At 46.2% G+C, this 64,493-nt stretch overlaps 4 protein-coding genes across 7 annotated transcripts; 2 read left to right on the top strand and 2 right to left on the bottom strand.

Annotated features, from left to right (window-relative positions):
- Window positions 1–63: 63 nt before the first annotated feature.
- LOC117965054 (FAD synthase-like) lies at window positions 64–6,856 on the bottom strand. Its single transcript, XM_059006007.1, has 6 exons — window positions 6,614–6,856; window positions 4,604–4,869; window positions 3,150–3,909; window positions 2,255–2,402; window positions 1,532–1,630; window positions 64–280 (listed from the first exon to the last, which is right to left on the bottom strand). The coding sequence occupies exons 2-6, from the start codon at window positions 4,763–4,765 to the stop codon at window positions 64–66; spliced, it is 1,386 nt and encodes a 461-aa protein (XP_058861990.1). The 5' UTR covers window positions 4,766–4,869; window positions 6,614–6,856.
- A 951-nt stretch (window positions 6,857–7,807) lies between these two features.
- Window positions 7,808–11,762, bottom strand: LOC131703264 (cyclin-dependent kinases regulatory subunit 1). Its single transcript, XM_059006359.1, has 3 exons — window positions 11,334–11,762; window positions 10,046–10,173; window positions 7,808–8,206 (listed from the first exon to the last, which is right to left on the bottom strand). The coding sequence occupies exons 1-3, from the start codon at window positions 11,390–11,392 to the stop codon at window positions 8,151–8,153; spliced, it is 243 nt and encodes an 80-aa protein (XP_058862342.1). The 5' UTR covers window positions 11,393–11,762; the 3' UTR covers window positions 7,808–8,150.
- Window positions 11,763–16,214: 4,452 nt separating this feature from the next.
- Window positions 16,215–53,416, top strand: LOC117395410 (SHC-transforming protein 1). Of its 4 annotated transcripts, none has more exons than XM_059006435.1 (14): window positions 16,215–16,485; window positions 25,497–25,554; window positions 36,868–37,032; window positions 38,724–38,794; window positions 40,210–40,273; window positions 41,274–41,393; window positions 41,741–41,794; window positions 41,986–42,037; window positions 42,162–42,288; window positions 42,602–42,758; window positions 42,876–42,936; window positions 43,338–43,499; window positions 45,110–45,339; window positions 45,686–53,416. In XM_059006435.1, exons 2-14 carry the CDS (start codon window positions 25,543–25,545, stop codon window positions 45,812–45,814), a joined length of 1,404 nt encoding a protein of 467 aa, XP_058862418.1. In that variant the 5' UTR covers window positions 16,215–16,485; window positions 25,497–25,542; the 3' UTR covers window positions 45,815–53,416. The 4 variants fall into 4 exon arrangements, with proteins under 4 accessions (XP_058862418.1, XP_058862420.1, XP_058862419.1 ...); XM_059006436.1 differs by lacking the exon at window positions 16,215–16,485 and adding an exon at window positions 24,845–24,919; XM_059006437.1 differs by lacking the exon at window positions 25,497–25,554.
- Window positions 53,417–55,809: 2,393 nt separating this feature from the next.
- Window positions 55,810–59,328, top strand: LOC131703286 (lens epithelial cell protein LEP503-like). The gene is made up of 2 exons (XM_059006397.1): window positions 55,810–56,720; window positions 57,563–59,328. The coding sequence occupies exon 1, from the start codon at window positions 56,156–56,158 to the stop codon at window positions 56,345–56,347; it is 192 nt and encodes a 63-aa protein (XP_058862380.1). The 5' UTR covers window positions 55,810–56,155; the 3' UTR covers window positions 56,348–56,720; window positions 57,563–59,328.
- Window positions 59,329–64,493: the final 5,165 nt, after the last annotated feature.

The following is a 64,493-nucleotide window of genomic DNA, read 5'->3' as shown; positions in this document are numbered from 1 at the left end:
TGGAAATCTCTCTCTTAACAACTCATTGTGGGGTGGGGGTGGGAGACGGGTGGGCGGGGTGGGTTAGGGTTGCTGTGTTGCTTTACTGACCAGCAGTGGGTTGACTCTCATGTACTTTGGCCAGCCGGGGTCAGTCGGGCACAGCGGGGTCAGAGATCGCGAGTAAGGGTCAGTGTTCCTCGTCCCCATGAGCACGGCCTGCAGCTGAGGATGCTGGGATTGCAGATCTCCGAGCGCCTCCCGAATACTGCCCTGCACTGTGTAGATCTGCAGATCATACCTGAGAGAGAGGAGGGGGGTGTTACCAACACAGGCCACAAGGGGGAGACAGAGATACACACACACAGACACAGACACTGGGGAGGGAAATAAGACTCCCATTGCATAGCAGTCTGATCAATTCCTGGTTTTACGAGGAGTTTAATAAGACACACCTGAGCTTGTTACCTACTGTGGCTAATTAAGCTCATAGTAAAACCTGGAATGGGTGACACTGCTGTGCAATCGGAGTCTTGTTCCCATCCCTGCTACCTGAACACAACAGAACAAAGGACCTATTGAAAAACTTGCATGCATGCTTTTGAATGATGTGCTGTCAGGGGCTTTTTGTTAAAAACCAGAGACATTCAAATGAAGCCTGCAGTTACTAGAATCTTTCTGAAGCGTTTCCGAGAAGGCGAGTCTATTCTCGTTTCTTTGAAGAGTGTAACCTGAGATCATGTTTAAGATTTTGTTTTTTTTCATGTTGGTAATGAAAATTCTTTAAATAACTCAGGACTTAACCCATTACATGCCTGATTATTGTTTATTAAAAAAATAACAATATTCAGAACACAAGCTGTATTTATGTATTTCGATACAATACTATCAGACTTTTGCGGTTAACAAAATTCGAGGAAGTTATCATAACAATATAGTTAAAATTCAAATAACAGGGAGATCCCAGTTAAAAATGCTCAAAAAAAAACTACAAACGAGGACAAATGCACTTAATGGGTTAATGCTTTTGTGACTATCGCTCTAGATAAATACCTTGTGATTAACTGTTTCACAGATCAATAGAGGACGCAGATGGAATTCAACATGGAAGGCAGACTAGCACGAGGACGACAGGAGCATTAAACAGGCGTGCAGACGAGTGCTGCACGAGCCCCCTACTCCACTATTCAGAGCGAGCTCACCACGAGCAAGGGGCATTGCTGCTGAGGGTGCCAGTTTACCATTCCAGGAGCAGCGAGGGAACAAGCAGCTGCTTGGGTTTGTGAGGATCGCTGCTGTCCGCAGTGAAAGCGCTCTGCCAGGGAAGGAAATAAAGACTCCCACTGCATGTTTTGATCCGTTCCTGGTTTTCACTTGGAGCCTCAGCTGACACACCCATGAGCTTGTTACCTCGTGGTAAAATGTGGACTGGGTGGAAATGCTGAGCAATCAAAGGGTCTTATTGCCATCCCTGTACGATCACGCCCCTTCAGAGAACGACAGGGTGGACATGCAGCCCCTCCCGTCCCCCGTCCCTCTCCCCCAGCCTCACCTCTTGATGGTGTCCTGTATGAAGCGCTCCATCTCTGGGAAGGGAGAGACGGTTCGGATGTACAGAGCCTGCAGCTTCTCCTTACAGTCCGGGGCCCTCCTGAAGCACACAGAGAGGAGGGGAGGGGAGGGGAGGAGAGGAGGGGGGAGGGAGAGAGGAGGGGGGGAGAGGGGGAGAGGGGAGAGGGGAGAGGAGGGGAGGGGAGGGAGGGAGAGAGGAGGAAGGAGAGGGGAGGGTTAGAAAATGCCCTGGGCTTCTGTATTTTGTATAAACAGTTCATGTCAGTAGAATAGACTTGTGTAGCTGTTACAAGCCTTGCTTTACTATCACACACACACTGAGAGACACACACACTGAGATACACTGATACACTATGACACACACACTGAGACACACACACACTGAGAGACACACACACACTGAGATACACTGAGAGACACACACACACTGAGATACACTGAGACATACACACACACAGTGAGATACAGATACACACACACACACACACTCTGAGATACACTGAGACACACACACACACACACTCTGAGATACACTGAGACACACACACACACTGAGATACAGAGATACACACACACACACACTGAGATACACTGAGACATACACACACACAGTGAGATACATACACACACACACACTCTGAGATACACTGAGACACACACACACTCAGATAGAGACACGCACGCACACACACACTGCACTCACCTCTGCAGCGCTGCATGGTACAGGTGCAGCAGGGCGGTGCAGTCTTTGCCCCCGTTGAACCCCACGCAGATCTCAGACAGGCTGAACTGGTTCAGAGCCTCCTCAATCGTCCGCAGCGCCGACGCCACCTTCAGGCCGAGTGGAGATCCTGCAACACGACAGCCAGTCAGAGCTCACCTGCTTTTACCCTCTGAGAAGGGGGCTGGTTCATTATCTTCTCTGTGCTTCACTACACTGTGCTGTGCTTTTACCAGGGGGATACCACAGCAGTAAACTTTGAGAAGGGGGCTGGTTCATTATCTTCTCTGTGCTTTACTACACTGTGCTGTGCTTTTACCAGGGGGATACCACAGCAGTAAACTTTGAGAAGGGGGCTGGTTCATTATCTTCTCTGTGCTTTACTACACTGTGCTGTGCTTTTACCAGGGGGATACCACAGCAGTAAACTTTGAGAAGGGGGCTGGTTCATTATCTTCTCTGTGCTTTACTACACTGTGCTGTGCTTTTACCAGGGGGATACCACAGCAGTAAACTTTGAGAAGGGGGCTGGTTCATTATCTTCTCTGTGCTTCACTACACTGTGCTGTGCTTTTACCAGGGGGATACCACAGCAGTAAACTTTGAGAAGGGGGCTGGTTCATTATCTTCTCTGTGCTTCACTACACTGTGCTGTGCTTTTACCAGGGGAGGAGGTACCAAAGCAGGGTTGGGGGTCAATTCCTTGTTTTTCAATTCCAAATCCATTTTTAAAACAGTGTCTATAACTGAGAAGCTTGTTTTAACAGAATGGAATTACACCAGTACAATTACAGCAGTCCAGTTTGAGAAAAGAACAGGACACAGAGAGAGAGAGAGGGGAGACGAGAGAGAGAGAGAGAGAGAGAGGCGGTGTTACCGGCGTGTGCCAGGCGGTACACCTCCTCCGCGGCGCGGGCCACGGGGTCCTGCACCAGGGGCACCACGCTGCCCGGGGGCAGGTTCTCTATCAGGTAGTGGAGCGCCTCCTCGAGCCGGGGCAGGGAGTCCGAGTCCAGGGTGAGCTTCACGCGGTGGTAGTTGCTGAGCCAGTCGGGGTAGGAGCCCAGGCTGACGCAGCGGTGGAAGAGGGCGTCGGCACGGCTGAGCGCGGGCGCGATGGAGAACTCGTCCGCGTCCACGAACACCGCCCGCGTGTGGAAGGAGGTGCGGGGGTCAGCGAACAGGTGCTGCAGCCCATCCAGCGCTGACTCCAGCAGGGAGGGGATGCCAGGGAACAGGTAGACGTTGCGCACGCTCACCAGGGGGTACCTCAGGGGCTCCCCGCTCCTGCGGTCCGTCCCGTAGTTCAGCACTGACGACTCCGGCACCAGGGCCAGCTTCATCTCCGGCCGGGCCGGGTCCGAGGTACCGAAGTGGGCCTCCACCAGACGGGCGAGCTCGGGGTTGGGTCTCAGCTGCTCGCGGAAGGCCAGGGCCGCGCCCTCGAAGGTGACGTCGTCGTGGGTGGGGCCGATGCCCCCGGCGGTCAGGAGGTAGGTGTAGCGCGGCGCCAGGCTGGCGATCTCCTCCGCGATCAGCCGGGCCTCGTCGGGCACGACGGACACGCGGCACACGCTCACCCCCAGAGATCGCAGGCGCCGGCACATGAACAGGGAGTTGGTGTCCTGGGTGTGACCCTGGAGAGAGAGAGAGAGAGAGAGAGAGAGAGAGAGAGAGAGAGAGAGAGAGAGAGAGAGAGAGAGAGAGAGACAGAGAAGGGAGAGAGAGACAGAGAAGGGAGAGAGAGAGAGAGAGAGAAGAGAGAGAAGGGGGAGAGAGAGAGAAGGGAGAGAAAGGGAGAGAAGGGGGAGAGAGAGAGAGAGAGGGGGAGAGAGAGAGAAGGGAGAGAGAGAGAGAGAGAGAGAAGAGAGAGAGAGAGAGAGAGAGAGAGAAGAGAAGAGAGAGAAGGGAGAGAGAGAGAGAGAGAGAGAGAGAGAGAGAACAGAGAAAACATCCAGTATCATTATATATCAGGGTTGGAAACAAGACTCCTATTGCACAGCAGTTTCGCCCAGTCCAGGTTTTACTACCAGCTTGATCAGCCCCCAGTGTGTCTAGCTAACAAGCTCAGGTGTGTCAAACCAGGAAAGGATCACACTGCTACGCAATGGGAGTCTTATTTCAATCCCTGTTTAATGCTGTACAATCAAACGCACAGGCACACCCTTATGAAAGTTTAGCGCGGTCATTTGGTAGTTTTTAAGAGCTTAATTAGGAAACAGAATCGGCTCAAAATAATTTTTAAAAGGGATCAAAAATAAACCGCGAAAACTTCGCACCCTAATTACAAAACGGACACATCGATAGGAAACTTGGAACACCGTGGCTCACCTTCAGGATCTCGTCGCCTATGATGATGATGCCGGCGGTGACAGCGCCCCCCTGTGGCTCCTCGGTGTCGGTGCTGGATGCGGCCATGGCGCTGGCGAGACGGACGCGGAGGTTCCGCAGTCGGGAGAGACTCCTGCAGGCGAGCGTGACGCGGAGGTGCATCAATGCGCGGCGAGGGGGGGCTGGTCTACGTCATCCCCAAACCACAGAGCATCGCAGAATCACTGGGAGAACCAGGCACAAGCGCAGAGTGGGCGGGTCAGTGCCTGGGTTTCAATAACAAATTCCCCATTCCTTTTTTAAAATCCATTCCCAATTCAAATCCCTCTGAATGTGTTTTGTTCAGGAAACATAGGAGAGAATGTGTATCCCACTCAGAAAATAATGTAATGTTATTCACGGTAAAACGTCTTCAAAGAGGTTCTGAAAAATTCAGCGTGACGCGTCCCCCAGGTGTTGCTACAACTGTTTAAATAACGCACCTGGCGTCTTTCTTTTCATTGTTAACATCCTGACAGCTTTTAACGCTGATGACTTTGAAGTCTGCTTCAAAGCTCTTTTTGAAATGGCTGCTCTAGTGCACTGGGGGTTGAGATCCGTCCTCTAAATCACTGCAGGAAGAGCGATTAAGAAAAAAAAATCAAAAAGTCCTCTGGCTTTTCTGAAAAGAGCTTTGAAACAGACTTTAAAGTTATAAGTGTTAAAAGCTGTCAGGACGTTAGCAATGAAAATGACGTCATTTTAACAGTCGTGGCAACACGTGGGCACGTGTAACTGTATATGTTTCGCAACCCTGCTATTTACTCTTCAAGGAACATAATATCTATCTAGTATCTCTCTGTATAGTTCTCTTTCTCCAACCCTGATGTTAATCTGTAACACGTCGCCAAACTGGGGTGTTTAACTGCAACTTTTGTTTTTTTAAAATACTGTGATCGAATGTTTAAATAACATCCATGCACTAGAAATACAAACACATTCTCAAACACATCACTTTAGCACACAGAAATCTAAACCCACAACCCACACCTTCTGCGATAATTACGAAAGCATTAAGACCCGACCACGTGGGCGGTATTGGTCAATATACCGGACTGTCCAAGAGCGTCCCGAGACCCGATCGCCCCTGGAAGGTCCATTACTCCCAATATATCTCATTGCGCTTAGAAAATAAAAGACAGAAACTACTTTTGTGGTTTAAATTTGGATATATTGACAGTTAATGGACCCGCCCCCCGCCAATGAGACGCCAGGAAATAAAAAGCAAATTTTCACAAATGTTTTTAAAAAAAAAGGTTTCAAGTCACAGTAGTAAGCCGACAGTAAGAGCTATTTTTTTTTATAATTTTCGTATAAATGCCCATCGTATTTTAATAATTGCACATTTTAACATAGGGCAGCAGCGTGGAGTAGCGGTTAGGGCTCTGGACTCTTGACCGGAGGGTCGTGGGTTCAATCCCCAGTGGGGGACACTGCTGTTGTATCCTTGAGCAAGGTACTTTACCTAGATTGCTCCAGTAAAAAAACCCAACTGTATAAATGGGTAATTGTATGTAAAAATAATGTGATATCTTGTAACAATTGTAAGTCGCCCTGGATAAGGGCGTCTGCTAAGAAATAAATAATAATAATAATGTACACACACGTTCATAAAGTTTAATATAATCCGGGTCGGGTCTGATTTTCATTCATGATAAATTAAGACAGATTATTATTTTTTTAATTAAGACAGCTCGTGGAAATGAACACCTTAATTATTAATAGCGCGCAGTCTGTCGTATTAAAGACATTTCGGTATCTGGATTATCAACCTCTATCGAAACACTGCCATTCATTGCAATGCGGTACAGCCAGCGTATTTCAAAGGAGAAAGGTCTTGTATATTACAAAATAAACAACAGACAGTGTTAAAAATGCATTGTACGTCAGACTTTGTACTTTAAACTCGTTTAAAAATAAAAACATTGAACAGTACTGTACCGTGTAGGTCATGTGAAATGTAAAATATACCTTCTTTATAGTGGCAGGTTAACGTATCTCTTGATCCTCGCTGGCTTTACCTATTGTAATTAAATACCCGGTGCTATGTCAAGAGCTGTTATTATTTCTAAATGTAATACACTGTTAATTAAATATTAATTCTGCGGTTTTAATAACTCTCCAGCCTCCGCCGACCCGTCTTCAAAACCGCACAGACTTCCGGGACACACGCGGTCCAATCAGAGTGGAGATTGAACGAGCATGCGTGGATCAGAGTGCAGAGCGGGTGTCACAGTCAAAGCGGTCCCGGGTCACTTAAAAACATTTAGAAGCTCGTAGTCGTGTAGTAACCCCCCCCGTCCCCCCCCGTCCCATAAAATACAACAGCACACGTTCAATTTACAGAGTGTATAGTTTATTAAAATATACAGGGACTGTAGATAGAAAGAAAATGTTTTTTGTAAAAAAAGTGCACACTTGTAAAAATATATTTTTTTGCAACGTTTGAAAATATTGCGTTGTTTCACAATACAGATATTTCCTGGGCGCTTAAAAAAAAAAAAGGTTCCTTCCACAAAGATTTGAATAACCACGTGAAAAATTAGGTGTTCACTTTTATTTTAGAAAACTTGCATACAGTATCGTTTCCTCGAGACAGTGACCTGTTGTTTTCTCTATACTGGTGAAACCCCACTTCCGTTGTTTTTCATATAAAGCTTTTTTTTTTGTTTTTTTGGTTCACAGTTTCTTTTTCATGTAGTGGTCACTTACACTCATTTATATATTAAAAAAAAAAAAAAAAAGATTCATTCTGATTTTGAGAATGCATCTTCCCAATTTAAAACCAGGGATTTGAAGCAGAGACTGAACTGCTCCCTCCCTCCCTCACCCCCCCTAAGAGAAAGGGTGCTCCCTCCAGTCCAGGGCAGGCTTGAAGCACAGAGACTGAACTGCTCCCTCCCTCCCTCCCTCACCCCCCTAAGAGAAAGGGTGCTCCCTCCAGTCCAGGGCAGGCTTGAAGCACAGAGACTGAACTGCTCCCTCCCTCCCTCCCTCACCTCCTAAGAGAAAGGGGGCTCCCTCCAGTCCAGGGCAGGCTTGAGGCATGGAGACTGAACTGCTCCCTCCCTCCCTCCCTCACCCCCCTAAGAGAAAGGGTGCTCCCTCCAGTCCAGGGTAGGCTTGAAGCACAGAGACTGAACTGCTCCCTCCCTCCCTCCCTCCCTCACCCCCCTAAGAGAAAGGGTGCTCCCTCCAGTCCAGGCTAGAATCACTGCCATTATGGCAGGGCAATATGACAGGAATATGTATTTGTGTTTTGTTTGAGGGTCTCTCTCTCTCTCTCTCTCTCTCTAAACCAGTTTCATTTGGTTGATCTCTAACCTTGAAAAGGGATTCACGCAATTACCAAACAATTGAGAATGAAAAAAAAAAGCAAAAAGGAAAATTTAAAAAAAAGAGTTCATTTTGTGATTGGCAACAGCAGTCAGTGATGCAGTGTGTCTGGTCCAGGTGTAGCAGTCATGGAAACAAGGATCCACTGGCGCGCGTCCGACCCAGTCCCACCTCACAGGCCGATCGTCTTCTTAGGCAAAGGCCGTCTGAAAAGCAGGATGTGGGGCTCTGGGGAGAGGGGGGGGGGGGAGGAGGGGAGAGGGGTTAGGCAGGGCTGGATTTTTTTCCCACAGTAAATAATGGTTCATTTCACTGTCCAAAAATAGGTATTTCACAATTAAACATGTATTGAAGCAGAAAAATCAAACAGCGTTGTCACATTCACAATTGATTCTCTAGAGTTCTTAAAACAACACATGTTTCTAAATATTAGGGCAGCAGTCTGGAGTAGTGGTTAGGGCTCTGGACTCTTGACTGGAGGGTCGTGGGTTCAATCCCTGGTAGGGGACACTGCTGCTGTACCCATGAGCAAGGTACTTTACTTAGATTGCTCCAGTAAAAAACCCAACTGTATAAATGGATAATTGTATGTAAAAATAATGTGATATCTTGTAACAATTGGAAGTCGCCCTGGATAAGGACGTCTGCTAAGAAATAAATAATAATAAATGGTTACCTGAAAAACAGTAAACGCTAATTTGCAGAAGATTTCATTTTTTTTTTTTTAAATATAACTACATTTAAAAATAACAGATATTTGAAACGTCTCCTCCTTGGGCTGGACAGAGCGAGATCTTGAGCAGAAATATGTTTCCTAGCTTTGATGCAGCCGGTGTCTTTTTTCATTGAAGACGTTTTAAAGAAATCGCCCAGCTCTGTGCAGTGTGCGTTCAATCATTTAACAGGAAGGAAGCAAACTGAACCGGCTGCCAGGTTCCTGAAAGCAGGATCACAGGCAGCGCGTCAATCAGGCAATGGGTAATGGGGGTGGGTTGGGGGCTAGATTGAAGTCTTTAAAACCTAGGAGTGGACAACACCCTACAGCACAGAAACCAGGACCAGAGGACCATGGGAAATTAAATGGAGACTTAGGACAGAGGGACGCTTCTTCACACAGAGAGTGGGGAGGGGATGGAATGGGTTGCCATGGGTTACCAAGCCACGCTGTTGATGCAGAATCACTGGGATCCTTCAAGACCCGACTTGACAAAGAGATCAGTCAGCTGCGAGGACCCGGACCAAAGAGCATGTGTCACAGCATCAAGTGATTTCAACATTACAGAAAGGAAATACTGCAGGCCTGTCTGACAGCCACGCCCGTCCCAGGTACAGCTGAGCTGGAGACACAGCCAGCTACGCCTCTCCCAGACCGGCCAGCTCTGCTATACCTGTGGACAGGCAGTGGAGGCGAGGGATTAGACCTGTTCTGCCCAAACCCGGTCCTGGAGAGCCCCTATCCAGCAGGTTTTATACGTAACCTTGAATCATTAATTTCTTAACACCTGGAAGAATTTCACTGTGATCAATTAAGCAGGTGATTTATTAAATGAAGTCCTTTAGAGATCATTTGGTACAAAAAATGAACTACCCTTTTCAGCCCTCAATGGGCTGGATTACATGCTCGGGAAAATGTCATGACTTTTCTGTCTACTGTCATGACTTATTTAAGGTGGTACGGCTGAAATATAATTTTAGATCGTTTTGGTTTGTTTAATTTAACAATTCCTGCTTTGAAACTTCATGTTGTATTTGAATTTTGTATAATGTATTACATTTGTATTCAAACATAAACCAAAACGAACTAAAATTGTAATCCAGACCGTACCACCTTAAATAAGTCATGACAGTAAACAAGTCATGACATTTTCCCAGCATGTAAACTGGCCCAATGACCAGAGTTCCATTAATTGAACAAGTTATTTGCTTAATTGATCAATAACTTCCATGTGTTCCCAGTCTTTAGAAATTAGCGATTTAGGGAGATCTACAAAGCTTACTGGATAGGGGGTCTCCAGGACCGCGTTTGGGCAGCACTGCATTAGACCGACCCTTCCCCCCCAGACTCACCAGGCTGGTGGATCATGTAGTGCACCCAGCCCTGGCTCTGCTGCACCCCAATATTGCGCCACTCCGTTTCAGTCATTAGATGAGTCTTGGGGACCAGCTTGGCAATGTCTTTGGGGAGCATCACGTGCCTGAGGAGCAGCGAGACAAGACAGTTCTTATGACTGACCTCTCCAAAGCAGAACCATGTAGATCAGAGACCAACTGCACCTCAATTCAACCCCCCTCCCCCTTTCTTGAGTTGAAGCAGGGAAGGAAATAAGACTCCCATTGCATAGCGGTTTAATCCATTCCTGGTTTTACTGTGAGTTTAATAAGACCCAGCTGGGCATGTTACCTACACACACTGGGGCTGATCAAGCTGGTAGTAAAACCTGGAATGGGTGACACTGCTGTGCAATAGGAGTCTTATTTCCATTCCTGTTGTGTATATATTAGACACACATAAATAAAAAATAGGAAATAAAATCCTTGAAGCAACTGACACAGGGATGAAAGCAAGACTTGAATTGCATAGCAGTTAGATGCATTCCTGGTTTCACTAGGAGTTTAATAATCACACACCTGAGCTTGTTACCTATAGAGGCTCATCAAGCTGATTTTAAAACCAGGAATGGGTGAAATAGTCTCATTTCCATCCCTGTAGAGTATAACTTAGATCAGAAAAATGTAACAATTTCTCCAAGTAATACACTACTACCAGGGTCAGAAAGTGGTACATCGTCAGAAAGCGGTACATCGTCAGAAAGCGGTACACGATCAGATTTTAGATAACCCAATTTGTTGTTCATCGGTTAAAGTCACATACATTTGCTGAACTGTGGAAAAAAAATATGAAAAATAACTAAGGGCCCAAATTCAGTACATCGTACACCGTTCAGATGGGCGTTTCCTTGATTTCTGCCGTGTCCGGGCAAGCACGGTGTACCACGTTTTAACGCGTACCACAAAATAACACACCATTGTACAGTACAATGTGTTTTTGTAAGACTGTAGCTTAAGCAATACTGTCATTTACTTGAGTTTCCCGATAACACAGATAAACTAGTCTCGGTTACTCGCTGTGAAGTATATAAACCAGTTTTTTTTTCATCTTTGCAAGGAGTCTATTTCATAATTACATTTATTCAACAGTGACAAATTCTAATACAGTGTCTTTCCTCCAAAACATAGGCTGCCTTCAGACATTTTACACACACAGAAAAAAGTGTGTATATCAACAGTTGCGTGCATAACAGTCAAAATGTACACAACTATACCAAGGGAATGATTTTAGTCAAATATAACGTACCTGTATTCAAACTGCTCATCGTCGTACTTGTCAGAATAATAAATTTGCTTCTGCGACATTATTAGCAGAATATATATTTAAAAAAAATAAAATAAAATAAAAAATTAAAGACAGTATTATTGTAATACAGTAAACCGGACGGGCAGTGTGTTTATATCGCGAAGTAATCGCCCGGGTTTATATAAACTATGCAGACGTCGTACTGATCCGTAACCAGCATAAAACTAACACTCCGGGTTGAGATACGTGGAAACCAGCGAAACTCTTCCAGTTTTTGTGTTTGTTTTTCGCTAAACACGATTCGTTTCCTTCGAGACTCCTCTCTTTCCCCTTTTCTCGGTCCTTCTCCTCTCCCACGCCTCCTTCAATTCAAACTCGCCGCCCCGCCTGCTGATTGGACTAGAGCTTCGGTCCCACCCTTGTCACATGATCCGAATTCGCGGCGTCATTGGTCGAAGGGAGCGCTAACGGACCCTCGTCACATGCGCCTCCTTCGGAAGCTGTTGCGTGTGAAGATCTCGCGATGTTAGCAGAGGTTCCTCCAGGACGGATAGGACAGTCAATCCCGTGATGCAGTTCGGTGCTCCATTACAGGCGCCATTAGTGGAGCCCACTCAGTACCGAATACATTGCGGTGATGCTGGGTTGCAGTGCTAGGATATTATTATTATTATTATTATTATTATTATTATTATTATTATTATTATTATTATTATTATTATTTATTTCTTAGCAGACGCCCTTATCCAAGGCGACTTACAGAGACTAGGGTGTGTGAACTATGCATCAGTGCATACTTGTTTTGTAACACTTGAATGTATTTTGTATTTGCTTGCGATTGTAAGTCGCCCTGGATAAGGGCGTCTGCTAAGAAATAAATAATAATAATAATAATAATATAAAGTGACTCACTGTTATTTATGCGAATTAATGCTTGATTATAGCATTATATAGTCCGAGACGTTTCTGCGGAAGGCAGTCTGGAGGGAAGATTTTTAATTTAATTAATTTTTTTTAATCTGATGGTCCATTTTTAATTTTAGAGACTTTTCCCCTAAAATGTATTCATAAGGTGCAAGTCCTTTCCTTTACTAAGATGGCGGATGCTCTGTGACGTCATGCCTGTTGGCAGCCGCGACCTCTGACCTCTACAATTTCTCCTAGACTTTACATTTGCTTTGAGCCAGTGTTGTGCCAGTCAGTGAATACACATGCTGGAAAATGAAATGAACCTAATATATTGGCCATGGAGTGCCAATATATTAGGTTCATCTATTATTATTATTATTATTATTTATTTCTTAGCAGACGCCCTTATCCAGGGCGACTTACAATTGTTACAAGATATCACATTATACATTATTTCACATTATACAGATATCACATTATTTTACATACAATTACCCATTTATACAGTTGGGTTTTTACTGGAGCAATCTAGGTAAAGTACCTTGCTCAAGGGTACAGCAGCAGTGTCCCCCACTGGGGATTGAACCCAGAACCCTCCAGTCAAGAGTCCAGAGCCCTAACCACTACTCCACACTGCTGCCCGCACATCTAGAGCAGTGTTTCCCAGCCCTGGTCCTGGGGACCCCCTGTGTCCCCTGTGACAACCCTTCAGTGAGCTAACAATGAGCTTAATTAGGCCTTCTTAATAGTTTTCAGCTCTTATTAAAGAGCTGACGATTTGAAGTTAACTGTAAAATCGTGTAAGTAACTTGAAATCTGCCATCGTCTTAAGAGCTGAGATCAATTAAAAAGGTCTAATTAAGCACATTATCAGTTCAATTAAGGGCTTGAGAACTCAGCTGGAATGAAAACCAGCAGAGGCAGTGGACTGGGGTTCAGAGCCACTGTTCTAGTGCGTTAAGAATGAAACAAGTCTGGATTGCATTGGTATGTTGCCAATTCTCCAGCCTCTGCACGGCAGAGAGTTGATAGGGACCCATCCGGAGTATGACAATGTCATCTTTCGAATGGGGAGGGGTTACATATAGGCTTCAACTTTCTGAAAGCAATCGGCCAACTCAAGGGGAGTGCTGGGCTAGATGACCTGTGGACAGGTTCTGGAGGGTACGCAGCACTACTGAAACCATATTGGAAGGGAAAGCATACTACAGAGAACACACAGTGACAGAGGAATCTCTGCAGTGAATTGTATTGATATATAAGAACATAAGAACATAAGAAAGTTTACAAACGAGAGGAGGCCCCATTCGTGTCCCCTGAGGAGCAGCGAGACAAGATAGTTCTTATGACTGACCTCTCCAAAGCAGAACCATGTAGATCAGAGACCAGCTGCACCTCAATTCAACCCTCCCCCCTTCAATTCCCCCTCCCCCTTTCTTGAGTTGAAGCAGGGAAGGAAATAAGACTCCCGTTGCATATCAGTTTAATCCAGTCCTGGTTTTACTGTAAATTTAATAAGAACATAAGAACATAAGAAAGTTTACAAACGAGAGGAGGCCCCATTCGGCCCATCTTGCTCGTTTGGTTGTTAGTAGCTGATTGATCCCAGAATCTCATCAAGCAGCTTCTTGAAGGATCCCAGGGTGTCAGCTTCAACAACATTACTGGGGATATGAAGCTGTGCGGTGAATTGTATTGATACATGAAGCTCTGTTTGTAGAATGGTTGAAAGTGAAGGGCCATGAAGATAACCTGCAGATTAGAGAACTTGCGAAGTGAGTCAGTTTTCCTGCACAAGTAAATCTGTGGCAAAGATTAGGTATGAACAGGATGCTGATAATGTGATTTTGAGAAAAAAAAAAAAAAAACATTTTCTGTTCTTATTTCCTTATATGCAAATTAAAATGTTTGTCTCTCTTTCATGTAGGTCGTTGATCTTCTAACTATAGTGAAACATCCCCAAATCTTCCGATTGGACACCCGGTGACTTTTCTGACCTTGAAATGACCTTAAAGGTTAAAATGAGAATGTCATCCACCTACATCTTAATTCTTATCCCCCGTAGAGTTGATTTCGCATGGGGTGACTGCTCACAAGAAATGCCATCGAAACTTCTGATTCATGATCTGGCTGGCCCTCTAAATAGAAAACAGGAACTCGCTCCCTCATAAAAAAAAATATATATATATTCTCACTTCACTCTAGAGGTATTGGGTCCCAGTCTGTACCTGTACCAGTAGCACCCACATCAATGTGCCACTGCTCGACTCCTAGTCCTCCCATAATCCCTCACTGTTCTTTTAAGCCCACCTATCCTCTGCTCTTGCTGCTGTTTCTATTCCTGCTTGCCATGTATAGGGTTTGATTGTCTGTTTGCAAACCACCTGCTCTGAACCTCTATTCAGTTTGGCTCTCTTGCACAGAACGGTTGGCAAACTCAGACATAGAGGGGTTTTTTTGGGGAGGGGAATCAGGCAACACTGCCTGCATTCAGAATGTCAATGACAAAGCCTTCCAGACGTTTGAACCACATCATGTTCTGTAATAACGTCAAGAGAATGTTTCGTCTCTCTTTTAGATTTAATCTTAGACTGTGTTTCTAAGTGTTCCGAGGCGCCACCTCTAATCAAGTTGAGCGTGCAGGAGAAGACTCTCTTAACATGATTAGTCTGCCTCCGAGCCCTCTGAAAAACACAAGTGCTGATGCAATGGCATGATGGGGCCAACGGGAGCCAATGGGACCGCCTTGTGATGGAGACGCTGCACCCCGAGCCCCCGCTGTGTATTCTGCTTTAGAGGAGTGTGGAAAAAAAAAAGAAATTATAACTAAAGGGTTAAAGAAACAGGGGGATCGGCCAACGAGGAGGGTGTGGGTGTGGGTGCTTTTTGTATTGCTGATCAACGTGGTGGTGAAGCCCAGCCTACTCTTTTGTTTAACCCTTTTATATGGGCCCTCGTGCTGTATTTGTTTCGTTAATAAACATGAGCACCAGCACTTAAACCACAGCTTTCTGTCTGTGGGTCTCTTTCCTGCTAGTAACAGCCTGAGGCGTGATGCTACCCTGTCACTATTTACACTGCCTGATACTTCACCCTACATAATTAAAAAGAGATCCTGGATTATATATATATATATATTAAACACCTTAGAGAGTTCAATTAAACACCACAGTAAATGCTTAGAAAATAGGAACCAATATGTAATATTATTATTAGTATTTAATTCTTAGCAGACGACCTTATCCAGGGCGACTTACAATTGTTACAACATATCACATTATTTCACATATATCACATTATTTTTACATACAATTACCCATTTATACAGTTGGGTTATTACTGGAGCAATCAAGGTAAAGTACCTTGCTCAAGGGTACAGCAGCAGTGTCCCCCACTGGGGATTGAACCCACAACCCTCCGGTCAAGAGTCCAGAGCACTAACCACTACTCCACACTGCTGCCCTAACAATATAACTGATATAATGTTAAAATGTTAGTATTGTAGTAGTAGTAATATTAATAACATGTTTATTTGTTTTCAATAATACTCTGATGTGTGGAGTAGTGGTCAGGGCTCTGGACTCTTGACCGGAGGGTCGTGGGTTCAATCCCAGGTGGGGGGGACACTGCTGCTGTACTCTTGAGCAAGGTACTTTACCTAGATTGCTCCAGTAAAAACCCAACTGTATAAATGGGTATGTAAAAATAACGTGATATCTTGTAACAATTGTAAGCCGCCCTGGATAAGGGCGTCTGCTAAGAAATTAATAATATTAAACGTATGCATAAATTAATATTTTACTTGCTAACGTGTATAAATGTATATATATTTTGGGATGGACATTGCTTTTTTTTATATAGATTACACTGAGAGGTACAAAAACAAGTTAAAATCCCTCTTTTTTTAAAAAAAAAAAAAAACCAAATATATATTAGCCAAATGTTTCTCGAATATTATCTGGGACTCGCTCGCTACGGCCAGGTGGTGCGCAAGTAGCGTGACGTCACACGTTTCCTGTTGTCCCGGAAGTCGGTTTTGCGGTTGAGCGGTGGAGAGCGAGAGAGAGAGAAGTTCGGACTAGGGGGGCGAAAAAAAAAGTTTGCTTTTAGTTTAGAGTCGCCGTTTCTGTCCAAACTAGGATGGTTTTTGCAAGCTGAAAAACGAAGGGAGTATTTATAACCCGCGTCCTGCGAGCGGAGACAGAGAAGCGAAAGAGAGAAGCGAAGGAGAGACTTTTATTCGGTGAGGATTTTAATATGTTCATGAAAACATGTTATAACTTTAAAGGAGGAGGGGGGGGGGGACAGCGAACTGTGGTGGTGGGACACGTCCAGTTAGTTAAACTGGGAGAACAGGAAACACCAGAGAGATGTACAGTCTGTCCCCCAGCACTTCACGTACAGTTAAACTAAAGGTCTTGTTTTATAACTTGGATCAAAACAGGTAAATTAAGAAAGCATGTGAGAGTTTGTTATGTAAAAAAACAACAGCAGCAGCAGCGATCAAAATCGTGGCTTTACATTCATAGACTGGCATTATTGAGACGGGCAGAGAGTCGTGGAATAAAACGTGAGGCTGACTTTATTAACTGTTTGTAGCAGAGTAAAGAAATATTGTTTTTGCTGTCAAAAAAGTTCTTAAGACTAGGTGAGGACTGACCAATTTAACAGAATAATACTACAAATACTAATACAAGCAATTTAAAAACACAATCACAAATTATTATTATTATCATTATTATTATTATTATTATTATTATTTAAACGAGCGAGATGTGTTACAAAACATGCCATACGTAGATTTAATTCGCGTGCGACAAAGGTTATGAAACGATTACTAACCGTAATGTGATCGTGACTAATCTGGCAAACGTGTGGTCTGATTTGACGAGAAATATTTACCTAGCCAGTAGTACCAGCTTTGAGACGCTTTACAATCGACCCGACGAAGCAGGTAAATGCGTGAACATATTATTGATAATAACGTACACTTGGAAACATTTACAGATTCGAAAACTAGTAACCAAAAATCGCATGATGTGCATGTGGTTTTTTTAACCTGATAGAAAAAAGACACATGAGCGATCCAGTTAAGACGAGTTCTGGTTTTTGTACTCCTGCAAGATCAGCTAGGGTACACAGTGAAGGGAGGGGAGGGTCAGTCAAATTAAAGTTTTTAGTAGGAGAAAAATTAAAAAAAAACATTTTTTTAATTATTTTTTTTTTTTTTTACTGTATTACAAAGTCGAGGAAAACGTGCTACAGACTGCATCGTACTATCGGGGGAGGGAGGGGGGGCATTGGTGTACAGATAGCGACAGAAACGTTACCTTTGATGTTGGGTCTACTACACTATGACGTATTCGACTTTTCAAGGGTCTTGTAACTGGAATTCACACTAGCCCTGCTGTCTGGGTTTCAAAACTAACTGCAATTCAGTCTCACCCTGCTCCTGAGCGTTTCAATAATAATAGACTTGATTGAGTTCTGAACCCGAGGACTGGGTGCAGCAGCAGCAGCAGCAGCAGGGCTAGTGTGAGTTTGTAACCCTGCTCAAACTCCTGGCTCCTAATCATTTCAATATTAATAATAATAATAATAGACTTCATTGAGGGGAGCTCTGAACCCCAGGACTGGGTGCAGCAGCAGCAGCAGCAGGGCTAGTGTGAGTTTGTAACCCTGCTCAAACTCCTGGCTCCTGATCATTTCAATATTAATAATAATAGACTTCATTGAGGGGAGTTCTGAACCCCAGGACTGGGTGCAGCAGCAGCAGCAGGGCTAGTGTGAGTTTCTAACCCTGCTCAAACTCCTGGCTCCTGATCATTTCAATATTAATAATAATAGACTTCATTGAAGGGAGTTCTGAACCCCAGGACTGGGTGCAGCAGCAGCAGCAGCAGCAGGGCTAGTGTAATTCAAGCTCAGCATGCTTGGAAGGCACAGGCCTCTAAAACAAACAGAGTAGATCAAGTAGATTGCACAGGAAGGCTGAGCTATCACTGAGATGTCAGTCAGGATTCACCATCGAAATTACAAAGGCTTCAGAAACAAAGTCAAGTAGAGGAAAAGGTTTTGTCTAGAACAAATAATGAGACCAGTTAATAATCTGAGAGCGCGGGTGGAATTAAAGACAGTGTACCCCCCCCGCTAGGAGCTGAGTTTGACACCGCAGGTCTAGTGCCTTTGTCAGTGACACTGATAGGAGAGCGGACACTGCACTGGCTGATAAGAAACTAGGAAAGCATGGCAAATATCAGACTTCCTGCCAAGATGGTTATCTGGGGCAGCATTTTTTTCAAGAGAGAAGTATGAACTTGAGGTACGTGAACTGATTATTAGATGAGAGGGATCTCCACAGAAACCAGGGGCTGATAATCAGGCGAGGGTGGCTGGTGTCGATCGAACTGATTCACCATTCAGAGTGAGACGAGTGAAGAAGCAGCTGCTTGGGTTTGTGACGATCGCTGCTTTTCTTAAGACTCTGCGGAGAGCAGCGATCCTCACAAACCCAAGCAGCTGCTTGTTCCCTCGCTGCTCCTGGAATGGTAAACTGGCACCCTCAGCAGCAATGCCCCTTGCTCGTGGTGAGCTCGCTCTGAATAGTGGAGTAGGGGGCTTGTGCAGCACTCGTCTGCACGCCTGTTTAATGCTCCTGTCATCCTCGTGCTAGTTTGCATTCCATGTTGAATTCCATCTGCGTCCTCTATTGATCTGTGAAACAGTTAATCACAAGGTATTTATCTAGAGCGATAGTCACAAAAGCATTAACCCATTAAGTGCATTTGTCCTCGTTTGTAGTTTTTTGGGGACCATTTTTAACTGGGATCTCCCTGTTATTTGAATTTTAACTATATTGTTATGATAACTTCCTCGAATTTTGTTAACCGCAAAAGTCTGATAGTATTGTATCGAAATACATAAATACAGCTCGTGTTCTGAATATTGTTATTTTTTTAATAAATAATAATCAGGCATGTAATGGGTTAAGTCCTGAGTTATTTAAACCTACCCTTTTTTCTGCAATTTTTAAAAACATTTCGTACATGAAAGGGTTAAACTCGAAGTGAAGCCAGGCATGAATCAGACTGCTGTGCAGCGTTGTGTTTATTTTAGCTAAGGTATCCCAGACAGCTCTTGTTAATTATTGATCCATTATTCATTCAAACGGGAGGAAAGCAATAATAGACTGTTACCTTAGCAAAACGCTTCACTTTATAAGAATCGATCCATGTCCTCAATGCTAAGCATCGCCTCGCTGTTCCATTCACTCTGAGGAGTCGGGCTGGTCAGTGCGGTGTCCTTTCAGAGGACCCGGGCTGGTCAGTGCGGTGTCCTTTCAGAGGAGTCAGGCCGGTCAGTGCGGTATCCTTTCAGAGGAGTCGGGCTGGTCAGTGCGGTGTCCTTTCACAGGAGCCGGGCTGGTCAGTGCGGTATCCTTTCACTCTGAGGAGTCGGGTTGGTCATTGCGGTGTCCTTTCAGAGGAGTCGGGCTGGTCAGTGCAGTATCCTTTCACTCTGAGGAGTCGGGCTGGTCAGTGCGGTATCCTTTCAGAGGAGTCGGGCTGGTCAGTGCGGTATCCTTTCAGAGGAGTCGGGCTGGTCAGTGCGGTGTCCTTTCAGAGGAGTCGGGCTGGTCAGTGCAGTATCCTTTCACTCTGAGGAGTCGGGCTGGTCAGTGCGGTATCCTTTCAGAGGAGTCGGGCTGGTCAGTGCGGTGTCCTTTCACTCTGAGGAGTCGGGCTGGTCAGTGCGGTGTCCTTTCAGAGGAGTCGGGCTGGTCAGTGCGGTATCCTTTCAGAGGAGTCGGGCTGGTCAGTGCGGTATCCTTTCAGAGGAGTCGGGCTGGTCAGTGCGGTATCCTTTCACTCTGAGGAGTCGGGCTGGTCAGTGCGGTATCCTTTCAGAGGAGTCGGGCTGGTCAGTGCGGTATCCTTTCAGAGGAGTCGGGCTGGTCAGTGCGGTATCCTTTCAGAGGAGTCGGGCTGGTCAGTGCGGTATCCTTTCACTCTGAGGAGTCGGGCTGGTCAGTGCGGTGTCCTTTCAGAGGAGTCGGGCTGGTCAGTGCGGTATCCTTTCACTCTGAGGAGTCGGGCTGGTCAGTGCGGTGTCCTTTCAGAGGAGTCGGGCTGGTCAGTGCGGTATCCTTTCACTCTGAGGAGTCGGGCTGGTCAGTGCGGTATCCTTTCAGAGGAGTCGGGCTGGTCAGTGCGGTATCCTTTCACTCTGAGGAGTCGGGCTGGTCAGTGCGGTGTCCTTTCAGAGGAGTCGGGCTGGTCAGTGCGGTATCCTTTCAGAGGAGTCGGGCTGGTCAGTGCGGTATCCTTTCAGAGGAGTCGGGCTGGTCAGTGCGGTGTCCTTTCAGAGGAGTCGGGCTGGTCAGTGCGGTATCCTTTCACTCTGAGGAGTCGGGCTGGTCACTGCGGTGTCCTTTCAGAGGAGTCGGGCTGGTCAGTGCGGTGTTCTTTCAGAGGAGTCGGGCTGGTCAGTGCGGTATCCTTTCAGAGGAGCCGGGCTGGTCAGTGCGGTGTCCTTTCAGAGGAGTCGGGCTGGTCAGTGCGGTATCCTTTCACTCTGAGGAGTCGGGCTGGTCAGTGCGGTATCCTTTCAGAGGAGCCGGGCTGGTCAGTGCGGTGTCCTTTCAGAGGAGTCGGGCTGGTCAGTGCGGTATCCTTTCACTCTGAGGAGTCGGGCTGGTCACTGCGGTGTCCTTTCAGAGGAGTCGGGCTGGTCAGTGCGGTATCCTTTCACTCTGAGGAGTCGGGCTGGTCAGTGCGGTATCCTTTCAGAGGAGTCGGGCTGGTCAGTGCGGTGTCCTTTCAGAGGAGTCGGGCTGGTCAGTGCGGTATCCTTTCACTCTGAGGAGTCGGGCTGGTCACTGCGGTGTCCTTTCAGAGGAGTCGGGCTGGTCAGTGCGGTATCCTTTCAGAGGAGTCGGGCTGGTCAGTGCGGTATCCTTTCAGAGGAGTCGGGCTGGTCAGTGCGGTATCCTTTCAGAGGAGTCGGGCTGGTCAGTGCGGTGTCCTTTCAGAGGAGTCGGGCTGGTCAGTGCGGTATCCTTTCACTCTGAGGAGTCGGGCTGGTCAGTGCGGTATCCTTTCAGAGGAGTCGGGCTGGTCAGTGCGGTGTCCTTTCACTGTGAGGAGTCGGGCTGGTCAGTGCGGTGTCCTTTCAGAGGAGTCGGGCTGGTCAGTGCGGTATCCTTTCAGAGGAGTCGGGCTGGTCAGTGCGGTATCCTTTCACTGTGAGGAGTCGGGCTGGTCAGTGCGGTGTCCTTTCAGAGGAGCCGGGCTGGTCAGTGCGGTATCCTTTCAGAGGAGCCGGGCTGGTCAGTGCGGTGTCCTTTCAGAGGAGTCGGGCTGGTCAGTGCGGTGTCCTTTCAGAGGAGTCGGGCTGGTCAGTGCGGTATCCTTTCAGAGGAGCCGGGCTGGTCAGTGCGGTGTCCTTTCAGAGGAGTCGGGCTGGTCAGTGCGGTGTCCTTTCAGAGGAGTCGGGCTGGTCAGTGCGGTATCCTTTCAGAGGAGCCGGGCTGGTCAGTGCGGTGTCCTTTCAGAGGAGTCGGGCTGGTCAGTGCGGTGTCCTTTCAGAGGAGTCGGGCTGGTCAGTGCGGTATCCTTTCAGAGGAGCCGGGCTGGTCAGTGCGGTGTCCTTTCAGAGGAGTCGGGCTGGTCAGTGCGGTATCCTTTCACTCTGAGGAGTCGGGCTGGTCAGTGCGGTATCCTTTCAGAGGAGTCGGGCTGGTCAGTGCGGTATCCTTTCACTCTGAGGAGTCGGGCTGGTCACTGCGGTGTCCTTTCACTCTGAGGAGTCGGGCTGGTCAGTGCGGTGTCCTTTCAGAGGAGTCGGGCTGGTCAGTGCGGTATCCTTTCAGAGGAGCCGGGCTGGTCAGTGCGGTGTCCTTTCAGAGGAGTCGGGCTGGTCAGTGCGGTGTCCTTTCAGAGGAGTCGGGCTGGTCAGTGCGGTATCCTTTCAGAGGAGCCGGGCTGGTCAGTGCGGTGTCCTTTCAGAGGAGTCGGGCTGGTCAGTGCGGTGTCCTTTCAGAGGAGTCGGGCTGGTCAGTGCGGTATCCTTTCAGAGGAGCCGGGCTGGTCAGTGCGGTGTCCTTTCAGAGGAGTCGGGCTGGTCAGTGCGGTATCCTTTCACTCTGAGGAGTCGGGCTGGTCAGTGCGGTATCCTTTCAGAGGAGTCGGGCTGGTCAGTGCGGTATCCTTTCACTCTGAGGAGTCGGGCTGGTCACTGCGGTGTCCTTTCACTCTGAGGAGTCGGGCTGGTCAGTGCGGTGTCCTTTCAGAGGAGTCGGGCTGGTCAGTGCGGTATCCTTTCACTCTGAGGAGTCGGGTTGATTAGGGCAGCACTGGGATTTCCAGTGAGTCAGTTATTTTATTCATGCCTTCCTGAAACCAGAGCAGTTTTGAAATATTAACAGTTTGCAATTCAATAGGGCAGCAGTGTGGAGTAGTGGTTAGGGGCTCTGGACTCTTGAGCGGAGGGTCGTGGGTTCAATCCCAGGTGAGGGGACACTGCTGCTGTACCCTTGAGCAAGGTACTTTACATAGATTGCTCCAGTAAAAACCCAACTGTATAAATGGGTAATTGTATGTAAAAATAATGTGATATCTTGTAACAATTGTAAGTCACCCTGGATAAGGGCGTCTGCTAAGAAATAAATAATAATAATAATAATATAGAAAATTCTGCCCTTTTATAAAGAAGGTAATCGCAGTTCATTTGCATATTAATTTTTGTACAATAATTCATAATGCTTATACTGTGCATCTAGCATTAATATTGAGCTTCAAGGGATGTTAAAGGAATGCTTTTTATCAAACCTTTTCATTTCCTTATTTTTCTTTTAAATGTTTTTTTTTATTTCACTTTTATTTAACCAGGAAAGTCCCTTTTGAGATTATAATTAAATGTGGCATATCATACCAAAAACACCCCCACAAATTCATACGAGCACAAACCGATACAAACAAACGAATCAAATTACAAGGAACAACTCAGGAGCGTCGGCCGAAACAAAAAGCCGTCTCGCTACGCAGATTCGTTTGAACTCCTTTAAAGGTATCGAGACAGTAAGTTTCAGTTCTTCCTAAAGTTTATTCCAAGACCACAGAGCTAGAAAACTGAAAGCCTTTTTTTCAGTTTCCTTGCAAACTTTAGGAACCGAGAAACTTAGAACGGCCTGAGATCTAAGATTATGCCACTGAAGGGACTTGACAGTGTATGAAGGTCATTGGATACTTTGCCAAGGACTGTTTTTTTATGTGAGGTTGTAAATCCAGAATTAACTTATGAACCGTCTCTTTTATATCAGTAGCTTTGGCAGTATGTGTCTGATGGTTCTGCCAGTTGCCTGCAGTTTGAATAAGCTGTGCTTTCGTCTTGGCGTGTGTGCATGTGTTTCCCTGTGCGTGTGCCTCTGTGTGTGTGTGCGCATGTGTGTGCGCGTGCGTCCCTGTCTGTGCCAGTGTCTGTCTCTGTGCCAGTGTCTGTCTGTGTCTCTGTGCCTGTGTCTCTGTGCCTGTGTGTGTGTCTCTGTGCCTGTGTGTGTGTCTCTGTGCCTGTGTGTGTGTCTCTGTGCCTGTGTGTGTGTCTCTGTGCCTGTGTGTGTGTCTCTGTGCCTGTGTGTGTGTCTCTGTGCCAGTGTGTGTGCCTGTGTGTGTGTCTCTGTGCCAGTGTGTGTCTCTGTCTGTGCCTGTGTGTGTGTCTCTGTGCCTGTGTGTGTGTCTCTGTGCCTGTGTGTGTGTCTCTATGCCTGTGTGTCTCTGTCTGTGCCTGTGTGTCTCTGTCTGTGCTTGTGTGTGCCTGTGTGTCTCTGCCTGTGTGTGTGTGTCTCTGTGCCTGTGTGTCTCTGTGCCTGTGTGTGTCTCTGCCTGTGTGTGTGTGTCTCTGTGCCTGTGTGTCTCTGTGCCTGTGTGTGTCTCTGCCTGTGTGTGTGTGTCTCTGTGCCTGTGTGTCTCTGTGCCTGTGTGTGTGTCTCTGTGCCTGTGTGTGTCTCTGTCTGTGCCTGTGTGTGTGTCTCTGTGCCTGTGTGTGTGTCTCTGTGCCTGTGTGTGTGTCTCTGTGCCAGTGTGTGTGCCTGTGTGTGTGTCTCTGTGCCAGTGTGTGTCTCTGTCTGTGCCTGTGTGTGTGTCTCTGTGCCTGTGTGTGTGTCTCTGTGCCTGTGTGTGTGTCTCTATGCCTGTGTGTCTCTGTCTGTGCCTGTGTGTCTCTGTCTGTGCTTGTGTGTGCCTGTGTGTCTCTGCCTGTGTGTGTGTGTCTCTGTGCCTGTGTGTCTCTGTGCCTGTGTGTGTCTCTGCCTGTGTGTGTGTGTCTCTGTGCCTGTGTGTCTCTGTGCCTGTGTGTGTGTCTCTGTGCCTGTGTGTGTCTCTGTCTGTGCCTGTGTGTGTGTCTCTGTGCCTGTGTGTGTGTCTCTGTGCCTGTGTGTGTGTCTCTATGCCTGTGTGTCTCTGTCTGTGCCTGTGTGTGTTATCGGAGTAGATTAGCTGCCTCTTTAGCAGCTCATGCAGCTTGGTGTTTTCTGTAATGATGTGTGTTTATCTGATTGTAGATTTGGCTGGGGTTCTCTGTCCCTGGCAGGGAATTCTTCGCATATCTCTCTCCGCCTCGGCTTGTCCGCTCTGCCTGTTCACTCGCTGAGTCTGCTGTGTCCTGTGACTAAAAAACACAAGGTGCAGAAAGAGACCGAAACAAATAGAAGATACTGCCTGGCCGATTTATTAGGATCCTCCCTGATCACCTTAGAAGTGTCCCATAGTAAAATCACAGCAAAGTGCAATAAAACAAAGTATGGTAAAGCATAGGGAAGCATTGTAAAGCACAGAGAGGTCTGGTAAAGCACAGGGAAGCATTGTAAAGCACAGAGAGGTCTGGTAAAGCATAGGGAAGCATTGTAAAGCACAGAGAGGTCTGGTAAAGCATAGGGAAGCATTGTAAAGCACAGAGAGGTCTGGTAAAGCATAGGGAAGCTTTGTAAAGCACAGAGAGGTCTGGTAAAGCATAGGGAAGCATTGTAAAGCACAGAGAGGTCTGGTAAAGCATAGGGAAGCATTGTAAAGCACAGAGAGGTCTGGTAAAGCATAGGGAAGCATTGTAAAGCACAGAGAGGTCTGGTAAAGCATAGGGAAGCATTGTAAAGCACAGAGAGGTCTGGTAAAGCATATTAAAAATAAAAACATGTGTTATAATTGCAGTGTGACGGGTCGGGGGGTAGCTCTGTTTAACGGCTGGTGTTTTTGCTGAACGCAGGTGTGTGTGTGAGAGGACCAGGGAGGCTGCACTGTGCTGCACCAGCATGGAGTATGTGGTAAGACTGCACTGCTGCTGGGTGAGAGGGGTCTGTGGTTCTCCCTGGTGGTAGACAGTCTGTCTTTTGCTCGGTCAATCCTCTCTCTTTCTGTCTCTCTCGCACAGTCCCTGTATCTCTCTCCCCCCTCTCTCTCTCTCTCCCCCTCTCCCTCTCTCTCTCTCCCTTTCTCTCTCTCTCTCTCCTCCCTCTCCCCCTCCCCCCTCTCCCTCTCTCTGTCTCCCTCCTCCTTCTCCTCTCTCACCTCTCTCCTCTCTCTCCCCCTCCCCTCTCTCTCTCTCTCTCAATCCCTCCCTCCCCCCCTCTTGCCTGTCTCCTCTCTCTCTCTCTCTCTCTCTCTCTCTCTCTGTATATCTCTATCTCTCTCTCTCTCTCTCTCTCTCTCTCTCTCTCTCTCTCTCTCTCTGTATCTCTCTCTCTCTCTCTCTCTCTGTATCTCTCTCTCTCTCTCTCTCTCTCTCTGTATCTCTCTCTCTCTCTCTCTCTCTCTGTGTATCTCTCTCTCTCTCTCTCTCTCTCTCTCTCTCTCTCTCTCTCTCTGTGTATCTCTCTCTCTCTCTCTCTCTGTATCTCTCTCTCTCTCTCTCTCTCTTCCTCCTGGTGGATTGCTTGATCTGTCCTCTCGTAGACTCGTACAGAATCCCACAAGGTCAGGTTGCCTCCAGACCTCTCTGGAGTTTTAATTCCGGCTTTGCTCTCCTTCAAAGCTGTCTCAGCTACGAAATGCTTTCCCAGTACACTTCCACGTCCACCCAATAGGTCTTAAATGCTGTAGAAAGAAACGCCACGAAGTCTCAAACGTGGAACATTCTGCTGCTGTACGAGGTGAAGTCTTCCAGGAAACGCTTCGCACTTCCTCGGTCATCTCGCCTCAGCAGCGGCTTCTGATTCCAAGCATCTGACTGGCTGCAGTGCATGTCAGTCAATAGTGGAAGCAGCTGGCTTGTTAAAGGGGGTGGATTTGTCCCCGCCCCTTCAGTGGCTTCTTAACCAACCAGCTTCCGGCTCTGTTGACTGACACGCTTTCAGGCTGTAGCAGGACCCAGAGTGCACTGCTGAAGTGATCTAGAAAGTGTAATAAGCACTTTCTGTACCCTTGTGCAGCACCAGATGGGAGTCTTTATTATTCCTGAAAATACATGTTTGTTCTTAGTTTATGTGTTTCTTTCCACACTGCACATCAGAGATACTGTAAAACACAAACCTACCTGCCGCAAAATTTTCATGATTACTCAGTTCAGTTTATATACAGCTGTGGCCAAAAGTTTTGCATCACCTAGAATTTGTAGGCGTTTTTTTTTAAAACACTATATAAACATCATTTTACATCTTTTCATGTAAGCAGAGAAAATGGTATCGCAAAAGTCTACTGGCAGCCATAACAGTCGTACAGCATTTCATGTTAGATTTCGAAATGCCACAGGTTTTCATTAAGCAGGTTTCATTCCACTTCAAAATTAAATTGTATAGGGCGATGCTAAACTTTCGATAGCTGTAGAGTATTTCTGTATAGTTTACATGCACAAACATTTGTTGCTGTAAATGCCTCCATAGTGAGACGTGCAGAATGACGTCTCACTGTGGACAGGTATTTGTTGTTTTGCAGTATAGGGGTGTTAGTAGAAGTGCTGACAGGCTGTAGGTGCAATAAAACTGACGGGGAGGCGGGTTACAAGTGAACGAATCATCCTGCCCACGTGCAGCGGAGCACCCGGGTGAGTCCTGGACTGGAAGCACGGTGAAGGAGGAGGGGCTGGTACTGGAAGGCTTGCTTCTTGCTGGTGCTTCTTGGTGAATTGTGGCGATTCTTTTTTTAAAAACTTTTAAGAATCGAGTTTTAAGGATGCGATGAAGAAGACACAAAAACGGAGAAGGAAGAGGCCCAGCGACGTGCGCGAGCGTGTCGGAGTGAGAGAGTCGTTTACAGGGACCGGGATCAGCAAGTAACGCTGCAGGGCAAGGTGGGCAGAGTGACGGTAACGTGGGGGTAAATGCACGGTGAAGGAGCGGCAATTTGGAAATGTAGACAACTCTGGAAACGCTGATTGTAAAAGTGTGGTAAGGACATAGTAAAAAAAATATTGTAAAAGTGTGGTAAGGACATAGTAAAAAAAAAATATTGTAAAAGTGTGGTAAGGCCAGTAAAAAAAAATATTGTAAAAGTGTGGTAAGGACAGTAAAAAAAAATATTGTAAAAGTGTGGTAAGGACAGTAAAAAAAATATTGTAAAGTGTGGTAAGGACAGTAAAAAAAAATATTGTAAAAGTGTGGTAAGGACAGTAAAAAAAAAGATTGTAAAAGTGTGGTAAGGACATAGTAAAAAAATTATTGTAAAAGTGTGGTAAGGACAGTAAAAAAAAATATTGTAAAAGTGTGGTAAGGACAGTAAAAAAAACTGATTGTAAAAGTGTGGTAAGGACAGTAAAAAAAACTGATTGTAAAAGTGTGGTAAGGACAGTAAAAAAAATTATTGTAAAAGTGTGGTAAGGACATAGTAAAAAAAACTGATTGTAAAAGTGTGGTAAGGACATAGTAAAAAAAGAAACAAAAAAACAGTTGAAAATGTAGAACAGGGATTGAAGTAAGACTCCCATTGCAAAGCAGCTTGATCCATTCCTGGTTTTACTAACACTCCTGAGCTTGTTCCTTCTACTGTGTGGCTCATCAAGCTTATATTAAAACCTGGAATGGGTGAAACTGCTACGCAATGGGAGTCTTTTTCTCCGGCCCTAAACAGTAAAAAAATTATAGGACTCTGCCCTGTGTCGGGGGAGTCTGCTGACTCTGCCTCCCTCTACTCTGAGTTAGAAAACACAGCTGTGCCAGGTGGGATGACACTTCCCCTTGTGAAACATCCCCTTAGTAACAGCATAGCAACGCATAAACAAGCATTGTGAAGCACAGAGAAGTATGGTAAAGCATAGGGAAGCATTGTAAAGCACAGCGAGGTCTGGTAAAGCATAGGGAAGCATTGTAAAGCACAGAGAGGTCTGGTAAAGCATAGGGAAGCATTGTAAAGCACAGAGAGGTGTGGTAAAGCATAGGGAAGCATTGTAAAGCACAGAGAGGTCTGGTAAAGCATAGGGAAGCATTGTAAAGCACAGAGAGGTCTGGTAAAGCATAGGGAAGCATTGTAAAGCACAGAGAGGTCTGGTAAAGCATAGGGAAGCATTGTAAAGCACAGAGAGGTCTGGTAAAGCATAGGGAAGCATTGTAAAGCACAGAGAGGTCTGGTAAAGCATAGGGAAGCATTGTAAAGCACAGAGGTCTGGTAAAGCATAGGGAAGCATTGTAAAGCACAGAGAGGTCTGGTAAAGCATAGGGAAGCATTGTAAAGCACAGAGAGGTCTGGTAAAGCATATGAAATAAAACATGGCAAACCAGGGTAAACTATAGTAAATGCATTGTATAATCATGGGAAAAGCTCAGGAATGCTGTCAAATGAACGCACATTTACAGCGCTTCACTTTTATAAAGGTTAGTAAACTGGGGGATGTATAGGGCAGAATATTAAAACGATGGGAAATTCATTGTAAAGCTAACTATATGGTGTGTAATATAATCAGAGCAGATGTATTGTAAGTAAAGCACTTTGTTACTCAGTTAGTCGGCACACTTGTTTGGATAGGGGAGGGAGGAGGGGGTTGTATGGACACGGGAAGCTAACCTCCTTCCTCTCTCTGCCCCTCTCTCCCTCCCTCTCTCTCTCCTTTACCAGGAAGTGTAGCTGTATTTATAGAAGAGGATGTGGTCTGTGTGTGTGTGTGTGTCTCTATTGTTCCTGCTTTTCCAAACTGGAACATTGCACAACATCCATAGCTTAAAACACACAAACAGAACACCAGAGTGTTGCAATGGGACTCTTCCTGTTAATAAGAATTGAATGAATGTAAAACCTGGACTGGATCTGCAGTGGGAGTCATATTTCCATCAGTACTGACCTCAAAAAGTCGCTGCTCTTGTAGACAAAACATTTCTTAATATTTATCTGAACTCTCACCACAGCAGCTGTTGAGAGATTATCTTACAGTGTGTGTGTGTGTGTGGGAGGCAGGGGAGGGGAGAATTATGATGATCCTCTTTTTAATGCAGAACGTTCCTCATATTCAATTCAAACCGTCTATCGGCACACAGTGCAAGCAGTGCCAACACTGTCGTAGCAAAGCTGTGTCATTTAATACCTGCGTCTCCCGTGTCTCTGTGTTTCGTACAGTGGAGGGTGAAACGTGTCTCTGATTCAATCTCTCCACTGTCACACTGGTTACAGAGTCTGGCGCTTTCAGTCTGCAGTTTGTGGTCTGTGATTCTGTACTGGTTAGGATCTGTCTGTTTTTTGGTTCTCTCTCTCTCTTTCAAGCTATAGATAGTCACAGTACAAGCACAGTAGAAAATGCTGTGTTTTTCTTTCTAAAATTAATTTTCCTTCCTTTAGTGGTCTGTGTGACCGTTGTATCTTCGTTGAGAAAATATATTTAGAGAGAGAAAAGCCCACAGAGGTGTGGTAAAGCATAGGGAAGCATTGTAAAGCACAGAGAGGTCTGGTAAAGCATAGGGAAGCATTGTAAAGCACAGAGAGGTCTGGTAAAGCATAGGGAAGCATTGTAAAGCACAGAGAGGTGTGGTAAAGCATAGGGAAGCACTGTAAAGCACAGAGAGGTCTGGTAAAGCATAGGGAAGCATTGTAAAGCACAGAGAGGTCTGGTAAAGCATAGGGAAGCATTGTAAAGCAGAGTGTGGTAAAGCATAGGGAAGCATTGTAAAGCACAGAGAGGTATGGTAAAGCATAGGGAAGCATTGTAAAGCACAGAGAGGTCTGGTAAAGCATAGGGAAGCATTGTAAAGCACAGAGGTCTGGTAAAGCATAGGCAAGCATTGTAAAGCACAGAGAGGTCTGGTAAAGCATAGGGAAGCATTGTAAAGCACAGAGAGGTCTGGTAAAGCATAGGCAAGCATTGTAACGCACAGAGAGGTCTGGTAAAGCATAGGGAAGCATTGTAAAGCACAGAGAGGTGTGGTAAAGCACAGGGAAGCATTGTAAAGCACAGAGAGGTCTGGTAAAGCATAGGGAAGCATTGTAAAGCGCAGAGAGGTCTGGTGATGCATGTTCTGTTACATGCTCACTATAACCATCAGCTAAGCAGGGAGTCATGTTCTCGTATTGTGGTCTGTTTTTTAATATGCGTTGACATACTTTTCTGCTTCACAATGTGTTTCTGTGCTTTCCCATGATGCTAGGAACAGGATCTGTTGTTAGCGTTGACGTGACAGGATCTCCATTAACTCTGCAGTGTAAGCCAGCCCCTGACCCCCTAGAGCAATGTCCAGCTGCTCCCACTGACCACCCCCTCCTCCTCCCCGGACAGACTGGCCCCTGGACCGAGTTCAGGATTGTTTTGCAGAGACCGGCTTATCCAAACTTATCGGATTATACCCAAATGCATTAGGACAGGCGCATCGGGGGCTGGTGGTGTTGTGATTAAAGGTTTATAGCAGACACAGACAGACCAGTGCATGAAGAAGGGGGCACGTTTTCAAAAAAAGATAAACCGAAGAAGGGCTGCTTATTGATTAGGGGTGTGCTGATGGTCGTCCTCCTCGTTGCTTTTAATAAGTAAATATCGACAGGTGTTCAATAAACCCAATCCAGTCAGTTTATGACCTTGGTGTGGGCAGTGCCCCGGACGAGAGGAAAGTTTGTTAAAACACTCAGAGAAGGAAGTTAATTTCCATTGATTGGCATGCTGTTGTAAAGGTGAAGGAAGGACTTTTTTTTTTTAAATGCTTCCTAAATGCAAGTCAGAGTTTCTGCGCACTGCTTCTGTTGAGGTATTAATTTATTTATTTATCTATTTATTTATTTATGTATCTATTTATTTATTTATGTATCTTTATTACCTCTGTAGCGTTTCAACCCTGTAGGAGCTCTCTAATGGGTTTCTGCTACTCTGAATCGCTCAGGGCTTCAGTAATGGATCGGGCATTGACTGTCCCAGGCCTTGGGACCCGTCTGCCTGCTGTCTCTGAGTGACCCTGAGCTGGCCTGGCTGGTGAATCTACTCTGAAACAAGGATGTTAAGACTCACAGGGCTAGAAACTCACACTAGCCCTGCTGCTGCTGCACCCAGCCCTGGGGTTCAGAGCTCCCCTCAATGAAGTCTATTATTATTAATATTGAAATGATCAGGAGCCAGGAGTTTGAGCAGGGTTAGAAACTCACACTAGCCCTGCTGCTGCTGCTGCTGCTGCTTCTGCACCCAGTCCTGGGGTTCAGAGCTCCCCTCAATGAAGTCTATTATTATTAATATTGAAATGATCAGGAGCCAGGAGTTTGAGCAGGGTTACAAACTCACACTAGCCCTGCTGCTGCTGCTGCTGCTGCACCCAGTCCTGGGGTTCAGAACTCCCTTCAATGAAGTCTATTATTATTAATATTGAAATGATCAGGAGCCAGGAGTTTGAGCAGGGTTAGAACTCACACTAGCCCTGCTGCTGCTGCACCCAGCCCTGGGGTTCAGAGCTCCCCTCAATGAAGTCTATTATTATTAATATTGAAATGATCAGGAGCCAGGAGTTTGAGCAGGGTTAGAAACTCACACTAGCCCTGCTGCTGCTGCTGCTGCTGCTTCTGCACCCAGTCCTGGGGTTCAGAGCTCCCCTCAATGAAGTCTATTATTATTAATATTGAAATGATCAGGAGCCAGGAGTTTGAGCAGGGTTACAAACTCACACTAGCCCTGCTGCTGCTGCTGCTGCTGCACCCAGTCCTGGGGTTCAGAACTCCCTTCAATGAAGTCTATTATTATTAATATTGAAATGATCAGGAGCCAGGAGTTTGAGCAGGGTTAGAAACTCACACTAGCCCTGCTGCTGCTGCTGCACCCAGTCCTGGGGTTCAGAACTCCCTTCAATGAAGTCTATTATAATTAATATTGAAATGATCAGGAGCCAGGAGTTTGAGCAGGGTTACAAACTCACACTAGCCCTACTGCTGCTGCTGCACCCAGTCCTGGGGTTCAGAACTCCCCTCAATGAAGTCTATTATTATTAATATTGAAATGATCAGGAGCCAGGAGTTTGAGCAGGGTTAGAAACTCACACTAGCCCTGCTGCTGCTGCTGCTGCTGCTTCTGCACCCAGTCCTGGGGTTCAGAGCTCCCCTCAATGAAGTCTATTATTATTAATATTGAAATGATCAGGAGCCAGGAGTTTGAGCAGGGTTACAAACTCACACTAGCCCTGCTGCTGCTGCTGCTGCTGCACCCAGTCCTGGGGTTCAGAACTCCCTTCAATGAAGTCTATTATTATTAATATTGAAATGATCAGGAGCCAGGAGTTTGAGCAGGGTTAGAAACTCACACTAGCCCTGCTGCTGCTGCTGCACCCAGTCCTGGGGTTCAGAACTCCCTTCAATGAAGTCTATTATAATTAATATTGAAATGATCAGGAGCCAGGAGTTTGAGCAGGGTTACAAACTCACACTAGCCCTACTGCTGCTGCTGCACCCAGTCCTGGGGTTCAGAACTCCCCTCAATGAAGTCTATTATTATTAATATTGAAATGATCAGGAGCCAGGAGCTTGAGCAGGGTTAGAAACTCACACTAGCCCTGCTGCTGCTGCTGCACCCAGTCCTGGGGTTCAGAACCCCTCTGTGTAGTGTATCAGTAAGCTTACAGAGTCACAGTTCAGACGTATTCATGCTGTGATGAGATGTGCAATCGGTTCATTCAGAGCAGATTTGCCAGGTTTCGCCTGATTGTTCAAACTCCTGCACCTGCCTGGTCATTTTAATTATATAGCTACACGAACAAGGGGAGTTCTGAACCCCAGGACTGATCTCAAATTGTGATCAACACTGCTGGGCACTCGACCAATAACAGAGAAGCTACAGAACTGCCAGCAAGGCACTTGGCCAGTGGCATTGTTTTAGGGCTGTTCCTCACAGACCTCTCAACCAATAGGGAGCCCTGTGTAAAGCTAACCAGACTTTCCCCACAGTGCGAATGCAGTTTGGAAAGGGCAGGTCTTGGAACAGAGCTCTCAACCAATAGAAAGCGTGCTGCATTGTTGAAACATTAACCAATAGGATCCGCATGGCCAGAGTTCTAAACCTTCATCCAGTGTCGCTCCACAGTACTGACTGCCCAATGGCATTGTCTCAGCTCTGAGCATTGTCCAATAGGCTGGCTCGGGCAGGTCTCATTTATGACCCTTTGTCCAATGGCGTGGTTTGTCTAGGGATGTGTTAACCAATAGCTTTTCCCTTCTGGAGGGGAGGGACTGTTGGAACCTGCAGTGTTTCAGTGTTGCAGGAGTCCCTGATTTCCGAAAGTACTCCTCCCTCCTCTCTCTCTTTCCCCCTGTGAGAGACAGACGGAGAGAGAGAGCCTACAGTACTGTGCAGTGCAGAACGAGATGAGGCAGGGAGGACTGTAACCCTGACATCCACAGACAGAGAAAGAGAGAGAGAGAGAGAGCTCCAAAACAGACACCCAGCCTCTCTCAAATCACCAACCAAGCCTGGCTGCTGACAAAGATAAACAGATTGAAGGAGGAAACCTCTAGTCCTGTAACATATCTGACCGTATCACACACTGTGTCGCATTACAGGACGTGTGCTTTGTGATTTGCCGTATGCTTCGTGTATGTGATCTTAGGACAGGGGAAAGGGATCCGTCCTGTTCAAGACTGCTGGCTTGTGCGGAAGACACTGCCTCGGAATCCACTGGGAGGAAACGGAGATACGAGGAGCTAAGACACAGGCATCCGGCTAGCCCTGCCTAGCTGGGCTCCCCTGCCTGCCTGCCTGCCTGTTTGAAGGATTTGAATTCCCGTTCTCCACCTACCGCCTCTGCATCCCATTCCGACGTTTCCAAGAAGAGTTTCTGTTTCTCCCATCCGGAGAACCGATCCGGGTGCCGTCCCTGCGATTGCAAGGAGGCGTTCCTCCTCCGTTTGGGATTTGAGGGAATTTTGGGGTGAATTTGAAGGATTGTTGCTGTTCCAGGTTTTTCTTAGGGTTGCATTTGTTCCACAGCTCTTGCGAGTGTGTTTGTGAACGGAGCGCTGTGCACGAACCTATTAAATCACGTTCGAAAAGGACGTTTACTGGACAGGATTCATGAAAGCTTTTCAGGAAACGTTGGGGTCGCATGAATTATTAAAAACAGTTCCTCTGATGGGAAAATGAGATTCTCTGTAATCTCTCTGCGATACAGAGCAGAGCTAAAAGGGGACGCTGGAACTGGCTGAAAATCAACGTTTGTGATTCCAGGTTCCAAGGCTGTGATTTCAAGAAGCAGTTTTAGTTTTGGCTTGGCAGAGGCCTGCGTCTCTATTTCTGAATGGTTTTGAGTGGCAGGCCTGGGTGCTAGTCTGTGTAACTGTGGAGGTTGCAAGGGTATGGCTCGCAGTATGTAAGGTTTCACCTGAATAATGAAAATAAATCAAAAGACTGTGGGCAGAGAGAAATCATTTTTTAATGTCAATTTAATTTGTGAAATTGAGGTGTTTTTTTTTCTCTAAATCCTTAAACGGTTTGCGAAAAAGCCACATTCGAAATTTGAAACTGGAGTCGCACACAGAGGACGCACGCAGGTTTAGGGTTGAAGAGAATCGAGGAGTTGTGAAAAATCCAACCCATTCCATTTAAACCCCCTCATGCCGGCGCGCGAGAACAGGCAGGACGGAGCGGGTTTCAGAGTTTGGTGGGTAGCAGAAACGGGTCCATTTACAGCAGACCGTTTGTATTCGAGGGGTCGTTGGTTGTGAGCAGGTAGAAACCGCAGTGAAGGAGAGAGAGTGTTTTAGTGAGTGAGTCGGTGAATGAGTTCTAAATATAAATGGTGCCTAATTGACTGGGTAGGTCCGATCGATGTCTGCTGCAGGAAAACTAATTCTGTACAGTAATTGCTAATGCACAGGATGTCGTGGTAGCGCTGTAGTGTGGTTGTCTTGTAATATCGGAGTATGTTGCACTCGTCCTTTGCAATGTGCTGAAGCTCTCTGATACGGTCCACGTGCACTTTCACTTGTCGGAACCCTGTACTGGCCGCCACGAGGCTACGGACCCATGACACAGATCAGAACCACGATTCTAGACCCTGATTTGGAGAATAGGATGCTTGAAAGAACTGGACCGGGTGCGCCAAACCCCAGAGCTTTTATCACGAGCTTCGTTTTATCAGCTCAGGACTGCAAAAGACATTGAGATATTTAATTTTTTTTTTAGTATTATAATGAATTATTTAACCAGGAATAAACCTATTAAGAACACATCCTGCCACAGAGAGAAACACACACTGTATTATTGCTGTTATTATTTAGTGATTTAGCAGGCTCTCTTATCCAAAGCGACTTCCAACAGGACCTCGTTTGTTTGACGTCTCATCCGAAGGGCGGAGCACAAGGAGGTTCAGTGACTTCCTCAGGGTCGCACACACACACACACAGAGTGATTCAGTGAGATTGAACCGGGAGCCTCCTGCTATCAAGTCGTTTTCTCTAACCCCTGGACCCCCGTGCCTGCCATATTGTATTGCTGTTGTTATTGGTGCTGCTAGTGCTGTATCTTTAGCCTGGTCTGGCTCTCGGCGTTGATTTTGAGGTCAGACGGGGGCCGCCTCTCTCTTCGTAAGACGCTGACCGCTCTCTCTTGAGAGAGGAGTGAAAGTGAAAAGAAACACCAGCAGGGAAAATAGACCGAGGAGAGAAGAGTGTTTAAAGACAAAGTGTTGGATACAAGAGACTTCGATTCCAGGATATAACAGACTGATTTTATATATAGATTGTTATCACTAACCCTGTGCCTGGGACAGCAATGCACACGTCTCTCTGTGAATGTGATTGAGTGAACGCACAAGCACATATATATATATCTCAAAAACATTTGTAAAGAAAGTTACAACGAAGACAGACCAAGAGACGGACAGACGGACAGATCCGCCACCATGGACATGCTCCCCAAACCGAAATACAGCCACCTCCGTAATGAGTCCGTGAGCTCGGTGGACGCCCTGCTCCTGCCCCCCTCTCCCGGGGGGTACAGCTCGGACACGCAGCTCCTCTCCCCCACCCCCTCCCTCTCCCCCCTCCCTCCCCTCGCCTCCCCTGCCCCTTTCTCCCCCTCCTCCCACTCGATCACCCCCATCCTGCCCCCTGACGACAGCCCCACCACCCTCTGCTCCTTCTTTCCTCGCATGGGGGGTCTGCGCCTGTCCGGCCCCGGGGGGCTGCTGCCTGGTTTGAGGGTCTCTAGAGTTGCTGGAGAGGTCTCGTCTCCCCTAACCCCTTCTCCTCTCCCCGCTGATGCCCAGGATATGAATCGGCTGGGGGCCGGAGGGAGGCGCACGCGCGTGGAGGGGGGTCAGCTGGGCGGGGACGAGTGGACGCGCCATGGCAGCTTCGTGAACAAGCCCATGCGAGGCTGGCTGCACTCGGACACCACGGTCATGGGGCCCGGGGTCTCCTACCAAGTCAGGGTGAGTGTGTCACTGTGTGTGTCTCTCCCATCTGCCTGTACCTGTTTTGTTTTTTGTCTCTCTCTCTGTCTCTCTCTGTCTCTCTCCTCTCTCTCTCTCTCTCTCTCTCTCCTCTCTCTCTCCCTCTCTCTCCCTCGTCTCCCTCTCCTCCGATCTCTGCAGGAAGTGCCTGTGTGTTTTATGACCCCAGTGAGGCTCATCCTGTCTGCTGTGTGTGTGTGTGTGTCTGTGTGTGTGTGTGTGTGTGTCTCTGTTTGTGTGTGTGTGTGTGTGTGTGTGTGTGTGTCTCTGTGTGTGTCTGTGTGTGTGTGTGTGTGTGTGTCTCTCTCTCTCTCTCTGTGTGTGTGTGTGTGTGTGTGTGTCTCTGTGTGTATCAGTGTGTGCGTGTGTGTGTGTGTGTGTGTGGTTCAGTGTGTGTGTGTGTGTGTGTGTGTGTGTGTGTGTGTGTGTCTCTGTGTGTGTGTGTGTGTGTGTGTGTCTCTGTGTCTCTGTGTGTGTGTGTGTGTGTGTGTGTGTGTGTGTGTGTGTGTGTCTCTGTGTGTGTGTGTGTGTGTGTGTGTGTGTGTGTGATTGATGCATTGATCTGCGTCGCTCTAATGCAGGGCAGACGGGACAAGCTTCCTGCAGCTCCCCTCCCCTTTAAAGTCACTCTGCTCTACCCTTCTAGAAATTCTCCATGGTAAATATGCACTGTGTTTTTTTGGTTTTCACCATGTTTATACTGCGCTTTATCATACAATGCTTCCCTATGCTTTACCAGACCTCTCTGTGCTTTACAATGCTTCCCTATGCTTTACCAGACCTCTCTGTGCTTTACAATGCTTCCCTATGCTTTACCAGACCTCTCTGTGCTTTACAATGCTTGCCTATGCTTTACCACACCTGTCTGTGCTTTACAATGCTTCCCTATGCTTTACCAGACCTCTCTGTGCTTTACAATGCTTCCCTATGCTTTACCACACCTCTCTGTGCTTTACAATGCTTCCCTATGCTTTACCACACCTCTCTGTGCTTTACAATGCTTCCCTATGCTTTACCACACCTCTCTGTGCTTTACAATGCTTCCCTATGCTTTACCACACCTCTCTGTGCTTTACAATGCTTCCCTATGCTTTACCACACCTCTCTGTGCTTTACAATGCTTCCCTATGCTTTACCACACCTCTCTGTGCTTTACAATGCTTCCCTATGCTTTACCACACCTCTCTGTGCTTTACAATGCTTCCCTATGCTTTACCACACCTCTCTGTGCTTTACAATGCTTCCCTATGCTTTACCACACCTCTCTGTGCTTTACAATGCTTCCCTATGCTTTACCAGACCTCTCTGTGCTTTACAATGCTTGCCTATGCTTTACCATGCTTTCACTGTGCTTTATTACACTTTGCTGTGTTTTTACTATGGGAGACTTTTATAAGGATGTCCTCTACTTTGCTGCACTGCTTCCCAGCTCCCAGTCCGTGATCTCAGGGATAGAAAAGACTTCCATTGCATAGCAGTTTGATCCACTCCTAGTTTTACTGTGAGTTCAGTAAGACACACCCAAGCTTGTTACCTATACACACTGGGGCTAATCAAGCTTAAGGTAAAACCTGGAATGGGTGACACTGCTGTGCAATCGGAGTCTTATTTCCATCCCTGTGCTCTCCTCACATCCCCCCTCTTGTCTTCTCTGTCTCTCGTCTCTGCAGTATATGGGCTGTGTGGAGGTCCTGCAGTCTATGAGAGCTCTGGACTTCAACACCCGGACTCAGGTCACCAGGTAAGAGCAGAGACACACACTGACACACACGCACACGCACACAGTGGCTCGCACACACACACACGCGCTGACACGCACACGCACACTCACCTTTAATACACAGTCCCATCCTGAAACCTGATGTAAGAACAGGATGTAAGTTAGGGGTTAGTGAGTAATTGATTACATTGTGTACCTTCAGCTGAGAACAAGGGAAAGTAAACTACTTCATCACAGAGTGGAAATTCCAGCAGAGCACAGAAAGTACACTCTCTACCAAGAAATAAATATGTTGAAGATGTTGAAAAAGACTTCCAGCCAAATCGTATGCCATTGAACTGAAGTTTATTTTAATGTTTATGAAATATATACACACACACACACACACACACAGCCCTGCACACAGTGTACAAACACAGCGATGCAAACACACACACACACAGACATAGCGATGCAAAACAGTGTACGAACACAGCCCTGCACACAGTGTACAGGCACTCGACTGTGACTCAGCTGTGGTTCTCTTGTATTCATTGCAATGCGCCAGGTTTCACAGGAGAGACCTGCGTTTCTGAGAAGAGGAGCAGTGAGGCGCTCTGTGGTTAACGAAGCTGTAGTCAGTGTGTGTGCGAGCGTGGTGCTGTGTGTCCCGCTGTGTGTGTGGTGCTGTGTGTCCCTGTGTGTGTGGTGCTGTGTGTTTGTGGTGCTGTGTGTCCCTGTGTGTTTGTGGTGCTGTGTGTCTCAGTGTGTGTGTGTGGTGTGGTGCTGTGTGTGTTATTGTGTGTGTCTCAGTGTGTGTGTGTGTGTGTCTCAGTGTGTGTGGTGCTGTGTGTCTCAGTGTGGTGTGGTGCTTGGTGCTGTGCGTCTCAGTGTGGTGTGGTGCTGTGTGTGTGTGTGTCTCAGTGTGTGTGTGGTGTGGTGCTTTGTGTGTGTCTCAGTGTGTGTCTCAGTGTGTGTGTCTCGGTGTGTGTGTGTGTGTGTGTGTGTGTCTCGGTGTGTGTGTTTCAGTGTGTGTGTCTCAGTGTGTGGTGCTGTGTGTGTGTGTGTGTGTGTGTGTGCGTGCGCGCATCTCAGTGTGTGTTCCCCAGGATGTGGGAGGGGGAGGCAGTGACTGACCACAGTGGACTCCTCCATCGCTCACACTCGCAGCTCAGAGGTGCTCGTGTCAAACCAGACAGCAACACCTTGGTCTGCGTTCAACAAAGGGAGGCCAGAAAACTCTGCCGGCGTCCGTAACTTCAAAACTAAAACAAAGCAAGTGTACGAATACGCTGGCTAGTGCCTTTACCAGCGAGCACGGAAAGGCACGCGCCGGAACGGGGGTCTGCTTGGCTTGCAAGTGTTGAAATGGGCAGGGCAGGGTGTCAGAGTAGCGCTGTGTGTGGAATGCAGTGATCGTCACTCACCCCTCCCCTCCCTGTGTGCTTGTGTTACAGGGAGGCGATCTCCGTGGTGTGTGAGGCGGTGCCCGGAGCCAAGGGAGCTCTGCGCAGGAGGAAGGTACACTTAAAAAAAAACCAAAAAAAACAATATTTATTTATGTTCCAGAGAACTAGACCCAGGGTTAGAAACTCACACTAGCCCTGCTGCTGCTGCACCCAGTCCTGGGGTTCAGAACTCCCCTCAATGAAGTCTATTATTAATATTGAAATGATCAGGAGCCAGGAGTTTGAGCAGGGTTAGAAACTCACACTAGCCCTGCTGCTGCTGCTGCTGCACCCAGTCCTGGGGTTCAGAACTCCCTTCAATGAAGTCTATTATTATTAATATTGAAATGATCAGGAGCCAGGAGTTTGAGCAGTTACAAACTCACACTAGCCCTGCTGCTGCTGCACCCAGTCCTGGGGTTCAGAACTCAGTGAAGTCTATTATTATTATTAATATTGAAATGATCAGGAGCCAGGAGTTTGAGCAGGGTTAGAAACTCACACTAGCCCTGCTGCTGCTGCTGCACCCAGTCCTGCCCTCAATATTTCAATAATAGACTTTATTGAATTCTGTACTAGTGTGAGTTTCTAACCCTGATAGAGCTGTGTTTAATTGATCTCATGTACACCACTGTTGAAGAACATGGGCTTACTGAAGAGACCTCATTGATTATAGAAACGTTGGTCCATTTTTAAAAATGGTTTAAATAAAGATGGTGTTTAGATCAATTAAATGAGCCCCCCTCCCCTAATTCTTTCTTTCGCTCCTTAACCCACCCCCTCCCCCAGTATCTCTTCATAGTCAGATCTTTCTCTTGTCTGCAGGGAGAGAGAGGGGAGCTTTCATTTCGGTGGCTGTGGTGCTTTTAGATGAGAAGCATAATTGTGAATTATAATATTTCAGTACAAAAAAAAACCATGATCAAGACCAAACAGTCGATGGGTAAAATCACAATAAGTCTGGATAATTATGATTATAGTGTATGTTTTGAATAACCAGTGTCTCTCTTTGCCTCTCTGTCTCTGTGTGTCTGTTTTGTGTCTCTCTGTCCTCGTGTCTGTCTGTCCCCCAGCCCTCCACTCGCTCGCTGTCCTCCATCCTGGGGAAGAGTAACCTGCAGTTTGCCGGCATGTCCATCAATCTGAGTGTGTCCACCAGCAGCCTCAACCTGATGGCTACGGACTGCAAACAGGTGAGGTCAGCCGACGAGTCGTTCAAGTTCATCCCGGACGTGCTCGACAGGGTTGAGCCCTGGGGATTCTGTGCTGCTGTGTGCTGTGGCTCTCTGGAACCCCCTGCTGGGCTGAGAGGTGTAGTGCCAAGAGCTTGAAATTCAAATGGTCTTTTAAAAATGTATAATCTCTCTCCCTCTCCCTCCCTCCCTCCCTCCCGCTCTCTCTCTCCCTCCCCCTCTCCCTCTCTCTCTCTCTCTCCCTCCCTCTCCCCCTCTCTCCCTCTCCCCCTCCCTCTCTCTCTCTCTCCCTCCCTCCCTCTCTCCCTCCCCCTCTCTCCGTCTCTCTCTCTCTCTCTCTCTCTCAGATCATTGCTAACCACCACATGCAGTCCATCTCCTTTGCGTCGGGAGGGGACCCAGTGAGTATTGCCTTTTTAATTATTTATCTGATTATCAATGTGCTGCGACTCGAGTCATTTCCACAGCCCTATTCAGCAACACCAGTGTGAAAAACCTATAACCGAGTCCTCTCTCCCCTCTTTCCTCGCTCCCTTCTCCTATGCCTCCTTTCTCTCTCTCTCTCTCTCTCCCCTCTCTCCTCTGCTCTCAGGACACTGCTGAATATGTTGCATACGTTGCCAAAGATCCCGTCAATCAGAGAGGTAAGCAGCTCCTCTCCGGTTCTGTCTTCATGCTGCTGTCTGGTTCAGTGATCACAGTGTGTAAGTGTGTGGCTCGCTCTCTCCCCCCTCCCCTCTTCACTGTTTTCTCGTCCCCCGTCCCCAGCCTGTCACATCCTGGAGTGCCCGGAGGGTCTTGCTCAGGAGGTGATCAGCACTATCGGCCAGGCCTTCGAGCTGCGCTTCAAACAGTACCTGAAGAACCCGCCCAAACTGGTCACGCCCCACGACAGGTGAGCGGGGAGGGGAGGGGAGGGGAGGGGAGGAGGGCGAGACACAGAGATTCACCGAAACAAACAGACATAAGGGGATTGGATGTGGACTGTAGTGAATAGTCTCATCCCCATTAGTGTATAACAAGCAACATAAGTGTCTGTGTGTGTGTGTCTCTGTGTCAGTGTGTCTGTCTGTCTGTGTGTGTGTGTGTGTATCTCTGTGTCAGTGTGTATCTCTGTGCCAGTGTGTGTCTGTGTGTCTGTGTGTGTGTGTGTGTGTGTATCTCTGTGCCTCTCTGTATCACCTAACCCCTCCCCCTCTTTCTGGCAGGATGGCCCCCTTCGATGGCTCTGCCTGGGACGAGGAGGAGGAGGAGCAGCCCCCCCCTGATATCCAGTACTACAATGACTTCCCCGGCAAGGACCCGCCACTGGGAGGACTGGTGGACATGAGGGGGCCCCGCAGCGCCACCACCGGAGCTACACTGGTACTGCACCTGCTCAGCCTGTCATTATTATTATTATTATTATTATTATTATTATTATTATTATTATTATATTTATTATATTTAATATACAGATGCGTTTGTAATCTTGTTTTTCAGCCTGTGGGTCAGCCGTCGGGGGCTCAGCTGGACTGTCTGAAGCAGCTCCCTGCACTGGCAGGTGTGTGTTTGTTAATTCAGTCCTTCGTTCTTTCGTTCTGTCGTTCATTCGTTCAGTGAGTCGTTCATTAATTCGCTCACACCCCTTTAAAGAGGGGCAGTGATAGTCCTGCTCATGCTAATAGTTTCGTCCGCCTTCAACTGAACTGATCAAGGCACTGCTAGCTGAAACATGCGTCCTCATTTCTTTTCGTTTTACCTGAGAATTTGGATTGAGCGTTTTGATGCAGTTATAATGTCCTTGTAAGAGGTAAGAGATTGGATTTGAAAGATGGTCAGCGGCCCTTTTAAAGGCAGGACCTGTGATAATCTCAGTGAAGCTGGTGAGAGAGTGTGTGCGCCTGTGTAATCTGTGCCCTGTGTGTGAGTGTTGTCTCTCTGTGTTTGGGGCCCCCCTGACAGGTTCCGCTAGAGAGAGGGACCCCGCTCCGCCCCTGCCGACCGTCAAGCCCTCCGGCCGCTCTGACCTCTTCGATGACCCCTCATACGTCAACGTGGACAAGCCCCGCCCCCCAGCCGCCTCCGCAGCCAATGGGAATGCACACCGAGACGCCTTTGACATGAGTGAGTGGTTTATACAGGGGTCCCGGATGGCTGGTTTATACAGGGGTCCCGGATATCTGGTTTATACAGGGGTCCGGATGGCTGGTTTATACAGGGGTCCCGGATATCTGGTTTATACAGGGGGTCCCGGTCAGTGGTTTATACAGGGGGTCCCGGATGGCTGGTTTATACAGGGGTCCCGGATATCTGGTTTATACAGGGGGTCCCGGTCAGTGGTTTATACAGGGGGTCCCGGATGGCTGGTTTATACAGGGTTCCCGGATGGCTGGTTTATACAGGGGTCCCGGTCAGTGGTTTATACAGGGGTCCGGATGGCTGGTTTATTCAGGGGTCCCGGATGGCTGGTTTATACAGGGGTCCCGGTCGGCTGGTTTATACAGGGGTCCCGGATGGCTGGTTTATACAGGGGTCCCGGTCGGCTGGTTTATACAGGGGTCCCGGATGGCTGGTTTATACAGGGGTCCCGGATGGCTGGTTTATACAGGGGTCCCGGATGGCTGGTTTATACAGGGGTCCCGGATGGCTGGTTTATACAGGGGTCCCGGATGGCTGGTTTATACAGGGGTCCCGGATGGCTGGTTTATACAGGGGTCCCGGATGGCTGGTTTATACAGGGGTCCCGGATATCTGGTTTATACAGGGGTCCCGGTCAGTGGTTTATACAGGGGTCCCGGATGGCTGGTTTATACAGGGGTCCCGGATGGCTGGTTTATACAGGGGTCCCGGATGGCTGGTTTATACAGGGGTCCCGGATGACTGGTTTATACAGGGGTCCCGGATGGCTGGTTTATACAGGGGTCCCGGATGGCTGGTTTATACAGGGGTCCCGGATGGCTGGTTTATACAGGGGTCCCGGATGGCTGGTTTATACAGGGGTCCCGGATGGCTGGTTTATACAGGGGTCCGGATGGCTGGTTTATACAGGGGTCCCGGTCAGTGGTTTATACAGGGGTCCCGGATGGCTGGTTTATACAGGGGGTCCCGGATGGCTGGTTTATACAGGGGTCCGGATGGCTGGTTTATACAGGGGTCCCGGTCAGTGGTTTATACAGGGGTCCCGGTCAGTGGTTTATACAGGGGTCCCGGATGGCTGGTTTATACAGGGGTCCCGGATGGCTGGTTTATACAGGGGTCCTGGATGGCTGGTTTATACAGGGGTCCCGGATGGCTGGTTTATACAGGGGTCCCGGATGGCTGGTTTATGCAGGGGTCCCGGATGGCTGGTTTATACAGGGGTCCCGGATGGCTGGTTTATACAGGGGTCCCGGATATCTGGTTTATACAGGGGTCCCGGTCAGTGGTTTATACAGGGGTCCCGGATGGCTGGTTTATACAGGGGTCCCGGATGACTGGTTTATACAGGGGTCCCGGATGGCTGGTTTATACAGGGGTCCCGGATGGCTGGTTTATACAGGGGTCCCGGATGGCTGGTTTATACAGGGGTCCCGGATGGCTGGTTTATACAGGGGTCCCGGATGGCTGGTTTATACAGGGGTCCCGGTCAGTGGTTTATACAGGGGTCCGGATGGCTGGTTTATACAGGGGTCCCGGTCAGTGGTTTATACAGGGGTCCGGATGGCTGGTTTATTCCCCCAATGGCTGTGTTGCAGAGCCCTTCGAGGACGCGCTCCGAGTCCCGGCGGCGCCCCCTATGGAGGAGCAGCTGCGGCGCGAGCTCTGGTTCCACGGGAAGGCGAGTCGGAAGGAGGCGGAGAAACTGCTGCAGGAGAACGGAGACTTCCTGGTGAGGGAGAGCACCACCACCCCGGGACAGTACGTGCTGACAGGCCTGCAGGGGGGGCACCCCAAACACCTGCTGCTCGTCGACCCCGAGGGAGTGGTGAGTCCGTCCGTCCGTGTGTGTGTGCGTGTGTGTGTGTGGGTCACTGTGTTTGTCTTGGTGTGTTACTGTGGCAGTTTGTGTGTGACTCTGTGTCCTGTGTCAGTGTGTGTCTGTGTGTGTCTGTATCTGTTCTCTGTGTGTCTGTATCTGTTCTCTGTGTGTGTCAGTGTGTGTGTGTATCTGTTCTCTGTGTGTGTCAGTGTGTGTGTGTATCTGTTCTGTGTGTGTGTGTCCCAGTGTCTGTATCTGTATCAGTGTGTTACACACTGTGTAGCACCATCAGTCCGTAGTAAAGGTTTGTTGGTGATTTGCTAACCCCCCCTCCCCCGTCCCCCCCTCCCAGGTGCGGACCAAAGACCACCGCTTCGAGAGCGTCAGTCACCTGATCAGCTACCACATGGACAATCACCTGCCAATCATCTCGGCGGGCAGCGAGGTGTGCCTGCAGCAGCCCGTGGAGCGGAGAGCGTGAGGCTCCCAGCATGCCCTGCTCCAGAGCCAGACAAGACGCCTCCCTCGGACACCTCGCACGCACACACACACACGGGCAAAGCACAGACAATCTGGGGCTTACTTCACATGCTCCTACAAACACAGACAGACAGACAGACAGACGCTTAACAAAGCTGCAGGCTCCTCATTCAGTCTGTCAGCAGACCCCACAGGCAAAGAAAAACACGAAACAAGATTATTTAGACTTGTTCCTGTTTAGAAAAGTCACAGATTGGTGAAATTCTTAATGATGTTAGAAGTGACCCAGCTAGTTCAGGATTAGCTGTTTGCATTGTATGTTTCTAGATCTCATGGTACAGCCTGGGACTGAGGATTGAGATACTCACACAGTGATGCAGTAACCAAAGCAGCCGCTCCCACAGCAGAGACTGGAGACTTGACAGCAACGCCTTTTAATTCTCATAGGCTTTTTATACTTCAATCAGTCTATCTGATGTGGGAGGGGTTATATTAGAGAGGCGGGGCTATCCTGGAATGGAACTTCGGAACTTCGGATGGAACCTTTGACAAAGCACAGAGATTCTAATCATTCCATATATAAATAGATGTAGAATTAATCTGATTTTTTTTTTTTTTTTAAGGAGTACAAAAGTGCTCTCGCCTTCCTTTTTTTTTATATATATATATAAACTTGGAGAAGCTTTTTTGGAAATGGGAGAATCATACAGTTTGTGTACTCATTATAATAATAATCAGAAGTGGCACAAAGTCTTTTTTTTCCATACGGAAATATGCAAGTCCACTTTTTCTCTCTGGGAAGATAAGAGGTTGCACAAAAAAAAACATTTGGGAGAACGCGCACCAGAGAGAACCGCAGTTACACGTGTCTGACACAAGGGGGAGCTTGTCTGTTTCACTGCGGAATTATTGTGGTTTACAGCCTATACAAATAGCGCAGGAGAGCAGCCAATGGGATTCCTGCACGGGGGGTCATGTGATGCAGGAGGAAGCGGAGGAGCCGTTGCGTTTTCATCACCGCGACTGTTGCTTCAACTGAACTTTTTTTTACTGAATTATTATTGTGCTGCAGAATCCTGGAATGAAATCGAAGCGTATCCATCTGGACGGATGGTTCCTGAGCCAAGTAAGGCTGTCGGAGCTCCAAAAGGGCTCTTGGAAGTTTAAATTCTCAGTGGCTGGATGGATGGGTGGCCCTTTTCAACCAAAGCACATGCACTCAGCCAGAACCCAAGTGCAGGGGAGCACTCTGCTTGTCTGGAGCGGGAGTTTGGGGGGGGAAAAGGGGGGGGTGGAACGACACTGTAATTTGAATGACGATGCTAACATAGCAAAGTCTATCTGCAGACCCTGTGAAATCTGTTTGCATCATGTGGTGTGTGTCAGATGGGAGATGGGAGCGGTTCAGCTGTACCGTTTATTCTGAAACGCTGACCAGGAACAAAGCTGGCTTTCTCCTTGTAGAATATACTTTCAAAATTTTGAATTAGCTGGAAAGCTGAAGTATAATTCCTACTGTAATACAGTAAAAAACTAAACTCAGCAGTAAAATAGACCGGTCAGCCCCTCCCATCACCATCTCCTATTAAAGACAGTGGAGTGAAGCCCTCTTCTGTGCAGTAGAATGGGTGCTACTGATTTCCATTCATTCCTGCAGGTGGTTTTATGAACCCTGCTGTATGAACGGGTTCGAGCAGTCCGGTTTGTCCCATGTTGGAATGCTTGTCCCAGCACTGGTTCTGGACTCTGATCGGGTTCGTTTTGAATGGACCGGTCCCGGAGCTCACACAGCCCAGCTCTTGGTTCATGAGTCTGGCGGATATTCACAGGCAACCTCGATTTATCGAAACTGCATCGAACCAGGAGGTGCTCCGATAATCAAACTGTGAAAATTGTGTACCCGACACCTCCTAAAAAAAAATTCAACCCCTTTACCTGTAAATACATAACACATGACGCTGCACTGTTAAATAGAGAGCCCATTGTGTGACCACAGAGCAGGAGAGCACAGCACACAACAGCAGTGCTGCGCTAACCCATCATTTGATTATTGGAGTCAGTCTTTGCTGGCGAGGGCCGTTGCTGCTGATTGAGCTAATGTACCATTTCCAGTAGAAACGAGGGACGAAACAGCTGCTTGGGTTTGTGAGGATCACTGCTCTCTGCAGAGTAAGAAAAGCAGCGATCGTCACAAACCCAAGCAGCTGTTTCTTCACTTTTAAATCTCGTAAGTCCTGTCCCCATCAGAATGTTTCAGCAGCAGGGAGCGTAGGTCTCGCACTCGGAACGTCGATGACAAAAACAGTGCTGTGTTTTGATCAATCGGATCAGTTAAAAATGCTCCAGATCAGCCCGATCAACACCAGTGAGTCTCGCCATGATCAGCCCCTGATTTCTGCAGAGCGAGCGATCCCGATAATCAAGTAATCAGCTTGTGCTGCACTGGCTCAACCGGACGGGTTAGAGGCGCTGGCGATGTTCACTCGGTTTTACTGCACAGAGAGTTCGGTATAACAGGAGTTTTAATGCTGCCTCCTGGATGCTGTTGTATTACTATAGAATCAGCACACAGTCTGTCTGGCTTCCCACACCGTGTCTATGCAGAGAATCTCTATCCTGTGTCCTTCTGTCAAAGAAAATACATACAGTCGTCTTGACTGACATCGCTGGCATTTAAGGGGGTGTTACACAGCTCTGGCCAAAAGTTTTGCAGCACCCTCTGTCGAATAAACGAATTTTGCTTCACGAAGTGAAATGAAACCTGCTGAATAATGTTACGTTAACATATTGAATTACACGCCGCTTTTGTAGTTTTCCTAATACTTAACGAAATCCGTCAGGAAATACTGCACTTCAGTTACGGCTTCCGGTAGACGTTTGCGATCTCGTTTTGTAGTTTCTTTATTGCATGAAGTTAAATAAAAGATCTAAATTATGTTCATAGTGTTTTTTTTTTGTTTTTTTTTATCAATCCTAAAATTCTAGGTGGTGCAAAACTTTTGGTCATAGCTGTATTTATTTAAAAAAAAAAAAAAGTTTATTATTAAATACAAACTTTATTTTTTTCCTTCTCAAAGAAAAAAATAATCTAAATATATTTCATATGCTTTGTTATGACCATGCTTTGTAAAGCACACTTTGTAATCCCCTAGCTTGTCGGTTCAGTGCGGTGAAGCTGTGTGTCGGGGGGGGGGGGGGGGGGGGGGGTGTCTGGGTACTTCATTCAAAATCCGGTTCATCTCTTGAGCTCTCGAGCCCCCGTCTGGCACTTTTGAGTTTACAGCTTTTTTTAATGAGTTTGAAAAAGACGAAATGCAGCGAAACTGTTGAGTGCACAATCCTGACTTGCAGGGATAGAAATAACCACAGTCAAGTGTTAAAACCTGGAATGGATGAAACTGCTGTGCAGTAGGAGTCTTATTCCCATCCCTGCTGGTGTGTAAACGGGGGACAGTCTGTCTGTCTGCAGCTTCTGAGCCGCGTACGCTCTGTGGTGTTGGGTAGAAGCGACTCCAGTCCTATCAAGCCTGTTGATTTGATTGGGTAGAAGCGACTCCAGTCCTATCAAGCCTGTTGATTTGATTGGGTAGAAGCGACTCCAGTCCTATCAAGCCTGTTGATTTGATTGGGTAGAAGCGACTCCAGTCCTATCAAGCCTGTTGATTTGATTGGGTAGAAGCGACTCCAGTCCTATCAAGCCTGTTGATTTGATTGGGTAGAAGCAAGTCTAGTATTATCAAGCCTGTTGATTTGATTGGGTAGAAGCGACTCCAGTCCTATCAAGCCTGTTGATTTGATTGGGTAGAAGCGACTCCAGTCATATCAAGCCTGTTGATTTGATTGGGTAGAAGCGACTCCAGTCATATCAAGCCTGTTGATTTGATTGGGTAGAAGCGACTCCAGTCATATCAAGCCTGTTGATTTGATTGGGTAGACTCGAGTCCAGTCATATCAAGTTGCTGTTGTTTCATCAGCTTTTTAGTAAACTTCCCAGCTCGGACCCCTATGCACAGACCCCCCCCCCCCCCCCCCCCAGTAGAACTTCTGAAGCACAGCCTCTTACAACCCCATCTCCCCTCTTTAAAGTGTACCACAGTAAATTTGCACCATAATTTTTGCAGTTTTCCCAATGCTTTTCAGATGATTACACTAACCATGCTTTACCAGACCTCTCTGTACTTTACAATGCTTCCCTATGCTTTACCAGACCTCTCTGTGCTTTACAATGCTTCCCTATGCTTTACCAGACCTCTCTGTGCTTTACAATGCTTCCCTATGCTTTATCAGACCTCTCTGTGCTTTACAATGCTTCCCTATGCTTTACCACACCTCTCTGTGCTTTACAATGCTTCCCTATGCTTTACCAGACCTCTCTGTGCTTTACAATGCTTCCCTATGCTTTACCATGTCTCTCTGTGCTTCCCTGTGCTTTCACTGTGCTTTATCACACTTTGCTGTGCTTTTTCTGTGCTAGACTTTCATTGGGGAGTTCTCCAAGTGGATTTGAAAGTGTTAATGAAACGTGCCTTGGCCCGACCGTGGCCTGATCTTGGTAATGCAATTCTGTTGCGTTATTGTTTTATAATCATAAGAGGAGCCAAAGACTGGAGGGAAAGGGAGGGGCCAGTATCTCCAGTAAATGTTGTGACCAATCGCATCTCTCTCTCTCTTCGCCTCCCATTCTATCCCCGCCCCCTTGCAGGGAATGGGAGGGGCTTGTGGGACAGAATAAGAAAATGAAAAGAAAATACACAGAATCTTAAATTATTAATTTAATTTATTATATTTGATTGGGTTTGCCTGTATTTATCTTTAAGTGTTATGGACAAATCCCTACAAGCTTTATTGGAGCAAAGATTAGTGGTAGGATTGTAAAGTAAAACTAAAACCCAGAACCCTTCAAAACATATCTGTGCAAAGGAGAGGAGAGAGAGAGGCTTGAGGTTCAGCCCCCCCTGTCCTTTCCTGAGGTTTCATCAGACAGGAGAAGTTCCAGGTATTACCAGCAGAGGTGCTAGAGAGTGCACCAGACCTCTGCAAACTAAACTAAAGCTCTTTCGGGTGTGATCAACTAAATATCTGATTTTCACAAAACTCCTCTTCCCTGTTGATTTAAACAAGGTAATATTCTAGAACGGTTTTGGGAATGTAAGATTGCACAGAGCACCGGGATGCAGCTTAACATACAGGAGGCTGTGCGGTCCAGTGGTTAAAGAAACAGGCTTGTAACCAGGAGGTCCACGGTTCAAATCCCCCCTCAGCCACTGTCTCATTGTGTGACCCTGAGCAAGTCACTTAACCTCCTTGTGCTCCGTCTTTCGGGTGAGATGTAATTGTAAGTGACTCTGCAGTTGATGCATAGTTCACACACCCTAGTCTCTGCAAGTCACCTTGGATAAAGGCGTCTGCTAAATAAACAAATAATAACATATTAAAAACACTGGGAACAGCATGCCTGCCTAACAGTGAAAGAGCCGAATCAGTGAAATATTGAATAGGGAAATATCCAGGGAGTGCAGAGTGTAGCAAAAAGTATTGCAGCGTGCGTGCGTGTGTCTTTCCAGCGGAACTGTAGGTCAGTATCTAGAATGCTTTTCTGCTGAGAAGATATTGCTGGATCACGCTGCTGTGTGCTTAAAATGAAGGCTTTGTTGTGTTTTTAAATACACTCTCTTAAATATTTGTTTCCTAGATTCATTTTTGTATTGAAACGCAGGAATGGAAATAAGACTCCTATTGCACAGCAGAGTCACCCCTTCCAGGTTTTACTAAGAGCTTGGTTAGGCCCAGTGTGTATAAGTAACAAGTTCAGATGTGTCTTATTATTAAACTCCTAGCGAAACCAGGACTGGATCAAACTGCTGTGCAACGGGAGTTAGTTCCATCCCAGAAACGGGTTGATGTATGGAATGAAAGTACTGTGTTTCTTGTGAAAGCTGCAGGCTGTTCTGTAACACACCCATCAGTGTCCATTTAAAGAGTTCTGTACCTTCCTCGCTGGAGAGAGAGAGAGAGCACTAGAACACTGTTTCATTTTTTAAAACATGCAAACTTCTCCTACTGTTGAAATCTTACACCAGCGCTGGTTCCTCAATGCTTTATCTTTTCTGTTTTTTGTTGATTGTCTTTGATCATGATATTGATGTCATAATGTATTGTGATTTATCGAAATGTTTTATTGTTTGTTTGGGAGGAGGTGAGGAGGGGTGGCCTGCTGGAAACATGAACAGTAGAGCAGGCATCAAAATATCCTGATAACAGTCTTAAAATGCTCCCCACTTACTGTGGTGGTCAACATTCATAGCACAAAACTATGCAGTCTGTTCCAACAGTGTATATGCATTTACATATGGATTGAGATACATATACCCCCACTCCCCCAGTTCCCTATACAAAGAGGTGTAGATATAGACTATGCAAAAAAAAAAAAAATTGAGAAATCTCGTGTTTTTTATTAGAATTGATTAGAATTTTTAATGAATCAGATTGAAGTCAAAATATGTTTAAGTGTCTCATCGTTCTTTATTGGGCTGGTGTTCTGGCCTGAGTCCGCTATTTATTTTTCTGTTTAAATATGAACAGAAATATTATGATTTTCAAAGGTGGATTCGCTTCCTGTTTTCGGTGTCATTTAAGACTTTGCCTTGCGGTCCCTGGCACGTTATTCTTAATTGAGCCTCCCCACCAGCAGGGGGCAGTCCAGATTAAGACACAGCCGTTAGCACTCCATGGGGAGCAAAACAGAGTGATATCTATCAACACTCCTGTAATCTGTCTCTCAGTAACCCTAACACTAACCCTTGCGTTTGCGAGACCACAGGATAGGAAAGGCTGCAAAACCTGTACTGACAAAATCATTAAGAATTTAAAATATTATTATTATTATTATTATTTGTTCTTCGATGCAAGTGGAATTGTAACATTAAGAAAAGACAAACGTTTAAAAGTAGGAAATCAGAATTTGAACACTCCTTCTGTGTTTACTAAGCCTCTTTCACGCTGGCATGCTCTACCCAGGTCGGAACCTGCCCGGGTCGGGACCCGGTGTCATGTGGGTCGGGTATGTGATTTCACTCTGCTTTTGGTAAAGCAGGGTTGACCTGGGTGACAGACGCAAGCGCACGACGCACGAATCAGTGCCCTGGAAGCAGCTTGTTACTGACGCTTCCATCCAAGCTTCTCTGGGTTGAACCGTCGGCCCTTGATTGGAGCGAATGAGACATGAAACTGCTCCCCAGTGTCGGCCATTGTGGCTCAAGTTCTTCATGTATTTACATGCAGCGCTGGCTCCACTTAGATCCACAATGGAGCCAGCTTGACAACCCCACACTGATCACCTCTTAAACTTTGTTAAACTCTGTGCCTTGACATCTCATCCTGAAGTGCCACCAAATCCTTACCTTTTCGAAACTTCTCCTTTCTGTAAATACTCTGTTTTCTCTTGCTGTAATCGTGCATGTTCATGAATTATTATATTATGAAGCCAAAGCATAGTTTATATTATTATTGTATTCTGTTATTTTTGCTGTTGATTTTCTCCACAGTTTGACGATTGTGAAATGTTTGATTTTATCTTTTGAATATATCATTTTCTTTTGCGGTTTGGCGACTCCTTGTGTCTTTGTCTGGTTTCTTGTCCCGTTCACCCTGGTGTAAAATCTCCTTGAGGAGGTGATCGATGTAAGAGACAGCAGTACTGTTGTTAGGAGGGGTGGATATGAGACTCCTATTTGATTAGCCGTTTCACCCATTCCTGGTTTGACCTGATTAGCCCCAGTGTGGAGGTAACAAGCTCAGGTGTGTCTTATTGAACTCCTAGTGAAACCAGCAATGGGTGAAACTACTTTGCAATGAGAGTCTTATTTCCTTCCCTGCAATAATGGAACTACAGTCAATAAAGCACAGGAAGAGAGGCAGAGGAACTTGACACTGCGATGCCATTATCACGGTTGGGCTACAACCTTTTAAACAGCTGGCTATTTAATGAGGGTTGTTTGTGTGAAATAATGGTCGTAGTCCCGTGCAAGAGTTAACTGTGAGAAGCGATTTCATCAGTAACCTCATCAGCTGACCGGCTGCAAGCTTCTGTCCAGAGCTGGAAACCGCACAGCCCACTGGACACAAAGCGGAGTGATGAATCACAGTGAGGGCCAGATCAGATCACACCTGATCTCCTGTATTAACACACACACACACACACACAGTGTTGAATCACACCTGATCTCCTGTATTAACACACACACACACACACAGTGATGAATCACACCTGATCTCCTGTATTAACACACACACACACACACACACACACACACAGTGATGAATCACACCTGATCTCCTGTATTAACACACACACACACACAGTGTTGAATCACACCTGATCTCCTGTATTAACACACACACACACACAGTGATGAATCACACCTGATCTCCTGTACTAACACACACACACACACAGTGTTGAATCACACCTGATCTCCTGTATTAACACACACACACACACAGTGATGAATCACACCTGATCTCCTGTACTAACACACACACACACACACACACACAGTGATGAATCACACCTGATCTCCTGTATTAACACACACACACACACAGTGTTGAATCAGACCTGATCTCCTGTATTAACACACACACACACACACAGAGTGACGAATCACACCTGATCTCCTGTATTAACACACACACACACACACACACACAGAGTGACGAATCACACCTGATCTCCTGTATTAACACACACACACACACACACACACACAATGTGACGAATCACACCTGATCTCCTGTATTAACACACACACACACACACACAGTGATGAATCACACCTGATCTCCTGTATTAACACACACACACACACACAGAGTGACGAATCACACCTGATCTCCTGTATTAACACACACACACACACACACAGAGTGACGAAGCACACCTGATCTCCTGTATTAACACACACACACAGAGTGACGTATCACACCTGATCTCCTGTATTAACACACACACACAGAGTGACGTATCACACCTGATCTCCTGTATTAACACACACACACACACACACACACACACACAGAGTGACGAATCACACCTGATCTCCTGTATTAACACACACACACACACACACAGTGATGAATCACACCTGATCTCCTGTATTAACACACACACACACACACACACACACACAGAGTGACGAACCACACCTGATCTCCTGTATTAACACACACACACACACACAGAGTGACGAATCACACCTGATCTCCTGTATTAACACACACACACACACACACACACAGAGTGACGAATCACACCTGATCTCCTGTATTAACACACACACACAGAGTGACGTATCACACCTGATCTCCTGTATTAACACACACACACAGAGTGACGTATCACACCTGATCTCCTGTATTAACACACACACACACACACACACACACACACAGAGTGACGAATCACACCTGATCTCCTGTATTAACACACACACACACACACACACACACACAGATGAATCACAGTGAGGGCCAGATCAAACCACAACTGATCTCCTCAGTGTGCAGCAGTGTGGAGTAGTGGTTAGGGCTCTGGACTCTTGACCGGAGGGTCGTGGGTTCAATTCTAGGTGGGGGACACTGCTGCTGTACCCTTGAGCAAGGTACTTTACCTAGATTGCTCCAGTAAAAAACCCAACTGTATAAATGGGTAATTGTATATAAAAATAATGTGATATCTTGTAACAATTGTAAGTCGCCCTGGATAAGGGCGTCTGCTAAGAAATAAATAATAATAATAATAACACACACACACACAGTGACAAATCACAACTGATCTCCTGTATTAACACAAACACACACACTCAGTGACTCACTCCCACCCTCGCGCACACACACACACAGAAATACAAAGAGGCTGCACAGGTCAGCTGTAAACCCTGCCCAGTTAAACTCATTGTGTTCAGAGTCACATGCAGCCCACGCCGTTCCAGCAGCGTGGAAAGAGAAAGGGAAAGAAGGAGCGAGAGAGAGAGAGGGAGCAAAGCTGTGGAACTGAGGGGAACGAAAGTGAGAAAGCAGAGCAGAATTAAACTGCTGCAAAGAACAGAGCGGTGTGGTGTTGCTGTCTGAGAGGCAGCTCGGGACAGGACAGGTGAACGAGAAACAAGCTGGAGTAAAAGGACGAAGTGAAACAGAAAACAGCAGCATAACCTCAAGAAAAGAAGGAGGAGACTGCAAAAATTAAACGGGGTGGCTGTGAGACTTTAATAAAGGACTCTGCAGAGTGGTTTGTACCCCCTTGGTCCTCCTCTGGTCTCTGGGACCCTGTTTCCTTCCCTCTCGAATGCAGCCCCAGCACCCCGTGCCCCAGGCCGCCCCCTCCTCCCTGGGACGGGGTTTTCGGGACATGGCCCTGGGATTCGGACGCCAAAAGAACCTGCTGGGCATGAACGCGGGCTACGGGCTCATCCAGTCTGCCAAGGAGTGTCTCTACTTCCTGCTGTGCTGCTGGTGCATCAAGGAGCTGATAGACTGAGCCGGGCCGAGCCCACTCTGGCCAGCGCGGTTCTGGCCCGCTTCTGCAAAGTCCTGGCTCGCTTCAACCCGCTTCTGACCCGCTTTACCACAGCTGTGGCCCACTTCAGCGCAAGCTTTAGTCCCGTCCTGGCACGCTTCAGAACCGTCTTGGCACGCTTCAAAACTGTCCTGGTACGCTTTAGCCCAGTTCTGGCACGCTTCATCCCAGTCCTTCTGCCCCTCTTGGGCTGGGGTCTGTACCCCTCGAACACGGCCTGCCTCCTCGCACGCTCGCTAGCGCTTCTGTTTGAGGCTGTTGTTTCCGAAGGGCTCGCAGAGTCTGCTGCTGGATCCGATTGAAAGAACCTGCCTCTGCAGTACAATACGGGCTGGTAAGCGTGCTTGGTATTGTGATTGAAAAGTTTGAAATAGCTCTCCAGCGAGAAAGATTTGAGTGCTGTGTGTCCTCAGGCACATCCCTTATAATAGTTTCCCATAGTAAAAGCACAGCAAAGTGTAGGGAAGCATTGTAAAGCACAGAGAGGGATGGTAAAGCATAGGGAAGCATTGTAAAGCACAGAGAGGTCTGGTAAAGCATAGGGAAGCATTGTAAAGCACAGAGAGGTGTGGTAAAGCATAGGGAAGCATTGTAAAGCACAGAGAGGTCTGGTAAAGCATAGGGAAGCATTGTAAAGCACAGAGAGGTGTGGTAAAGCATAGGGAAGCATTGTAAAGCACAGAGAGGTCTGGTAAAGCATAGGGAAGCATTGTAAAGCACAGAGTATGCATTGTAAAGAATAGCAAGGTATGGTATAGCATATTATTAAACATACACTATGGGGAAAACTGCAAAAATACCATGGGGAACTTTTATAAGGGATAGAATTATTGAATTGTATTTTGTCACACTTGTACTTGCTTGAACCAAAGTCATTGTATTTATCTTGCTCTTAATTGTATTAATACTTGTACTGTGATTCTTGAAATGTATTTTTGTTTACGATTGTAAGTCGCCCTGGATAAGGGCGTCTGCTAAGAAATAAATAATAATAATAATAATAATAATAATAATAATAATAATAATAATAATAATAATAATAACTGCTACTAATGACAGTCGACTAAAACACCCGTATCTGATAAGGTTCCAGGACACTTGGTGTTTGTGGTCTTTATTGTAAAGATGCTGGGAATTTTAAAACGACGTATTAATGTTCTAAAATGTCCTTTACAGATCAACAGATCGGAACCGTCCGCGTATGCCTGAACAGCGTCGCAATGGGGCTGCTGCTGTGAACCTCCTCTGATGTGAGGGGTGAGGGGGTCCCCCAATTCAGAGTAACCCCAAGAGTCTCCACCATCACCAGCAACCTCTAACGGATGACCCAATACTTCCTGCGGGGCTTCTCCCCCTGCATCCGGTCACTGTGCATCAAACCCCTCTTGTCAAACTCTCTACCGGACCGGGACCCCTTTGACGTGGCCTGGGTGTGCCGTGCCTGTGACTGCCCTGTGACAAGCCGTCGCTGATGCAGTATATTATTAATAATATTATATTGAAATTATAGATACAACTTGATGAATTATTTAATAGTATACGCATATTACATATATATAATGCTAACATATTATTCATATTAATACATCTTCGTGTAATGGTGGGTATTACAAATGGTGATTACATGTTGGTTTATGAATAGCAAAGCGAATGCAATTTCTGATTACGACAGAATATGCGATCGATTCAGTTCACCAGCGATTTCCGTGAAGCGTTTTTGAAAGAAGTACATTGGAATGGAGTGCTGGGCTGGCGTGGCGATACCGCACCCTAGCGTTCAGGCTTGGATCTACACGCAGAGGGTTCAAAAGGTCGGCTGATTGGAGGTGGGAGTGAAACGCGGCGCACGAATCACCTTTTCCAATCTACGCGTGGTATTTCCTGATGGTGCCTTTTGTAATTTGTGTAAATTATTATTATTTTTTTATTAACAAAAATAATAAAGTAAATTAGTAGCCTTGCGAATTGGAAGTGTTCTTGTTGTGTCGTGAGTGGGTGGAATGAATGTAGTAATAATAATAATAATAATCTTTATTTTTATATAGCTTCTTTCATAGCGGACCACCATCACAAAGCGCTTTACAGAGGCAGGTTGTGAACTGTGCATTATACGCAGTCACTTCCAATAGGACAGTGATTTAACATCTCACCCGCAGGATGGAGCACAAGGAGGTGAAGTGACTTGCTCAGGGTCACACACGGGGAGTCAGTCAGTGGCAGATGTAGGATTTGAACCAGTGACCTTGTGGTTGTAAGCCGTGGACTTTAACCACTGGACCACACTGCCTCATTATAATGTAATACATAGGATACATAATATATAGGGGCAGCAGTGTGGAGTAATGGTTAGGGCTCTGGACTCTTGACCGGAGGGTCGTGGGTTCAATCCCAGGTGGAGGACACTGCTGCTGTGCCCTTGAGCAAGGTACTTTACCTAGATTGCTCCAGTAAAAACCCAACTGTATAAATGGGTAATTGTATGTAAAAATAATGTGATATCTGTAAAATGTGAAATAATGTATAATGTGATATGTTGTAACAATTGTAAGTCGCCCTGGATAAGGGCGTCTGCTAAGAAATTAATAATAATAATAATAATAATAATAATAATAATAATAGCAAAGCGAATGCAATTTCTGATTACGAAAGAATATGCGATCGATTCAGTTCACCAGCGATTTCCGTGAAGCGTTTTTGAAAGAAGTACATTGGAATGGAGTGCTGGGCTGGCGTGGCGATACCGCACCCTAGCGTTCAGGCTCGGATCTACACGCAGAGGGTTCAAAAGGTCGGCTGATTGGAGGTGGGAGCGAAACGCGGCGCACGAATCGCCTTTTCCAATCTACGCGTGGTATTTCCTGATGGTGCCTTTTGTAATTTTTGTAAATTATTATTATTTTTTTATTAACAAAAATAATAAAGTAAATTAGTCTCCTTGCGAATTGGAAGTGTTCTTGTTGTGTCGTGAGTGGGTGGAATGAATGTAGTAATAATAATCTTTTTATAGCTTCTTTCATAGCGGACCACCATCACAGAGCGCTTTACAGAGGCAGGCTGTGAACTGTGCATTATACGCAGAGTCACTTCCAATAGGACAGCGATTTAACATCTCACCCGCAGGACGGAGCACAAGGAGGTGAAGTGACTTGCTCAGGGTCACACACAGTGAGTCAGTCAATGCCAGATGTGGGATTTGAACCAGTGACCTTGCGGTTGTAAGCCGTGGACTTTAACCACTGGACCACACTGCCTCATTATAATGTAATACATAGGATACATAATATATAGCTCAACACGCACGCACGCACGCACGCACGCACGCACGCACGCACGCACACACACACACACACACACACACACACACACACACACACACAAAGTCACTACAACTTTCACCCCTAAACAACACCAGTCTGCCTCCACTATTTCGACCTGCTATCAATTACTTGCCTTCATTATTTCTATATATCGGTATATGTATGTTTGAAGAGTTATAGTTGGGGAAACTATACAAAGCGGTATAATTCAACATTATTCAGCAGGTTTCATTCGACTTTATGAAGCAAAATTAGTTCATTCTATAGGGTGAGGCAAAACGTTTGGCCATAGTGAAAATCTATTTAGATACAACATGATATATGCATAGATACACGCATATACATTTGAATATAGAAACCGTGCATGCAATTATTAGTGACCCACTGTGGATAATGCATTATGCCCTCAATATTACCTGTGAGGGCTGCGCTATTGTGACGTGGGGTCCGCGCCGGTCTCGCTGCGTGTCTCATTAATTGTCGGGAGACGAAAAGCTGAGAGCAGCAAAATTATTTTGAGGGAAAAAAGAGAAGATTTAATAGAAAAAAAACAATGGCTAGCCGAGAGGAGGAGGGTCTCGGTTTATTGAACAGCCTACTTAGTAGGTTTATTTCACCCGCTGAGAAACACGGGGTTCCCTCTCCAGGGTCAGGGCTCTCTGTGGAGGCGGGGAGCCCCGGGAGCTGCGCCCTCATAGCGGTCGTTATTTTAATTTTGAGCGTTTTTTTTTTCTTGGTCGTCGGGAAGCGGCTTAACGGACACCCAGAAATGGAGCAGGTAATACAACGGGGTCTGCCAGCTGGAGCGCTCATTATAATTTAACGTCTTGGTAGTATTTAGGTCCTGAGTTTTCTCTAGAAAAATTATTATTATTATTATTATTATTATTATTATTATTATTATTATTATTATTATTATTATTATTATTATTATTATTAATGTGAATCGGAAAACCCTTGTAATCTTTCAGTAGCTACTTCAGATAGGTACCTGATCATTCACAGTCAATGATAACACTATGTAACACAATTTTTGTTCCTGGGTAGTAAGTGTTATTTCCTAATTGCTTATAATATCTCGCAACATTTTTCATACATGATATATTTTTTTCAATCACATTGAAAATTGTAAAACATTTTAAAATTAAAAACTTTTGCAATTTTAAAAATTTTAACACATTTTATAACATAAAATTCCGAGCAACAATTTTCCATCTTACCTTCCAGAGTTTTTTTTTGCAGTGCTCGCAGGTGAAACGAGGTGCCCGACAGGCATGCCGAAATATGCCTTGTAAGCCTCACACATCTTAGCAGATGCTTCCACGGAGTACTTTTTCGCTCTTGTCTTGATAAATTGGCCGCAGACATCGCAAAATGCGTCTGCCGGATGCTTGCAGCCTCTTGATGCCATCTCAGAAAAATGCAGATATGTATCCACTTAGGCAGCTGGAACTAAACTGAACTGGTGGGCTTAACGCCCCTGTATTTATACTACTATTTATATTACTGGAAAGTTCTAGAAAGTTCTAGAAGTTACTCCAAGTTTACTCAGCACTGAATCTATCTGGAATGTTCTGGAAGATAGGTAAATTTCAAAATATCACTGTCCTGGTCACAAAAGCAAAGTTTGTGGGGAATAATAGGCATTTTCTATACTTTTGAGGCATAAGCAATTAGGAAATAACACTTAATACCCAGGAACCAAAAAAAAAAAAAAAAAAAAAAATTGTTACACGGTGTTATTACACAAAAATAAGCGACAAGACACACCTTAGTAATCGCTAAGATGTGTTATTGAATTGTTTAGCAACAGCTCCCCTGTTAAAGACAGCTCTGCCGTTATGAACAGGTATTGCACTAATTAATCTACTGTTTAATAAGAATTTGGGTTCACTGTCAGTTATTTCTGTTTAAGTTTCATCAGATCGTATTTTAAATCTTCCAGTGATTGTAGATCCATTTAGGCTTACGGAAATAAAACCCACATGAACTCATACAAAGAATACAAATGGATTGTAATAACGAGTGTTCTGTAATATAACGAACACATGAATTTACTTTCTGTCTAAAAATTCAATTTCAAACTAAACACAACATTCTATCTGTGTTAGCTTCAGGGAAACGGAAAGAGAAAGCAAAGAGGACAAGAAAAACCTCGCGAGCTTGGTTAGTATTTTTATTCGCTGTCATTTATTTTAGTGTTTTAATAAAGAAAAGTCGAAGGAATCCACAGTATCGTGGTTAAATACCTCAGACTCTACGAATACTGCTAAGCCATTAGATTATTAAACGAACATACGGGGTAACACGTTCCCACGTTTAATGCATGATTAACATTTCATTGAGCAATTGATCATTTTGAAGTGCTGGTTCAGTGGTTAAAGAAAGCGGTTTGTTAAAGATCCCAGTTCAATCCCAGCCACTGACTCACTGTGTGTGACCCTGAGCAAGTCACCTAACCTCACTGTGCTCCATTGTAAGTGATTCTGCAGCAGCAGCTGTTGATGAAGCATAGTTCACCCCCCTAGTCTCTGTAAGTCGTAGAGTAATAATTAAAACTACTTGTTTTAATACTTTACTGTATGTAATTGAAGGGGGTGTTTATATGTTGTCGGGGGGGGGGGGGGGGGGGGGGGGTCTTTAGTAATTTATATTCAAAAGTGAAATGACAGCCTTGGCCCCTCATTTGAAATGTAAACGGTGGCTGTATTTTGCTGATCTTCTCAGATCAATTGAATAGCCTGGGGACTTCCCCGCTGTGTGAATCATAGAGAACAAGAATCAGATACCTCAGTCTCTTACACTGTTCCGGTTTGTAAACGAGGAATTGCATCCTTAAAAAAACAACAGAAGATACATGTTTATATGTAAATCTATACACAAAATATCTGCCAAACAAACAATGTTGACATCTCTATACTTATTTCACAAAGGTGACCAGGAAAGACTCATTTGGGACTTTTATAAGCCTACCTACGGGAAAAAAAGGTGAGCTGGGTGAATATATATATAATTTATTTATTTCTTAACAGACGCCCTTATCCAGGGCGACTTACAATTGTTACAAGATATCACATTATTTTTACATACAATTACCCATTTATACAGTTGGGTTTTTACTGGAGCAATCTAGGTAAAGTACCTTGCTCAAGGGTACAACAGCAGTGTCCCCCCCTGGGATTGAACCCACATCCCTCCGGTCAGGAGTCCAGAGCTCTAACCACTACTCCACACTGCTGCCCATATATATAAACAAATCATACATCGAACAGTATGGTTCATTAGAATGTATTTATGTACATGTTACTTTTTTTAACAGACAGTTTCCGAATAAGGCCGAACTAGACCTGATCAAACAGTACAAATTATGGATAAAAGATATTTCGGAGATTTTGGCCCAGGACACCCCCGGAAGCGGCGATTCCTCCCTGAATTCCTTTTCCGAAGATTCCTCCGCGGAAGTGGAGAGCCCGAAAGCAGGAATGTCGGGATCGTCCAGTTTAAGACGGTAGGGTCGACAATGACGTTTTCAATTAGTGCTGGGGCAAACGTCCGAATATTCGAACGAACATTTCTTGACGAAGGCATCGGTGCCCGCCAGAAAATGACTCGCACCGAATTACCCCCTTGCCAGAATCTGCATGAAAAACTAAAACTCAAGTGAAAAAGGTGCTGGGTTTGATATGTGGGGGTTAATATATTGATTACAGCAGTGGAGGAAGGAACGATGGAGCCAGCGTATAAATGAACAGGCACTTTCATTCACGATCCACACAGGTCAGGAACCGACGACACACTACGACCCCAACCAGGCCACCACGCCTATATACAGCCCAGGAGGAACAGGGGCCTAAAAACATATTAGGACCTGTCTGAATCTGGTCAGTTAGACTAGTCTAATACAATTTAGCCAGGTGCATAAAAATTTAGACTGCCTAATTCTAACCCTAAAATATTCAGGCTCCTCTCACCCAGACTGACTCACGGTCTCGGCCTGTGTTGCCATGGATACAGACAAACCGTGCGCTTTTCCTCTATGAGCATTGAGGAAAGAAAGAGTTTTGAGACTCTTGTCCCAGAATGCCTTGAGGGATTGGCTTGGTAAGACTTGGGTAAGACCAGTCTAGAGTAATCCTCTTTTAGGCAAATGGCTCAGCTGCATGTCTTTAGCAAGACTGATTTAACGCTAGACCATAGCCTTACATGTTCGTCTGTCTTTATGTAACCGTAGTAGTGATCAAGGTATTTTTTGGTTTCATATTGTGATGCTATTTTGTGTTATGTGGAATGTAATCAACGAGAACCAAAGCGTCTTTTCACAGCAAGCGTTGTCGTCGATGTCACCCAGCAGACAAGCATTTTATGGCTGTTTTTACTCTCTTTGAAGTGCTGTAAAAAACGTAGTTGAGACGGTAGAGTGAAGACCCAGGCCCTTGCCAGAACACACTGCCACATTTTCACCCTAACAAATTTTTGTTTTGTAAGATCACGGAAAAGCAGATAGAAACAGACTCGCTCTTTTTAGTGTAAGATCATAAAATATACAAAAATAAAAACAATGAAAACATGATAATTTTTGCTGAAGTATATTCTACCTTTAGGAGGAATTTTTTCAACAAGATCACTTTTTTTTTAAAAATAAATAAATGATGTTGCCTTAGCTACCCTGGGGTAAGCTAAAAGATTTTATTGAACCTATAGTTATTATACTCAACATAACCAACTTCACCACATGGTGGAATAGTAAACATGCAAGGAAAATTTACTAGTTCATCCCAGCACTATTTTGA

Source organism: Acipenser ruthenus, chromosome 32 (assembly GCF_902713425.1).
Source record: "Acipenser ruthenus chromosome 32, fAciRut3.2 maternal haplotype, whole genome shotgun sequence".
NCBI classification, from domain to species: domain Eukaryota; kingdom Metazoa; phylum Chordata; class Actinopteri; order Acipenseriformes; family Acipenseridae; genus Acipenser; species Acipenser ruthenus.
Note: the sequence above shows the minus strand (reverse complement) of the source record. Positions and strands in the feature narration are given on the sequence as shown.

Excerpts from the sequence above, each read along its gene's own strand:
- LOC117395410 (XM_059006434.1), top strand. The coding sequence starts at position 36,502 with ATGGACATGCTCCCCAAACCGAAATACAGCCACCTCCGTAATGAGTCC. Across the intron at positions 42,759-42,875 it reads CCACCACCGGAGCTACACTG|CCTGTGGGTCAGCCGTCGGG; the intron begins GTACTGCACCTG and ends CTTGTTTTTCAG. Across the intron at positions 43,500-45,109 it reads CCGAGACGCCTTTGACATGA|AGCCCTTCGAGGACGCGCTC; the intron begins GTGAGTGGTTTA and ends GCTGTGTTGCAG.
- LOC131703264 (XM_059006359.1), bottom strand. The coding sequence starts at position 11,392 with ATGTCGCAGAAGCAAATTTATTATTCTGACAAGTACGACGATGAGCAG. Across the intron at positions 10,174-11,333 it reads GATGAGCAGTTTGAATACAG|GCACGTGATGCTCCCCAAAG; the intron begins GTACGTTATATT and ends GCTGCTCCTCAG. Across the intron at positions 8,207-10,045 it reads CTACATGATCCACCAGCCTG|AGCCCCACATCCTGCTTTTC; the intron begins GTGAGTCTGGGG and ends CCCTCTCCCCAG.
- LOC117965054 (XM_059006007.1), bottom strand. The coding sequence starts at position 4,765 with ATGCACCTCCGCGTCACGCTCGCCTGCAGGAGTCTCTCCCGACTGCGG. Across the intron at positions 2,403-3,149 it reads GTACCGCCTGGCACACGCCG|GATCTCCACTCGGCCTGAAG; the intron begins GTAACACCGCCT and ends GTCGTGTTGCAG. Across the intron at positions 281-1,531 it reads ATACAGGACACCATCAAGAG|GTATGATCTGCAGATCTACA; the intron begins GTGAGGCTGGGG and ends CCTCTCTCTCAG.
- LOC131703286 (XM_059006397.1), top strand. The coding sequence starts at position 56,156 with ATGCAGCCCCAGCACCCCGTGCCCCAGGCCGCCCCCTCCTCCCTGGGA.